Below are 72089 nucleotides of genomic sequence, written 5' to 3'. Positions count from 1 at the left end.
TCTGTTGTTTCTTCAATCTCTACCTTACTCCGTGTATGATCCATTAGGTTCCTTTTAGCGAGGCAGTGGGCGATTAGAACTCTTTAAATCGATTGTGAATTGAAACTTACTTTCAATTCTCCCTTTAGTGATTATGCACCTTTAGAGCTTCCACAAACCATGAGTGACACCTAGCAGTATATCATGGCTACCCAGGCTAATCAGAAGAGGTGGAGAACCTATTCAGCTTAGGATTACAATGCAATACGGTATTTCTCTAATACAATACTCTTGACCACATTGTTTGGTTTGATAGTTTATTCATGTCTACTATCCAATGTGATTATCTTACTTATATGATTACTTTGAACGTGATTTGGAACGACTTCCTAAATCTCATTCATACTCTGGCCAGAGATTCTTAATCATATCATAGAGTATTTTCCCTCAAACTGTTTAAAGGCTAGAGATCCCTTGTTGTGCATTCACTTGCCTTCGTGGTTAAGTGGCTTAACCCTAACTATGTTGTGGACACCCTCTGACGGAGTGACTTTGACATTGTCAAAGATCAAGGACCTAATGACAAGACAACTATGATGCCTTAGGTCAAAGGACTACTTTGCATTATCCCAACCATGAGTTCTCATGTGACATGAGTATGAGAACTCCTTGTTGATCGCATTCAGTGGACTCATTCTCTATTGAGCACCTACATGCTTGTCTTGGTATCAATCACACCAATGACTCGAGACCAGTCACTCTCCCTAAGAGAAGACATAGCACGTACTAATCTTAACGGACTGTCAATGCCCAATTGGCAATCTTATGATCAGGAACGTTTAGGATATGTATAAGAAAGAGAATGGTATTTTGAATCTAACTTCTTAAGATCACATTCTCCATATTACATATTCCTTGGACTATCGTTTAAGCATATAACATTTATATGAGATGGCTTAAAACAATAATATTTGCCCTTTATATTCAACTAGATTAGTTTAACATGTGAAATGTCCTTAAAGTATCATCATATGATTGGTTTTAAGGCACATTTCCAATAGAATTTCTAACCTAGAAGAATGAATTTTAAATTCAAATCACCCAACCAAAATAAGAACTTCCACAAGACTAAGGATCAAGGAAGAGAGAAGGGGGTTTGCTTCATTTACGAAAGAACCAATCATAAGGCTAAGGATTGCTTCTACAAGAAGACTGAAGAGAACAAGTCTAAATCAAATCATAATGGTCCAAAAGCTTAAGTGAATATGTTGATGGAGCAACAATCTTCTCAAACACTTTTTAAGTATGATTCTTTTGTCAATTTTACTTACGAAAATAAGGATTGGTCGGTAGATTATGGAGCTAATGTACATGTCTATTTTGATTTTTTAAAACCTACCAAAAATCAAGTGGAGGACGTGTAACTCTAGGAAATGACTCAATGTCACAAGTGCTTGCAATTGGAGACATAGAACTAAATATGACATCTGGAAAGGTCTTAATTTTGAAGGACGTGCGACATATACCTGATATTAGAAGAAATTTAATTAGTGGATCATGCTTAGTAAAGCAAGGCTATAAAATTGTAATGGAATCAAATAAGGTTGTAATAACTAAGAATAATGTATTTATTGGAAAAGGCTTTATCAGTGAAGGATTATTTAAGTTAAGTGTTTCTTCCGAGTGCAATAATCTTCCAAAAGTTCTCAATGTTGAATTTAGTAATGTTTGGCATGGATGTTTGGGACATGTAAACTTGTTCAACATTAAGAAAATGATGGATTTGGACCTAGTCCCAAAGTCAAATATGAATCTTAAGCATAAGTGTGAAATTTGTGTACAAGCAAAACAATCCAAGAAACCTTTTAAGTACGTGGAAAGGAATACCCAAATTTTAGAGCTTATACATAGTGATGTTTGTGACTCAAATAGATTACCTACTAGAGCTGGTAATAAGTATTTTGTCATATTTATAGATGATTGTTCGAAGTATTGTTATATTTATTTGATAAAGACCAAGGATGAAGTATTTAGTAAATTCAAGATTTACAAGACAGAAATGGAAATCAATTAGAGAAAATGATAAAGAGACTTAGGTCTGATAGAGATGGTGAGTACACTCTTATCGATCTTAGTGTTTTTTGTGAAGAGCATGGTATTATACATGAAGTAACAGGACCCTGTTCTCCACAATCAAATGGAGTTGCAGAAAGGAAGAATAGGACCTTATTGGACATGGTGAATGCAATGCTTTTGAGTTCTGGATTACTAGAAAATTTATGGGGGGGAAGCAATTTTGACTGCATGTTTTATATTAAATAGAGTAATCATTAAAGACAACACTACTACTCCATATGAAATTTGGAAAAAGAGAACACCAAATCTCCAAGTCTTGAAAGTGTGGGGGTGTTTGGCTAAAGTTGCAATCCCAGAACCTAAGAGAAAGAAGATGGGACTTAAAATTATGGATACCGTTTTCTTAGGTTATCCTCGTAATAGTAGTGCCAATAGATTTCTAGTCATCAACTCTGAAATAAATGAAATTTCGAATAATACTATTGGAGTCTGCAACATATTTTGAAGACATATTTCCTTTCAAGACTAGAATGCAAAAGCAAGTGGTAGATAGATCATGCACTTGTACTGACAAAGCCTCCACAAGTATTAACCATCAAGTTACAAATGAAGAAGAATCTCTAGCAAAACTTAGAATGAGTAAGATACCTAGAGTGGAGAAGAATTTTGGTGATGATTTTTATACTTTTTTAATTGCAGGTGATCCAACAACATATAAGGAAGCCATGATCTCCATTGATGCTCCATTTTGGAAAGAAGCTATAAATAGTGAAGTTTAGTCTATTTTACAAAACAACACTTGAGAGTTAACGGATTTACCACCTGATACTACACCAATTGGATGTAAGTGGGTATTTATGAAGAAACTGAAATCTGATGGAAGTATAGATAAGTACAAAGCTAGGCTAGTAGCCAAGGGATTCATTCAAAAGAAAGGAATTGATTATTTTGACACTTACTCTCCTGTGTCTAGGATTACCACAATTAGGATCCTCATAGCATTAGCTTCTATACACAATTTAGTACTTCATCAAATGGATGTTGAAACAACTTTTTTGAATGGAGACTTAGATGAAAAAATTTACATGGAGCAACCCGAAGGATTTAGAATGAAAGGCCAAGAACATAAAGTGTGTAAGTTGGTTAAATCATTAGTAAGCTCCTAAGTAATGGCATGAGAAGTTTGATAAAGTCATTTTAGAATATGATTTTGAAATTAATGAGCATGAAAAGTGTGTCTACTATAAGGAATGAAATGGACAGTGTGTAATTTGATGTCTTTACGTTGATGATATATTATAATTTGGAACAAGTATGGAAATTGTGAAAGATGTTAAGTCTTATCTATCAAGGAGATTTGATATGGAAGATCTAGGAGAAGCCAATATTATTTTGGGAATGAAAGTAGAAAGAACACAAGCAAGTTTTATTATAAACCAAGCTAGTTCAATTGAGAAAATGCTTAAGAAGTTCAATTTTTTCAATTGCAATCCTGTCTCGACACCATATGAACCAAGTGTGTGCTTACTTTAAAATAGTGGTGAACATGTGTGTCAACTCCAGTATTCTAAGATGATTGGGTCTTTGATGTATATAGCAAATAAAACTAGACCTGATATAGCTTATGCAGTTGGAAGGCTAAGTAGATACACTCATAATCCAAGTAAAGAACACTAGAATGCTTTAAGGCGAGTGTTTAAGTATCTTAGAGGAACTATGGATTATTCTATACACTATAAAGGATTTCCTTATGTAGTAGAAGGGTACAGTGATGCAAATTGGATCACTGATAGCTCCGAAGTGAAATCTACTTCAGGTTATGTATTTTTATTGGGATGAGCAACTATATCTTGGGGATCTAAGAAACAAACAATCATTTGTAGAAGTAAAATGGAATCTGAACTCATAACTCTTGATACTGCATGTATAGAGGCTAAATAGATTAAGAATTTTTTTGTTGATATCCCATTGGTGAGCAAGCCTATACCTGCCATCTCCATACATTGTGATAATAAGGCCGTGATAGATTTAGTGAGGCAGACACATACAAATAAGAAATTAAATAGACATATTAATGTTAGATACAAATATGTGAGAAGCTTATTAAATAAAGAAGTTGTTTCTTTGGACTATGTGAAGTCGGAAAAGAACATTGCTAATCAATTGACCAAAGGTCTATCTAGGAATGGAGTCCTAAGATTTGTCGAGGGGGATGAGCTTAAACCCATAAGGAAGTCACCTAGGGAAGAAACCTAACCTTTGTGATTGGAGATCTTATGAAGAAGGTTCAATGGATAGAAACAATCCATATTGCGTGACTTATATTCCAGCACTCTAAAATAGGAAATTTGAAATTGTTTGTACCATACTTGACCAATCCCGAAACTACTGAGCACCAGTCAACGTTATACCATCAAGGATCCACAAGAGTTTCCCTCAAACCAGGAGGCCAATCACAGCGCGACACATGTCGACATCAGAGGCCAATCATAGCGCGACACGTGTCAACATCAGAGGCCAATCACAGCACGACACGTGTCAAAGTTAGAACAAAGCTAAAGACTCTCTTCTATAAAAATAGATCATTCTTTCACAATATTTCCTAATGTCATTTTTACTAAATCATTAACTAGTACTTATTAAAGGAAAGCTTGAACCTATGTACTTGTGTAAACCCTTCACAATTAATGAGAACTCCTCTACTTCGTGGACGTAGCCAATCTGGGTGAACCACGTATATCTTGTGTTTGCTTCCCTATTTATGTCCATTTACATACCTATCCATACTAGTGACCGGAGCAATCTAGCGAAGATCACAAACTTGACACTTTCTGTTGTACTAAAGTCCTCACAGATTTGTGCATCAACATTTGGCGCCGTCTGTGGGAAACACACTTATTCCCACTCTCTTCAACTTTGTCAAGCTGGTTTCTACCATTCGTACACTTTCTTTTGACCAAGCATCCCTCTCCAACATAGGAGTGAAGGAAGCCACAGCACACAGAACAACACCCACATCGCGCCTAGTGTGAGGCTGCGAAAGAATGAACGAAAGAAGCTCGCTCTTCAAACTAAAATCGAGGAGCTGGAGGCTTAGAATGACAAGATAGCAATAAAGAATGAGATCATTTAGGAACAATACAAGAAGCTATTCGAGACGCTCCACGAAACCAGGCGTACTCAAACACGCGAGCTTGTTGCCCTTGTGGACATCAACCATCATCTGGGCACCCCCTCAACACGGAGGGTCACCTTCTTTCGACATAGGTATCCCTGATAAGGAACGAGCTAATCATCAAAACATTGATCAACATGAAACTTCTCTCAACCCAGTTGCTTCGACCCGAAGCAGGAGAAGTGGAAGACACCTCCTTGCAGAAGGGTTGGAATGATCGAAAGTCATTTATCGTGACTACCGAGACTTCCTAAAGCAACGTCGAGAGAATCCCCTCCACATAAGCTCGAAGATCAATGACCCAAGGGTTTCTGAAAGGCTCAGTCCCCTCCCACGACCCAGGCCAGCTGCTAATCTAGGAAAGGAACGACAGGTCCTAGAGGAACATGAAGGTACAAGGGACTCGGAGGTATTCCGACAGACTCGCCCTAGAAGTCAGTACGGCGAGTCCAAGGAAAAATCACATGTTCTTGCTCAAACTTTCCTACTTCCAAGAGGCGATGGAGACTTACGGAAGAAAATTCCAGTGGTACATGACTCCACTCAGGACCTCTTTGTCCTACAGCTTCTTGAGGAAGCAAACAAGTTGAAGGCCGAACGTCAGGCCGAGATACCTGACTGGAACCAACCCAGGCCTGGCCCTCTCACAAGGAGGATCCTCGACACCCCCTTCAAGCGAAGACAAAACAAAAACTTGGTTTACAACTTTATACAGGAAGGGAAGACCCGATTAAACACCTTAAGATCTTTGAGTCCACCATGGCATATCGGATGCACACCGACGAAGAGCGATGTCTTCTCTTCCCTTCAACACTCTCTGGCGGAGCTCTGAACTGGTATTGCCGTCTTCCACCTGAGACAGTAGACTCATTTAAGGAATTGAGGAAACTGTTTGTCTCTCAACACATCTTCCAGACTGATCGTTTGCATTCTGCAGATGACTTGTACACTATTCGCCAAAAGCCTGACAAGTCACTAGGAGAGTGTACCGGTCACTTCAGCCATGAGTATTCTCGCTGCGCTGAGGCAGATGACAAGACCGCCCTCAAGACCTTCACGGCAGGCCTACGTGACTGTTTCTTCAAGTACATGATCAATGCCAACACTTGGAAGACTTACTCTGAGGTAATGGCACAGGCTTACAACCACACCTCCGCCGAAGCAAGGACATATCAAGGGAAACCCCCTACAACCACCCCTTATCAGCAAGTAGGGAGTGGAAGCCAGTTCCAACCAAATGAGAAGACCTCAACCTTCCAAATGGCAGCAGTGCCTCCCCTTGCCTTACTAATACTTTGCCAAGTCAATAGACATATCAATCTCAGGGCAAAAGGAAAAATTTCCATCCTCACCAGTCTCATTTTAATAAAAGGAGTTAGGGACACTACCTCGATAACCAAAGGTATCGCCACGATAATCCCCGTCCCTAAGCAGTCAACACAGTGGGTTAATCACGTGTTAAGACAAGCCCTACCTTGAGGTATGACGCATACACATCTTTGAACGCCACATGCGTGGCCATTTACCCCAGCATAGCACACCTGATACTGAAGCCAAAGCCGAGGCAGCCGGATTACAAGCCCACGAAGAACATGAGCACGTTTTGTTTCTACCACGAGCATAACGACCATGACGGTGAGAAGTGTATCACCCTTTGTGATCATATTGAAGCTTTGGCACGTGAAGGAAAAATTGATCAATTCCTCATTCACCCTCCAAGGGATAACCATAACCAACGCCAAGTGAATGTGATATATTCCATAAGTGGCGGCACACCCATATCTAAATCTTCCAACAGGGCCATGAAAAATAGTGAACGAACTTTAAGGCCTGGCCACCAAGTGTTTCACGTGGAAGACATCAAGAGCGGCAAATATCAAAAGCCTAACTGGGATCCAATATGTTTCTACCTTAAGGAAGAAAGAGGTATCATCTACTCTCACAACGACCCACTGATCGTGGAAGCTCACATAACCAACTTTGAAGTACGATGAATCCTGGTTGACACGGGGGCTTCGATCAATATCATGTTTGCTGAAGCTTTCAGGGCACTTAATGTTGCTGAACATTTGCTCGATCACTCAGTTTCTCCTCTGATAAGCTTCTCCGGTGATATCATACAACCTTTAGGAAGCATACACTTACCTTTCACCATTGGTACAGGCCCTTACACAACTACCATTACCACTAACTTCCTGGTGGTTGATCGCCCAACGGCATACAATATCATCTTTGGACGCATAGGCATCAATGATCTCAAAGCCATGGTATCCACACATATGTTGTTGATGAAATTTCCAACCCCCTATGATAATAGTTACATCAGAGGAGATCAACTTAGTGCACGGTCATGTTAGAACACTTCGGTTAAGCAACAGTACCTGTCTGTGCCTAAGGAAACCCTTTTTATACATGACCAAGTCATAAAGATCAGCCTGAAAGAAGCCAACTTGGATCTTCACAGTGGCAACAATCAACCCGATAATCCTCGAGATGACACTTTCACCCAACAAGGACAATCCGCTGAAGAGTTGGAGAAGGTCTTTATCCCAAAAGATTATCCGGATCGCATGGTAAAGATTGGCACCACCTTGTCACCACCCATTTGGTTGGCATTGATCTCTCTTTTGCAAGAGAACACTAAGGTCTTCGCCTAGTCACATGAGGACATGTCAGGCGTCTCTCCAAATATCATCTGTCATCGCTTAAGTATTGACTTCAAGACCAAGCTAGTGAGACAGAAGTGAAGATCTTATGACGCTGAAAGCAGAAGTTGAAAAACTCAAAGGCATAGGCTTCATCCGCGAAGTCAATTATTCAATGTAGGTAGCAAATATTATCCTTGTTAAGAAGAATCCGACCAAGGAAAGTCTCCTGCTCCAAAAGGTCTTGTAGAGAATGTGTGTCGACTACATCGACCTAAACAAAGGATGCCCGAATGATAGTTTTCATCTTCCTCTCATTGACAGAATTATAAACTCTACGGTAGGGTGTGAACTCCTGAGCTTCATGGATGCTTACTCAGGATACAACCAAATCCTCATGAACCCTCCAGACCAAGAACGCACAGCCTTCACTACTAACAAGGGACTATATTGTTATAAAGTCATGCCCTTCGACCTAAAGAATGCAGGGGGACTTATCAGAGACTAGTCAATTCAATGTTCGCTGAACAGATTAGGAAGAGCATGGAATTTTACGTTGATGATATGCTAGTCAAGAGCAAACATGCTGACCAACACATCACCAAACTATCTGAAACTTTCACCATTCTGAAGAGGTATCGAATAAGGCTGAACCCCAACAAATGTGCCTTCGGCGTAGGCTCTAACAAATTCTTTGGCTTCATGATTAGCCAACGAGGCATTGAAGCTAATCCGAGAAGATCAAAACAATCCTCGACATGAAGGAACTGGTAACTTCAAAAGGCATCCAGAGCCTTACTGGCAAAGTGGCAGCCTTAACTAGGTTTATTTCTAAGGCCACAGACAGATATGCTCATTTCTTCAAAGCACTTAAGGGAAGTAAGAAGTACATTACATGGACTGATGAATGTGTCGAGGCATTCAAGAACCTCAAGAACTACATGAGTAAAGCCTCTCTGCTCTCCAAACCTAAGGTTGGTGACACTCTCATTATCTATGTATTGGTATCGGCTTCAGCAGTAAGTTCTGTTCTCAATTGAAAGGATGGTAATGTCGAACGGTCTGTCTACTATGCTAGCAAGACCTTACAAGATGCGGAGACACGATACTCCAACATTGAAAAATTGGCTCTAGCATTGGTCATGTCTACTAAAAAGCGTTACCGTTACTTCTAAGCACACTTTATCATCGTGCTTATCAATCATCCTCTTCGACAGATACTCTAAAGTTCTGACACTCCGGGGCAAATGATTAAATGGGCAATAGCATTGGGTGAGTTTGACATGTCCTACCAACCAAAGCCAGCTGAGAAGGGCCAAGTAATGGCAGACTTCATCGCTGACTTCACATATCCTGTTGACTTTGCTTCTACGCCTAAAGCAATGGCTTCATTACCTTTGAAAGCTCAGAAAATAGAAGCAACAGCCCCAGCATAGAGTTTATATATTGATGGCTCATCTAACCAACAAGGTTGTGGAGTAGGACTAGTTCTTACTACCCCTGACAAAGTGGCAATGGAGTATGCTCTTCGTTCCAAATTCAAGGTGTCAAACAACGAGGCCAAATATGAAGCCCTCCTAGCAGGCTTACATTTGGCCAAACACAGTGACTCCCAATTGGTGGTTAACCAAGTCACCAACAACTTTGACGCTAAGGATAGCTCCATGGCAGCATATCTTTCACAAACACAATTGTTGCGCAAGCACTTCCACTACCAGATCACCCAAGTTCCTTGAACGGCAAACAGTCATGCAAACGCTTTGGCTCGCCTCACCTCAGCAGTGGAAGACAAGATTATAAGAAAAATTCAGGTCGAATTGTTGGCAGCACCAAGCACCATGGTCGCGGAAGTGTGCAACTTACAACAGGGGGATAGTTGGATTACCTCGATTTATAAATTCCTAGCTCATGGCACCCACCCAAATGATAAAGTCCAGGCTAAGTAGATTCGATACAAGTCTACCCGTTACTTGATCATTAATGACCAACTCTACAAGTGAGGTTTTAACCTACTATACCTAAGATACCTTACGCCCGTAGAGGCTGAAATTGTCCTTCGGGAAATACATGAAGGAGTCTGCGGAGATCATGCTAGATCTTGATCCTTCCCACACAAGGCTTTTTGCTAAGGATATTACTGGCCAACACTCTACCAAGATGCCATCAAATTATCCCACTCATGTGATAAGTGTCAACGCTACACAACTATTCCTCACTCCCCTCCCAAGCCACTCACTCCTATAATCAGCCCTTGGCCCTTCGCCCAATGGGGACTTGATTTAATCGACCCAATGCCTACAGGGAAGGGCAAGGTCCGCTATGCAATCGTTGTAGTTGACTACTTCACAAAGTAGGCCGAAGTAGAACCCTTGACAACCATTACTGAGGTAAAAATAGAAGACTTTGTATGGAAGAACATCCTTTGCAGATTCGGTATTCCCAATGCGATAGTCACTGACAATAGGTGACAATTCGACAACTATAAGTTCATGATATTCTGCTCTAAGTTCAACATCAACTTATGTTTCGCATTCCCAACTCATCCCCAGTCTAATAGACAAGTTGAAGCAATCAACAAAATAATCAAGCGCACTTTAAGAACCAATTTGGACAAGGTTAAAGGTTGTTGGTCAGAATTTGTACCCCAAGTTCTTTGGTCATACCGCACTTCATATCGAACTTCAACAAGAGAAATTCCATTCTCACTTGCTTTTGGTACAGATACAGTTGTCCCAGTTGAGCTTAAGCAAGCAACATTCCGAGTCCAAAACTACGTGCAAAGCGAAAATGCGCACTTTAAGAACCAATTTGGACAAGGTTAAAGGTTGTTGGTCAGAATTTGTACCCCAAGTTCTTTGGTCATACCGCACTTCATATCGAACTTCAACAAGAGAAATTCCATTCTCACTTGCTTTTGGTACAGATACAGTTGTCCCAGTTGAGCTTAAGCAAGCAACATTCTGAGTCCAAAACTACGTGCAAAGCGAAAATGACAAACAACTTACCCTCAAATTAGATCTAGTCGAGGAACACAAAAACCAGGCTCACTTGAGGAATATCGCCTACAAGCAGCGCATCTCCAACTACTATGACTCAAGGGTCAAACCTCGTTATTTCAAAGTGGGGGACTGGGTATTAAAGAAAAGATTACTCTGCGACAGAGTCTTGAGTGAATGCACACTTAGTCCAAATTGGCATAGACCGTTTAAAGTTGTTGGCATCAGTCGCCCTGGTTCCTACAAACTCAGATGCTCCGATGGTAAGACCCTTGGCCATCCATGGAATGCTAATCACTTGAAGTATTATTACATGTAAACTCACATTGTACAAGTGTTAAGCTTTAGCCATTTGCATCTTATGTAATGAAGACCATTTGGCATGAATTAAATAAAGAGGTGACTTAGACAACTCGGTCCTAATTATCTTACATTCCTAGCAATGAAACACTCGAGTTCAAAGCTTTAACATGAATGCTCCCAACATGAAATAAAGTCTAAGTATATGTCAACAAGACTATACAAATAAATGAACAGCTCTATAGTATATTCGTTCAATCTTACCCAAGTTATGGCTTATATCCAAACAAAGGATTTGCTCAAACATAGCCAAGCATTCATCAATGATAGTGCAAATACTTGGCAATTAACATCAAACTATACGGCGCAAAGTCGTAAACATCCATAAATAAAAAGCTCTCAGGCTTACAACATTGCACACGCCAGACAAACAACAAACTAGTACATCCAGAATACATGGCACATGCCACACAAACAACAAACTAGTACATCCAGAATACATGGCACATGCCACACAAACAACAAACTCGTACATCCAGGGTACATGCAGAAAAATAGGGCATTATAAGTCATCCTCATCTGAGGCTAAACCCCTGACAATATCACTCTGCGTTTCAACCCCATCGCCATCACCACCATCCTCAGCATCTCCAGGACCATCCTCACTTTCCTGAGACTACTCACCGATACTAGCCTCATTAGCATAATCATCCTCACTACTAGGATCAACTGCAAGGACAAAAGTTTCACCTTTTTTTCAGTACTCATCCATCTCATCATGGTACTTTCGGATAATGCTTCCATTGTTGTAACGCCCAATGACAGTCATCCATTTCCTTTTCTCAAAATTAGCCGCCCGGATGCAGTGAGGTCTAAAGGCATCCTGAAAAGCCTGGGAACCTAAGAACTATTACACTGCAGCGTTCCTCTCAGTTGGGATACTTCTCTTAAGCCCAGAAACCTCAACCAAGGCACTATCCAACTCCCCTTTAACCTTGGAAACCTCGAGGATAGTTATCTCCAACTGTTTCTCAGTCGCTTCTGACTATTTCTTGAGCCTCACTTTCTCACCATTCCGCCTCAACAAACTCTCAAAGTTTTGATCCTTGAGGCGAATGGCCTCAGCCAAAGCTTTGCTCGTTTTTTCTGAAATCATTCACAAGCTGCTTAATCTTTTTAAACTTTGCCGTGTACCGCTTGACCTCTTGTAATATGTCGTCATACTCGATCATGACCTACATAACAAGATAATCTTCACTGCCAGGAAAAAGAAAGAAGAAAGTAAAAAAATGACAAAGTAACACTTACATGAGAAGATAGCCTCATCATCTGGTCACGATCTGATTCGTTTTTATCTAGCATCTCATGAAGCTCTTCAACAGTGGATTGACACCCTGCCAGGCAATTATTGACACACCTAAAACTACTTGGTTGCATGGCAACCTTCAAGTCCTTCCAATGGATGCTGCCAACATCTTCCTTGTACTTGCTCTTACGATTGGAGCTAGGGTCACTTTCTTGGTCAGTAAAATCCATGGTTAAAGGAAAAATGGGATTGATGGTAGGAAGATGAGGCAACAATCGTCTCTCCTCCCCTGCAACTATGACAGCAGCACACCCGATGGCCTCAACTTCAACCTTCTTTAAGGCAGTAATCTTGAGGACCTCCTTTTGCGACTTAGGTCTAAAGGCTAGCCTCACCCGATGCTTACGAGTTCCCTTGTGAAACAAAATGTCGTCTACGGGAACTAACATGGGTGTTTTCCCTTTCTTGGCGCTAGTCCCCCTTTTATTGCCCATTTTCTCCACTGAACAAGAAAAATCAAAGGAATGCAACTTTGTAAAACAAAGAGGGCGCAAAATGAAAGATACAACTTACTTGCTCGTCTCTGGCACTTCGACACTAGGGGCTGGAAACTATATTTTCGAAATAAGGGTCGTAGCTTGCCCAAGTGTTTATCCTCTTTGAGCACCCTCAACACCTTCTTTACTTCAGCTAGCTTCCGTCCAGACAGCTTGATGGTCCCTCACATCACTGTATGAAGAAAAATGTTAGAAGCAAGAGAAAGTCACAACAAATAGCAAATAATGCAAACAATTGACACATTACAACCTACAGTTTGGAAGTGAGTAGGAACACGTCGCTCAGGCGTGACACCCTTAGCATACTCTCAATCATTATAAAGAAAACACCAATGGTTTTTCCAAGTGCAGTACGCCTTTTTCTTACCAAAGACAATACACTCTTTCTCACTCCGACATGCACATTCGGCATACCCAATGCATGCTTTCACTGGGCGCATCTTATAGTAGTAACGTCACTGATGAAAGGAAGGTTCACCTAACCCACATTCCATCCAAATAATATAAAACTCGATCAAGGTATCCCAAAAACCAGGGTTGAGTTGCCCAAGTGCATATCCAATGAAAGATAGCATCCGTTGCAACCACAGGTGCAAAGGCAGCTTCACCCCTAAGGTCAATAATATCTAGGTATAGAACATAACATGACCCTTAGGCGGTTTAGAGGACAATTCTTCATGATGCACCAAGCGTATTCCTACACTACGGGGGATACTACATGACTGCCTTAGGGCCTCAAGCTGTTTTTCGCTATCTAACAAGTTTTTCTCTAAATGGTCCGCTATGAACTCAGAACGAAATATGGGTATGGCGTCACAAACAACCCCCTCACCCACTGACAAGAAAAAGGAAGAACCAGTATTGGCTAAGGTTTGACAATTGCGAAGATCATCCAACGTTTCTTTTGTACACAACTCCAATAAAGGCCCTAAAGACTCCAACATTGCAAGCTCAAACCTAGAGTTAGAGCTAGGGGAGCCCTCATCACTAGGACTTCCAGACTCTGACATCTACAACAAATAGAAACAAACTCTATCACTACATGAAAGATCAAAACATAAGGAAGTTCCTAGGGCATGAAGAAAAGCTGAACCAGTTCATTATGTTCTCAACCAAATACATGAACACTCAAACAATTCAACAAGAATGAAATGATGCGATCTAGTGGAGAAGACTACCAACCTTAAGATGGTGCAAAGTAATGTCGGAATCCCTCTCAACTATAAGAGCACTCAGTCTCCAAAAATCACTACAAAATGAGCAAATGAAGACAATGAAAAGAGTGGAAACTTATCATTCTTTTATGGTTCAACATGGCCAAAGAAATTCAAACTTCAAACCATGAGAAAACCTCACATGGAAAGTCTTCAAACTTCCACACAAGCTAGGGAGTTTTCAAATTTCAAACTTACAGCTCCTCATCTCCCCCTCAAAAAAAAAAAATCCGAAAAAAAAGGGTGGGGGGAGGTGAACACATTAGCTTCATCAAAGAAGTTCAACCACAATTCCCAAACGCGTCAAACTCTTGATCAAGATAGTGTGAAGCAAAACCAATTTATGATGCCAACAAAAGCTTCATTAATGGAGTTCAACCACAATTCCCAAAAGCTTCACACACTCTTAATCAAGATAGTGTGAAGCAAAATCAATTTATGGTGCCAAGATAATGTGAAGCAAAACCAATTTATGGTGCCAACAAAAGCTTCATCAATGGAGGGCAACTACAATTCTCAAAAGCTTCATACACTCTTGATCAAGACAGTGTGAAGCAAAACCAATTTATGGTGCCAATAAAAGCTTCAACATATAAGCTTCACCTACAAAGCTTCATCAATGGAGAGCAACTACAATTCACAAAAGCTTCACACACTCTTGATCAAGATAGTGTGAAGCAAAATCAATTTATGGTGCCAACAAAGCTTCACCTATAAAGCTTCAACACAAAAGCTTCACCTACAAAGCTTCAACACCAAAGCTTCACCTATAAAGCTTCACCTATTAAAAAATATATATATTCGAAAATTCAAAAAAAAAAAAAAGGCCTAGGCCTCCCGTTCTTTGGGCCTAACAACTTTCATACCAAATATATATGAAGGAGAAGTTTTGGGCTACCACTTAGAAAGGAAAATGGTGAAGTTTTGTTACTTTGGAAAATTGGCTACTAGTAAGACACCTTCTTCGTCAATTCCCTCGATTGGAGACTTAGGGGACTCCTACCATATGCTATTGCACCTCGGTACTCGGAAGTTTCATGGCTACTCAGTGACTTAGATCTTTCAAGTCCCCAACCGAGAAGTTTTCCTCACTCGAGAAATTAAGGGAGCACTATTTCAACCTACAGGATCCACCCACGAAGTTTCAACATGCAAACTTCAACAAAAAAAAAATCAAAAAACTCAGTGAAGTATGCCTTAGTGTATTTAACACAATACGTTGAAATGGAGCAAAGCTTATTTATTGATATCTTCGATAAGTTACAGATATGTACATATACATGAATCAAAATAAACAAACAGGAATGAGCCTTCACAAAGGTTGTGCATAAGAAGTCTCAGCAGTCAGCAGAGTCCCAGAGAGGCATCGAATGGTGATTTTTCAGAGCCTCAGTACTAGGTAGAACCCCAGAAAGAGGAGGCACCGGGGGTTGATCATTTGGAACTTCAGTAAATGGTACAACCTTAGAAGATGAAGGCAATAAATGCCTTTCAAACAAACCCACAAACCTCTAATAATCAAGTAAAATTTGACAATCAGATTCCTGCAGCCGGTCAAGCTTCCTCTTCATGCTTGTAGCATAGTCATGTGCGAGCCTGTGCAACTGTTTATTCTCGTGCTTGAGCCCTCTAATCTCCTGTTTGAGACTTATCACTTCAGCTGCCAACGATTCAACTTGGCGAGTTCGAGCAAAGAGGCGTTGGGCCATATTAGATACAGAACCTACATACTGAACACTGAGAGCTAGAGAATCCTTAACAGCCAACTCATCAAACCATTTGGAAAGTAGTCTGTTATCTCTATGAGTGAGAAGGTTCTTGGCCACCACCGCAGCGGTCATATCATTCTTCATCACAGAGTCCCCAATGGTAAGAGGACCAGTAAGGGATAAGAAAGATGTGCGACATATGTTGTCTTGAGAAGACATGGCTACCTCTTCCACCGCATTCAAGTCCAAACAATGATCGGATGGGCCAGACATTGTCAGAAATAATGAAGAAAAAAAAAGGTACAGTAAATCTCAGAAATACAAAATAAGGAAGGAATTCCTACAAGCAGTAACTTTCTGAATGTACTTTTTGAACACAATTGGTGCCCCTATAAAAGAAAGGGCAACAGGGACCTTTGTTCAAAAATCGAAAAGGCACCACTCTTCGAATTTCGAGAAGCAGATTTTCCTGAGTAAAATTTATCAGCAATCTTCACACGTGCATTAGTTCCTTGGATACCAAGGATAACTTTGCCAAAGAACTCTGACAAAGTTAAGGCACGAGAATTTCGAAGTTCCAGTTACCCTACTATTACCCATAGGGGTAAAGGAATAGCATCACTACTGGCTAACTGGAAAATCTCTATGCATGTCAACCTCTATGCTCTGTGGCAAAGCAGACTTGCAAAAATGCCTAAGTTTTCCTCATATCCAAGAAAGCACTACCAATAAGATTGCTTGCTCAAAAATCGAAGAGACACCACTCTCTGAATCTCTAAAGCTAGACCCCCAACAAGATTGCTTGTTAGAAAACCGAAGAAGCACCGCTCTCTGAACTTCGAAAGCTAGATTTCCTTGGATAAAATTTTTCTGCAATCTTCACACGCAACATCAGCTTTCCAGATACCACAGACCACTTTTTCAAAGTGCTCTGACAAAGTTAAAATATGTAAATCGTGCAGCTCCCACTACATTGCTATGACCGAAAAGGGTAAAGGAACAGCATTACTACTCGCTGTTAGGATAATTCCTATATATGTCGACCTCCATCCTCCATAGCCAGGCAGACCTGCAAATAAAAAAAATGCTTAACTCTTCTTCACATTCGAGAGAGCACTCCCAGCAGAGTCTCCCGAAATACTCAGCTTTCTTTCCCCCGATAATACCTCTGCAAACAAGTCACACCAAAGCAAGAGTATCTCATATCATAAGGGTTAAAAGCAAGAGTATCACATATCATGTTTCTTCCCTGTCTTTTCCTTTGTCCTTGCTGTTACCTGCAGGACAAGGAGAAAGAACTCAATCAGTCGGAACATGCAATCAAACTTCTGATCTGGAACTGATTGCCCGGAATCTTTGCATGGTTGCTTGCCTAACATTGCTCTCGAGTACTCATCCTCAACTGTTGTCAAGGTCGTGAATTCTTTCGGTAAATACCTCAGAACAGTTGATACAATATTGGCTCTTTACACTAAAGCTGCCAAGTATGGATGAGTCATTGAGAAGTAGTGCTCTGAAGGACCATTCAAATGCAAAGGTTACGCACCATTTCTGCGATGCAAAAGATTGGAGCAAAAGGTTCAACAATGAGCTGGAATAGATCACTATAGCACGACGCCTCCCTGCAGACACATAATCCAGACGGATGAGTCTAAGTCAAATCCAAGCTCGACATCGTTGCCCTATCCAAATAGCTCGAGAAGCTTCAACAACCTTTTGCTGACACCGTCACCAAAGAGCAAAGCCTCGCCATGCCATATCCACTACTTTGTCAACAGCAAAAATATCTCATATCATCAGGGTCAAACGTACTCTAGATTTGATGGACTTATTTTAACCCTTAAATTCTTGAGTTGGCCTTATACTCTGGAGGAAACTAGAAAACCCTCCAGCCCAATTCAAGAATAAGCCTGTGGAAAGTTACTTCTTCAACAGCAAAAGTATCTCGTATCATCTCTTCTCCATGTCCTTTTCTTTGTCCTTGTTGATGTCTACAGAATAAGAAGAAGGAGAACAATCAACCGGAACACGAGATCAAACTTTCGATCTGAGACTGACTGCTTGGAACTCTGATTGCTTACTTTGTTTATCATCTCTTTCGGCAGATCTCCTTGTTCAGAGACTTGGGGGACTTCTACTATATGGTTTGTATTGTGCTTGATCAAGCCTGAAACTACAAGTAAGCTTCAAGTGAAATTAATACATTACCTTGTGCATCTCTATCGGTTAAAGATACCACCCCTGGATGGAGAAAAAATACTTCCAGAGAAGATGCCACATCTACCTATGAGACAGATAAGGCAAGTGAAAACAATATCACACTTCGGTAATTAGAAGTTTCGTGATTACTCAGCGTCTTGGATCTTGCAAATCCCCAACCAAAGAGCTTCCCTCACTTGGGAACTTAGGGGAGCACTATTTGTACCATACTTGACCAATCCCGAAACTACTGAGCACCAGTCAATGTTATATCGTCAAGGATCCACAAGAGTTTCCCTCCAATCAGGAGGCCAATCACAGCGCGACACGTGTTGACATCAGAGGCCAATCATAGCGCGACACGTGTCAACATCAGAGGCCAATCACAGCACAACACGTGTCAAAGTCAGAACAAAGTTAAAGACTCTCTTCTATAAAAGGAGATCATTCTCTCACAATATTTCCTAATGTCATTTGTACTAAATCATTCACTAGTACTCACTAAAGGAAAGCTTGAACCTATGTACTTGTGTAAACCCTTCACAATTAATGAGAACTCCTCTACTCCGTGGACGTAGCCAATCTGGGTGAACCACATACATCTTGTGTTTGCTTCCCTGTTTATGTCCATTTACATACCTATCCATACTAGTGACTGGAGCAATCTAGCGAAGGTCACAAACTTGACACTTTCTGTTGTACAAAAGTCCTCACTGATTTTGTGCATCAACAGAAATAAAATCCCTTGCTTATCCCTATGACATTTGTGCTAATGAGATGTGATGTTAAGGAAGGACATTGTCCTAAATGAGTTCCAAGGTGGGTAAACTCCCGCAGAGTATAGGTCACATGTACTCTTGGATGACTCACCTAAGTGAGAGCACTCATGAGGCCACAATTGTGAGAATCAAGTTAAGCGCATGGACATTAATAGCACTAACCCGCCCCAAGTTTTTTATTAATACTATGTGTGTCAGATGCTGTAATCTGAATTTGAGGAATCTAGTTCAAGACTTAGTTCACTATGAATACTAAGTGTAAGTTCAAGTCCAAAAGACACATGTACCCATTGCATGGTATACAAATTGCCCAAACTTCCATTTCTTCAATTGTGCCTATTTTATTCCTCATAGAGTTTTGAATCATGTGGGGGATTCTTGGTTATTTTAATTATTTTAATTATATTTTATTTTAAAGATTCAAAACTTATTATTATTTTATTGTATTTATTTTTAATATTTAAGAGTTGTGTTTTATCTGAAGAGTCATAATCCTTTTCTAAAAGGGTATGAGAAGTTCTTTAAATAAGAAACCTCAGATAGAAAATAGAATACGCTAAATTCTTTTCTATGTCTCTCAGTTCTCATATCTCTGTCAGTCAATTTACATTCCTACTTTATAATTCTTGGGCAATTGATCACTACTTGGCAATCATTGTCGTTGGCGTGCATAACGGATCAAACATACTGTGAGGCTTTGGGTTGTATCTTGGAGTTGTAGGCACAACTATAACCTGCACGTAGGGAGGCGTCTACAGCTTTAAGATAGCAACATCATGCCTCTCTTTGGTTCACAAGCCAAATATTCTTATTCCCTTTTCCTAATTTAATTTTTCATAAGTCTGATAGTGATTATACTTTTGATTTGTTATATTTTATCATATAAATATTTGATATATTTCTACAATATATTTCACATAAAGAATTTCGGATGTGCCCAAATATCTTCAAGGACAACTATCTTTTGCTTTGATTTTGATTTAATTTAGTTGGTGACAAAGCCCTTCAAATCATATATTCAAGAATCTTAATCCCAACAAAAAGGACATAGAAAGAAAGTAATAGAAACCAGTTTAAAAGAGCATTGATTTGCTTACTTGACATATTCTTTAACATTTCATTCACAACAAATAATAGAGTGCACAACTGGAAACAATCAGTACATGACACAAACTAACAAATAAAAAACCAGAAAAGCAAAGAACAAAGGAAATAAACAAACAACATATTCTATGATAGAAAAAACTTTGTAATCGTTTCGCATTACTAAATGATAGGGAAAATTAAGTATGTGCCATGCAGACACATAGCAGGAAATGTAGAGCAATGTGTAATAATAATAATTGATATACTTTTATGGTCATGTTATTACATAATAACTATAGTGGAGTGCAATCCTATCATGTTCAGACTATTTTTTTTCACATACCATTCGAAATGAAACAGATTAAAGGTACCTGCAAAATGGCCTGGAGAATATAAATGGCCTGGAGATTATAGGTACCTGCAAGCATGAATGAATAAATCTAAACTTTTGCTCAAAGAATAGAAATCTAAACTTTTGCTCACTAGCAAAATGGCCTGGAGATTATAGGTACCTGCAAGCATGAATAAATCAGTATGGAATACATATGCTAGATGGATGTTCAGGCCAAAATTATAACGATATTGAAATTTAATCAAGCCACAACTCTCAACTAAAAACTTGTCATGAGAAAAAGCCAGAGCTTATATGCATGTTACTACACTTTTATTAATCTTGAATGGTGATATCATTTTTTTTTGGTGAATCCCTCTCCCACAAAATAGATTGTGAATACAACACATTGAAACTGAGTCATGCCCGAAAGGAATCCACTACAACCAATCTAAGCAACTCCTGCTCAAATTTTAAAATTTTTCATGAAACTCAAATGTGACATGAATTTTTCATACTGAAAACCCATAATCTATTGGGAGAGTGTACGCTTTGTTTTTCTACTTGTGAGATATACGAAAAGGACAGCGTTTTTCTTCAACAGGATGTTACAGGTACACTGCAGAATCTTGTTTAACTGTAGCAAACAATAATTTGCTCAACTTTTTCGGTAACACCACACAGTTTAACAACGCCAACAAAAAGCCAATGCAAGAGCTTACCAACAAATGCAATCATATAGTAAATCTCAGTACCAAACAAATCACAAAATGCCCTTCAAAACTGACCTAAATCCAGCACACCCAATAATTTTTTCGATCCTATAATCAATGTTGGAGACCAAATTTGATCACTCTTATCATTTTAACATAATTTATATTCGAACTTATAATATCGAACATATTATGTGTTTCAACCCAATCAAATATGTCGTGTGTTTCAACTATCCTACATAACATTGTTTAATGGGTTTGAAATACTAACACAGTAGCGTCCCAATTATAGCTAAGGTGCAAAAGGCTAAATCATTTTGCTTTACGACTACTAAGTAACAAATTGCACAAGTTTGGAACCCAATAAAAGTTGGTTCTCGTTCTCCAAAAAAAAAAAAAAAGTTGGTTCTCATTTCTCTAAAGATGGGTCCTCCACTAAGAACCCAAAACATAAACTACCAAACAAATAAAAAGATTTAATTTTTATTGACTATGAATTATTAAATTATGCAGAAGTTACTCAAGCGTAAAAATTAAAACTTTTTAGATCCCGGAATTATAAAACAATCCTAGATTACAATAACACAAGTTTAAAGTGCATGATAGACGTATTAAAGTAAAATTCATGTCTCCTTCTCCATGGTTGATTCTGCCGCTCGTCCATTTCAAAATCTCATTTTCTAGCTCTTGGAGGACAAACAATTCATTCTCTTGCTCTTGGATTTCTTAACAATCTTTATTTGAAATAACCAAATAAAGATTGTTAAGGAATTCAAGAGCATGAGAATGATTTGTTCGATCTCCAAGAGCGAGAAAATGAGTTATTTCGAAATGGAAGAGTAAGAGAATCAGCCACGTAGAAGGTGACATGATGTAGTAAGAAGTGAGATAATCTCCAGACCCAGTCGTTTCCTGAAGCTCAATAGAGAAGGATGAGTTTTATAAAGAATGATTCAAAGAGACTTTAAATCTGGTGAGTGAACTTTAAGTTGGATGTAGGGTATATATGGAGTAAAAAAAAAAAGATGAAGTTGCAGATAATGCCATAGGGCGCAGCATGATTGGTTGAAATTTTACTTAAAATCTATTTATAAGGCTTCTTACTAGATAATGACATGCGGTGCAACATGATTGGTTAAAAAATTTATGAAAAATCTATCCACAAAATTCTTACAAGATCATGACACGTTGCACTATGAGATTGAATAAAAATTTAATCGAAAATCTATACACAAAAAATTGTAATTTGCATAATAACACGTGGTGTGACGGAATTGCTTATAAATCCAATCCGAAATTAATCATAAAGTTTTTTTTTTTCTAGAAACAAATTTTTAATACTCATTGTCTGGACAATTTATTTATGGGTGGAAATGCATTGGGCAATTATTCTTTACTAACACAATAATAACTTATACCCAATTATCTAATCTAATTAATTATTGTCTTAGTAGGGAGAGTTGCAATATATAGACGAGCAGGAGAAAGAGGCTGCTCTATTTTTCCCCATCTTGATGTGATTAACGGTTTGAATTGAACTGCAGGGGTTTTTGCTGGGGATGACAATTTAACCCGTCAAACCTAATCCCCGCAAGTAACCAACTCGAACGGTTTAATTTCGGGTATCAAACTTTGAGATTTTTATGGTTATGGGTAACCATTGGGTAAATTGTCTAGTTTCGTGTTCAGTTAAGGTTATAGGAGTATCTGCTCTGAACCCGTACTCGAACCCACCCCATTTTCATTTTCTAACTAAAAAAATATATTTTTATTTATATTGTTTTATTAAAGAATGAAATCCCTTTTTTTTTTTCTCCAATAACTTTAAGAGTAAATTGTAGCAATGGTTCCTGAACTTTAATCAAATTGGAGCAATGATCCCTCAACTAAAAATCCATTACCATTGGTCCCTCAACTTATCAAAATGTGTAGTTATAGTCCTTTTCATCAATTTCTTCAAAATTTTGTCAAAATATGTTATGTTGGAATAACCATTTATATAATTAGGATCCCTCAACTCATCAAAATGTGTAATTATGGTCCTTTTCATCAACTACCTAAAAAATTTTGTCAAAACGAGTTATGTTGGAAGGACCATTGCTACAATTGGGTTAAAGTTAAGGGACCACTTCTCCAGTTGAATTAAAGTTGAGGGACCAAATGTAATGGATTTTTAGTTGAGGGACCATAGCTGCATGTTTTGATAAGTTGAAGGACCAATGGTAATGGATTTTTAGTTGAGGGACCATTGCTCCAATTTGATTAAAGTTCAGGGACCATAGCTACAATTTACTCTAACTTTAATACTCCATCAATTGAGGGATTCTGGGAGACTCTAAAGGTCTTGAGCGTGCAGACTTCAAAGGTCTCCAACTTTATTACAAAAATTTTAATGCTTTCAATCAATCATGGAATTTGGAAGAGCTCAAAGGTCAGAAAAGATGGTCCAATACATCAGTTTTTTTTTTTGGAAGAAAAACCTATTTATTTTCTCTTACAAATTGAAAGTAGCAGCATATATTGCTTCAAGCCTTCAACCTTTTGTATTGGCTAAAACAAATCTCCAAGTCTCTGAATCCATCAATAGCTATGTTTTCTTCAAATTATTCTTATATGGGGTTGAAATACCATTGTTTTCTTCCTTATCTTTTTGGGTTTGAAACTACCATACCATTGTTTTCATCAATAGGCATGCCTCTGCCCTTAATCATTTTTGTTTCTGGGTTTTTGAATTTGTTTAAACAGAAAGGTAATTTCTGGGCATTCTTGGTATTTTTCTTCTTGTTTTTGTGTTGTTTCCCTTTTGTTTATCCCTTACGCAAAATGATTTCAAACCTTTTCTATCATAATATCCGTTGTTTGTTTGTTTCCTTTGGTCCCTGCTTTTCTAGTTTCTTAATTGTTAGTTTGTATCGTGGAACTCATTGTTTTAGTTGTGTACTCTATTGTTTGCCATGGATGAAATATTAAAGAAAATGTCAAATAAGTAAATGAAAGCAGGCCATTGCTTCTTTTAAATTGGTTTCTTTTTTTCTTTTTTTGTACTTTTTGGAGTGATTAAAAAGTGATCTCCGAATTTGTCTTGAATCTATGATTTGAAGGCTCTGTAAGAGTCTTCAATCAAGGATCTAAACCAATTAAATACAAGTAACTACAATTAACATCACAATCAAATGCAGGATTGACTCTATAGAAACAATCTATAAAAACTTACTTGATGAATTCGTAGTAAATGGTTCTTGAATTAGCCTTCTCCTCTCTGACAATTGGTGTTCAGTTTCAATAGGGAAAACTTTGTAATAAACGTAATTGTGAGAGGAGAGACCAAATTCATATATATCCAACTGTTGACAGTTTCCTCTTATTAAGGAAAACTGTCATCCCATTATGTGAGTGGCTTAAACCACTCCCTCAGAGTTCTATTCCCAACCAATTTGATATAAATAATTATATTATTTATCTCCTAACACATGTATAATTCTATTTCTTATTTAATATAATACAGATAAAATGATGTGGCAAATTCACACACATGACATAATCTTACATTCTCCCACATGAGTGTAGCCTCATCATTTCTGAAATAGCATTATATCCAATAAGGCAATAGTGATCACAGAATCATACTCATGTATACAAGAATTTTCAATAACTCTCCACATCAATATAATTGCAGGACTATAGAAAACTTGACACAACCATTCTTGTACCAGCACTCTACAATCACTTAGCAATCATATCAAGTGTCATCATTGTAATTAAGGAATCAATGTGTGAAAACTTTGGTACCAATAAAGCTCCCACATTTTGGTCATTTTAATGTCAGACATTCCAAAATTTCTTCGTAGTTTTGCAAAACACAATCAATAATACTAGATCCACGTGAAAATTGCTTCATAAAAAATTACCAACATAATGTAATTTGCTTACAAGAAATAAAACTCATCTATAACACAGAAAAGTCCACTATCTAGTTAACAATATGAAAAGCTAAAACAAAAGAGAGAAAACAGTTTAACAATATGAAAAGTTGAAACAAAAGAGATAAAACATTACCTTTCTCCCACATTCAAACTAGATCAAGAGATGCATGTAGGCCCATCTTTGGCACCAATCTCTAAAAGTTTGTAACGTACACTGCCTTCGCCAAAGGGTCTGCAACCATATTATAAGTACTGATGTGCTCTGTATCAATGAGCTTATCTCTGACCTAGTCTTGAACCACCAAATACTTGATGTCAATAAGCCTTGAAGCTTCAGAACGCTTGTTGTTCTTAGCAAAGAAAACAATTGGGCTATTGTCACAATATAGCTTCAATGGTTGTTCTATGTTTTTGTCAATCTTCATATCCAAAATCATGTTCCTAAGCCAATTAGAATGTCTAACAACTTCAAAGCATCCAATATACTCAAATTCCATGGTTGATATTACTCGAGTGTTTTGTTTCTGACTCTTCCATGAAATAGCACCATTTTCCAAGAGAAAAATGTATCCACTTGTTGACATACAATCGTCAATATCTCCACCCAAATCAATATCACTATAACACACCAAATCAAGGGAATCTACATGATTATATTTCAACATGTAAGACTTGGTTTTCTGCAAATACCTCAAAACCTTTTTGGCTGAATTCCAATGAGAGACACCTGGATTTTGTTGAAATCTTCCCAACACACTTACTGCAAAGGCCAAATCTGGTCGAGTACATACCTGAGCATACATGACACTTCCAACCAATGAGGCATAAGGCTTATCCTTCATGGTTTCGATTTCATAATTTGTTTTAGGACACTGATCAACCGAAAATTTGTCTCCCTTGCCAATAGGAACATCACCACCAGAACATGCTTCCATATTGAATCTTTTCAGAACTTTGTTTATGTAGTGTTGTTGAGACAATCCCAATACTCTTTTAGTTCGTCCCTGACTATTTCGATGCCCAAAACATAATTAGCCTCTCCCAAATCTTTCATATCAAAATTGTTGGCTAACATGCTTTTTGTCTCTTGCAATAACTGAAAGTCTGAGCTAGTAAGCAATATGTCATCTACATAAAGAACAAGAAAAATAAAATTAGATTTCACCATCTTCATGTAGATACAATTATCAATTTTATTTTCAACAAAACAAAATGAAGAGACCATGTTATCAAATTTGAGATACCAGGTTGACAGCTTCTTCCTTGCCTTTCTTAAGCCTTTCTTCCTCTTGACAACAGATTGCAATCAGTTCATTCACACTCTAGGATTCTTTTTGTGTGTTGTAGTTGATTTTGACTTGTTCATATTCAGCTGATAGAGAACTAAGTGCCATGTGCACCAGAAATTGCTCAAAGATTGGCACATCCAAGTTGTTTAGCTTGTTGGCAATATTGACAAGCTTGAGTAGGTGTTCTCTGATGCTCCAAATCCCATCAAACTTGATAGAAGTGAAAGAGGATAAATAAGACCCTACCTCCACCTTATCTGACCTCTTGTATTTTTCCTCAATAGCTGTCAAATGATCCTTAGCCAAATCACATGAAGGTATGCCTCCTTTAATATGTTCCTCCATAGCATTTTGCATAATAAGCAGGGACATTTCATTTGCTCTTTCCCATTTTTCAAATGCATATTTATTTTCTTTTGTAATCTTGGTAGGCAAGGCATGTGGCTTAGGCTGCTTGAAAGCAATGGCAAACTCCAAAAGTCCTAGATTCATGTCAATTTGTTGCTTTCATGTTTTGAAGTTGTTCTCATTCAATTTCTCAATATTGATGAGATTCAAAATATTGAGACCTGTAAGTTGTTCAAAATTTCGTAAGTGTTTGAATTTCATAATATCTATGACAAGAAAGTTGAACAGGCTTTCTCCATATTCAACTATAGAAACTAGTTACACCTTTGGGCAAGAAACCATTCTATATATTAAGATGAACATTCAAACATTTGCATAGCCAAGAATAAAGCACCAGAAATTATGTCAATCCACACCTTTAGGCAAGAAGAACAATACATAATCCAAGTTTTCCATTGCTCACTATACATTAGCTTATGACTAATTCCAATAAAAAACAACCTCTTTAGAAGCTAATTTTACTTGTTACAGTTCATAAACTACAATTGACCGACAAAATTGATTCTTAAGAGCAAAATCTCAACTAAACTACTTTGGTAGTATATTGAATAATTCTTAATAAATCAAGCCAAATTTGATATTGTTAATATATAATTAACAATGAACTACGATAGGCCATTAGACAGATCAATTTAACCACATTTGATATCCAATGAATTCTAACAAGATCAGACAACTTTACCATCAACACTATAATCGAATCGAACTGAGTTTAAAAGATCACAATGGTAATTTTTAATATAAAAGGAAAAATTCAATCCAACCGAGTCAGATAAGGTTTGAATCCTTTATAAAACAGACTAATAATTGAAAAAAAAGAACAAATTAATAAATTCTAGGGTTCATACCTCGATTCGAATCAACTTTGGAGAAGTTTGATGAATCAAGATTTTTATTGCAACAATCGTAATAAAGAAAGCAAATCAACTTCTAGCAACTTTACATGAACAAAGAGTTAGAAATGAAACTTTGAGTAGTCACCATGTTCGAAGCAGAAATGAAGAAGAACGCAGCGGAAAAAGTTTCAATCTTTTATACCCAAAAGACAAACGGCACCGTTCAAGATTTAATTGGTGGCTCTGATACCACGTGTAAGAGTTTTCAATCAAGGATCTAAACAAATTAAATACAAGTGACTACAATTATTTCATTGGTTTAGATCCTTGATTTCATTGGTTTAGATCCTTGATTGAAAACTCTTACAGGCTTTTTGTTTTCAACAAAATGAAATCAAAATCAAGGCAAAAGGCAGTGATCCTTAGAGATATTTGGGCAGATCCGAAGTTCTCTATTCCAATTCCAAAGTCAGTTCAACATGTCCACTCCTAGGACAATCTTGCCAGTCACTTGCATTTAGTGCACAAAGAAGTGACTTTATTGTGGCTGATCTTCATCACCTTCCCATCCCACTCTAACATTGAAGAAACTGGTGGATTCAACTCAAGTTTCTATTCGTTGGTGCAACAATCGTGTCGTCCAAAAGATCCATCTATATATTAGGTTCGTATTCACTAATGGTTAAAATATCATCGTATTCAAAAGCATAAAGACCCAATGTTGTAGGTGTCCCAAGATTAAAGAACTCCGAGAGTCGAGACTATTGATAGAAGATTCTGATTTTTGTCATTAGTATTATTTTGGACACTTTGCGTTTCCTATATGTTATAATAGGGACACTACTATGTCAATATTCCAAACCCATCAAGCGATGTTATGTGGGATAGTTGAAACAGACAACAATGATTGATTGGGTTGGAATACGGCGAGACTAGCATCCTAGTTGTAGATATGATGCGTGAGGATTTGTCTTCAGTATATGAATTGAAATTCACGAGGTTTGATACTATAAGTTTGAACAGAAATTATGTTAAATTGATAAAAGTGAATGGAAATTGGTTTCAATACTGATTATTGGATCGAAACAATTATTGGGTGTGCTGGATTTAGGTAGGTTTGAAGAGCATTTTGTGATTTGCTTGGTATTGAGATTTACTCTGTGATTTCATTAGTTCGTAGGCCCTTGCATTGGCTTTCCGTTGGTATTGTTAAACCGTGTGGTGTTACTGAAAAAGTTGAGCAAATTAGATGATGGCAATGAAAGTGAATGTGTGTCAGAGGCAGGAGATATTCAGGATCGGCCTCTTCACAGAAACAGGCCCAGTGAGAGTGGCAGCATCCACTTGTTTCCTTCAGAGGGCATTCAGCTCCAATCCTATGGGTTCTGGGGTCGTGACCCTGTTGCATCCATAGCAATTTCCCCTGTTTCTCCCTTGCTAGAGGAAGTCATATCTCCTCTTTTCAGTGATGCGATCATACATGAGGACAAAAAGAAAGTGAGCTTTAGGTTGATACTTTCTTATTGTATATAATCTTTGTTAGAGATCCTTGACCATGTACAGGAGATTTGGTTTGCTTTTTTATTGATCATGAAAGTAACAAAGTCAAATATGTTTAAGTCTTCCCCCCTTCTGGTTGGATCGTGCTAGTAACATTAAGTTATTGTGTTTGTACATGCAGGACAATACGATAAGGTTGCCAAAATTCTTGGAGTACGGTTCATGCATGGTTCATTTAGTTGTGTTTGGCAGTCTCCAGGGTAACACACTTAACTTTGTTTCTCAGTGTATACCAAAGTGCATTTATTTGAATCACAACATATACGGAGTTTGTAGCTGTTATTGCCTTCGTTTGACAAGATTTGGACCTTCAGATGCTTGTGGAAGAATACACTAGCCATATTCTGGTCTTCACAATTGTGATAACTAGATCTTATCATGCATTACAAAATTTTCCTTGCTAAAAATATAATTTTTTTTGTAGAAATCTCTCTAGATGAAGATGCTTATAATGATCAACTTGCATCCGTTCTATCTTTATATTGTGAAACACTAGAGAACAACAAAAATACTTGCTCTCGAAAATCTTGTAGGTTGGGATTTCTGTTTGTCTTCTTGACAAAACTGAATGTCATTGTAACACATCGTGTTAGATATTTCTTTCATATCAAGAAACCTACTTGTCAAGTAGAGTATTTGACACACAGCATTGTGCAGGTCTTAACGAGATATCTGCTGCAAAAGTTGTTTGGTGCTGCAGTTGTTGATGAACAAGCAACCAAACCATTCTCTACCTTGATCTTCCTTTTAATATGGTCTCTCTCTCTCTCTCTCTCTCTCTCTCTCTCTCTCTCTCTCTCTCTCTCTCTCTCTCTCTCTCACACACACACACATGCACAAATGTGGTAGTCCCCTTTATTTGGCAGTGATCTATTGATAAACATGTTTCTCTAAAATTAATCATGAATGTTCGGAAGGAGTTGTACTACACATGGTATGATGATTATTGAATTTCAATCAAGTTCCATGGTACCTATGTTTTCATAGTTTTTTCTCTTCATCTTTTCATTTCTAAAGTCATATTTCTTTGGTAGTTATACAGAAAATGTTGGATGATGTTTCAGTGGAAACTTTGTTCCTAATGCATTTTGGTAGGTTGGTTCTTTCTTGATGGGGTCGTTGGGTGTTGTTTTCGAAGGAGATATATCCTATACGTCCGATTATTTGCCATTGGATTGTCAACCGGTTACTTAGGAAGCCTTACAACTTTCAGCGGTTGGAAGCAGAAAATGCTTGAACTCAGTGCTGAAGGCCATTGGGTGTTTGCTCTGCTCGGTTTTCTAATAGGTAATATGTCATATTCTAAAGAATTGCTGCCGTAGACATGTAGCTGGCTATGCCAGGCATGATGTTTCAATTTCATTGAATTTAGCTGGTTTCAGCTTTGATGCCTATTATCCACGGATTAATCACAAACCCAAAGTAGCTCAAACTGCTGGACTAATCTGTGCTTCTCTTTCATGTGACGGATTATATTAGGTTTGTTTCTTGCGGCCTACTCCATCATTTTCAGGGTAGAGACAGCAAAGGGTTTTAGGCAGCTTCTTGATGGGAACTCAGTATGTGGTGTCACTAGCTCTAGAAGGAGTTGGAGGGTTGACAGCCACAAGCATCACTTGGTATCTTTAGCTGTGTTGCTGCGGATGCTAGGATCTCTATGGAGTGTGAGTGGAGTAATGTTGAGAGAGGAATTTAAAAGTGACAGCGACGAGGTGCAACTGTTGTTGGGTTGCATAGTTGGACCTCTAGATGTGTGGATCTGGTGGTTTAGTCTGGCTTAATGGACGTGTATTAAGGAAGCGGGGTTGTTGAAATGGGTTCCATTTGGTACTCTAATTGCCAGTGTTTCTGCATTTTGTGTCATGGTTGCCCTGTCTACTGGGAAGAAAGTGGTAAGCTCTTATGGTATGATCTCTGTCCACATCCACTCGATGACTTGATCCTCACCATCACTTTTCGTATGTTATGTCTTGTGTTCGGAAAGCTTACAGTTCACGTATATTAGTTTGTCACGTTATGACCTGCCAAGTTTATTAGTTTGGGTGGTGGTTTTTTTTTTTTTTTTTTCTCGTCAGGGTTTTAAAAGTTTCTTTAAAGTGTACTCGTTTCTTTTACAATATTCTGTGTGTTGCCTTTGTCCTGCATTGTCTTGATCCATGCTCATGGTTTTTCAATAGAAAAATCAACGAAATCTAACGTGCAAAAATTTTTCTGTTTGCACAAATGAACACTAAGACTCGCGACATTGTTGCAATAGGCATACAATTTGGATTTCTAGGTTGCCTGAGTACTGCTTCTACCTTCATTGCTGAGTTCAATGCAATGCGAGAAAGCAAATACCTTGGAGAGCAACGCATACGCCATGGCTACGATATGCAACTCGTTTGGTTTGGAGATCCTGATATTTTGTGTATCTGTTTGGGCAAAGGGATACAAGTAGCTAATCTGTGGTTATACCTCGAGATCTTCACCCTCGCAGGCTTCAATCTGACCGAAGAACGTGCTTCTTGAGTGTCACATAACCTTGCAGGAGATTCTTACACGAAATCATTTTCATGTATCTGTCTCTTCCCTCAGGCGATAAGCATGGGGGTATTCACCCGGTTTCATGTTAGTTTCTGTCGATCTTGCAGAAGTATCTCCAGACCGGGTTGCGACCAATTCTAGAGCTTGAACACCGGCCAAGTTCTTATTGTACTATAGGTGAGTTGGCATAACATCTGGAAACTAGAGTAATTCATAAATCTACTCTACTATATTTTACATTTCACTCGGTAGCTTTGTAATTATTGTAAATCTTTCAACATAATAGAGATTAAGTATTTATGACACTTTTGCACTTACTACCATATCATTACATTCAAACTGTGATTTGTAAATAAAGAATAATGACTTTATTTTTACACTAAAGAGAATGAAGATATGGTTAAGCCTCACAATAAGTCAGTCATAATAATTTAATTCGAACTATTCATTCACGAGATTCAAACCCTCGATAATAAATGTTGAGAAATACAACTAAAAGTAAGTTGTTTGCTTGTCAATTCCAATTGGAAACTTATAATTACATCATTCCTTAAAAGTAGTTTGCTTGTCGAAATATTTAGTCTTTTCCCCCAAACCAACCACCACTTGATTTTACACAGCTAACATCAACTTGTTTCGGAGGCTACATTATTGTACTAACTACTTGGACGTTCTTGAACTCGTTTCGGAGGGTAAAAGGTTTTAACTTACAAACAATGAAACCCTCCCCCAAAATTGGTTTTGGGATGTGACTCTGACATTACAATTTATTTAGTACAATCAGACTTGTCTCCTCTTTTTCTTTCTTTTCTTCTATAAATATAGTGGAATATCAGAGCGTGCAATAACCAAGACTACAAACTAATAGAAATATTATTAAACAAATAAGAATGCCGGAATGGCTACAAAACCCTAAGAGGCTACATTGTGATTAACTTATTCTTGACTGAATAACAAGCATGCTATTTATAATAAACTAACCATAATCCTAAAATGTAAGAAATCAAAACCCTAATGCTAACGGACTAAGCCCAAAAAACAAAGCATTCAAAATAAACCTAAATATTAATATTTTTCAACACCTCCCGTCAAACTCATGGCATTATACGACATGGGTATGCAAACAAGCAGATGCGGACTGACTCCGTTAAACGAACTAGCATGCAACTTGACTTGACTTGATTTGCGAACTTGAATTAACTTGACTTGATTTGACTGGCGAACTTGACTTGACTTGACTTGACTTGACTGGTGAACTTGACTTAACTTGACTTAACTGGCGAACTTGACTTGACTTGACTGGCAAACTGATTCTGATTCAGACTAGTTAGTGTTGAGAGTATGGAAAGAACCCGTCACTAAACATACGAGATTTCCATATCTCAATTGTAGCAACAAACAAACAAACACAAACACTATCACTTAAGTGGTCACAATTCTAAACACACAAGCGATTGTTGTCGTAACAAGGAGATTTCCAAAGCACATCAATAACCATTCTTACATCAACTGTGTGGGCCCAAAAGGCCTCAAACACAAGAAACAGAATCTTTTTTTTTCTAGCCCGTGTGGGCCTTCAAACAAAAAAGCAACGTTTTTTTTTTCTTATTTATTTTCTACTTTTTTTTTTTCAAACTGCACGTCTTCTTTCTTTTTCTTTTTTTTTCGAATGCTTTCCTTCAACAAACATATTTTTTTCTTGCATTGAACCAATCTGCCCCTTGAACAACAGCAACAAACCGAACAGATTAGTGGATCGGTGGATGTAGCAGCGCAACAAGGATGGAGACGTTCAAGGCTGATTTGGAGGTGGTGGGTGGGCGCGGGAGATTCAAGCAAGCGGCGAGACTGGTTCAAGGTAAGCAAGATGCAGGTTTAATGGGTACCGGATTAACTGCGTACATTTGCAACGTCAGATGCGAACAATAATTGGATCGTACAGGTCCGAGTTCTAGGCAGCAAGGCGGTGGGGCTGGGCTGGTGGTGCGGCAGTGTTAATCAATGGCAGGCGGTGGTTCGAACTGGTGCAGATGCAGGAACAAGTGCAAGCTGAGCGGTTTCTGAGCAGGATCTGGTGCGAGCGGTGGCTTCGGTTATGTACTTTAGGTTTTGGCGATGATAGATTTTATATATTTTTTTTTCAAACTAAACCAACGACAATCTAACAACGAACAAGACGGACAAACAACAATCTAACAACGAACAAGACGGACAAACAAATTGATACGAAGGGCAGATTAAATCTCGAAGGATCAAACCTGCTCTGATACCAAGTTGAATATCAGAGTGTGTGATAACTAAAACTACAAACTAATAGGAATATTATTAAACAAACCAAAACTACAAACTAATAGGAATATTATTAAACAAACAAGAATGCCGAAACGGCTACAAAACCCTAAGAGGCTACATCATGACTAACTTATTCTCGACTGGATAACAAGCATGCTATATATAATAAACTAACCCTAATCCTAAAAGATAAGAAATCAAAACCCTAATGCTAATGGGTTAAGCCCAAAAAATCAAGCATTCAAATAAACTTAAATACTAATATTTTCCAACAAATATAAACTACAAAAGTTTCATAAATGACTTGTAGTTCAAGTGATTAGGAATATATACTTTTGTGTCCGAGGTCCTGAGTTTAATCTTCCGATGTTCTTTGTTTCTTAGGCATCGTGAGAGTGGCAGCATTTGCTTGTTTCCTTCAGAGGACATTCAACTTCAATCCTATGGGTTATGGGGTCGTAACCCTGTTACATCTACAAAGCAATTTCCCCCGTCTCTCCCTTGCCAGAGGAAATCATATCTCCTCTTTCCACAGATGCGATCATACACGACGACAAAAGGCAAGTGAGCTTTTGGTCGATACTTTTCTTATTGTATGTAATCTTTGTTAGAGATCCTTTACCATGTACAGGAGATTTGGTTTGCATTTTCATTGATTAGGAAAGGAACAAAGTAAAAAATGTTTGAGTTTTTCCCCCTTTTTGGTTGGATCATGCTAGTAACATAATGTTATTGCGTTTGTGTTAAGAATGAGTCCCACATTGACGAAATGATGGACCTTGCATGGGCTTATAAGAGGTTGGGCTACTCCCCATGTTGCCAATTGGTTTTATGATGAAACCTCAACTTTCTTCATGATATCAGAGTAGGTTGTCTCACATGTGAAGCCAAACGGCCACACGCATTTCACGTCACCCCGTTGTGTTGTTCACGTGTTAGGCTTGAAAATTCACCACACGTGAGACGGTGTGTTGAGAATAAGTCTCATACTAATGGGAGGAGGGACCTTGTGTGGGCTTATTAGTTTGACAAAATTTGGATCTTCAAATGCCTGTGGAAGAATACACTAGCCATATTCTTGTCTTTACAATTGAGAAAACTAGATCTTATCATGCATTACAAAAATTTTCCTTGCTAGAAATATTTTTTTGTGGAAATCTGTATAGATGAAGATGCTTATAGTGATCAAATTGTATGCGTTAACTTTATATTGTGGAACACTTGAGAACAACAAAAATATTTGCTCTCGAACATCTTTGATCATGCTCTTGTTAGATATTTCTTTCATATCAGGAAATGTACTTTTCAAGTAGATTATTTGACACGCATCATTGTGAAGGTCTTAACGAGATATCTGCTGCAAAAGTTGTTTAGCCCTGGAGTTGGTGGTGTAACAAGCAACCAAACCATTCTCTACCTTGATCTTCCTTCTAATATGCTCTCTCTCTCTCTCTCTCTCTCTCTCTCTCATTTACTCACTCACACACATGCACAAATGTATTAGTCCCCATTATTTGGCAGTGTTTTATTGATAAACATGTTTGTAAAGTTGTTCATCATGAGTGTTCATAGGAACTTTGAAGGATATTTTGTGAAAAAATGTTCATTTGAGCAACATCTATTGCGTGCAATTAACATTTAAAAAACGGAATCATGCTTGTAGGCACTCAAAAACAAAATATTACCCATGAAATTCAAAGCCTAGTAGAAAGGTGAACCAAGACTCGACTCAAGAACATAGTGAGTTGAGATATTTTATACCTTTGTTGATTCCTCTTTGCATAAGCAAAGGCTAATCACCCAAGGAGAGAGCCTTCATTCCTTGCTTCTTAGTTCCATCGATTTCTTGGAGGAGGATGGTAGAAAGGATTCTCCAAGTTCCCAAAATTGAGAACCTCTAATTTTTCCACACCAAGGAGGGACTTGAAGAAGAGATGAGTGACCTTGGAGGATGAGAGATTGCTAGCTAATCTCCTCCAAGGGGGCCGGCCTCTTAGAGAGAAAATGAGAGACATGTTCTCTCCAATTTTCTCCAAAAGAAACCCTAATGAAGAAAAGGCTATAAAGTCATATTTATACCTACCTTCATTGGAGTGGCAAACTTGTAATAAATTCAAAACCCACTCCTTTATCAATATGGTCGGCCATAGGGTGTCATTGGGCTGTTTGGGCCTTTGTGAATATTTAGTCATTAAGTTGTCATACAACTTAAGTCAATGAGCTTGACGTTTGAAGCCAATTAGGCCTTGAGGCCTAAAACTAACCCGAGGTCTTTAACGAACTTTATTCGTTTGATTAATTAATATATTAATTAATCATTGCCATAAATAATTAAACCATTTAATTATCCTTACTCATATCTATTGTTTCTTCAATCTCTACCTTACACGGTGGACGATCCATTAGGTTCCTTTTAGCGAGGCAGTGGGCGATTAGAACTCTTTCAAATCGATTGTGAATTGAAACTTACTTTCAATTCTCCCTTTAGTGATTATACACGTTTAGGTCTTCCACAAACCATGAGTGACACCCAGCAGTATGTCATGGTTACCCAAGCTAATCAGAAGAGGTGGAGAACCTATTCAGTTTAGGATTACAATGCAATACGGTCTTTCTCTAATACAATACTCTTGACCACATTGTTTGGTTTGATAGTTTATTCATGTCTACTATCCAATGTGATTCTTTTACTTATATGATTACCTTGAATGTGATTTGGCACGATTTCCTAAATCTCACTCATACTTTGGCCAGAGATTCTTAATCATATCATAGAGTATTCTCCCTCAAATGGTTTGAAGGTTAGAGATCCCTTGTTGCGCATTCACTTGCCTCCATGGCTAAGTGGCTTAACCCCAACTATGCCATGAACACCTTCTAACAGAGTGACTTTGACATAGTCAAAGACTAAGAACTTAACCACAAGACAACTATGATGCCTCAGGTCAAATGACTACTTTGCATTATCCCAACCATGAGTTCTCATGTGACATGAGTATGAGAACTCCTCATTGATCGTGTTCAGTGGACTCATTCTCTATTGAGCACCTACATGCTTGTCTTGGTGTCAGTCACACCAATGACTCGAGACCAGTTACTCTCCCTAAGAGAAGACATAGCACGTACTGATCTTAACGGACTGTCAATGCCCAATTGGCAATCCTATGATCAGGAACGTTTAGGATATGTATACGAAAGAGAATGGTCTCATGAATCTAAGTTGTTTAAATTACATTCTCCTAATTACATATTCCTTGGACTTATCGTTCAAGCATATAACATTTATATGAGACGGCTTAAAACAATAATCTTTGCCCTTGATATTAAACTAGATTAGTTTAACATGTGAAATGTCCGTAAAGTATCATCATATGATTGGTTTTAGGGCACATTTCCAACAATCTCCCACTTTCCAAAAGAATAAAGATTCAAACATTTTGCCTCTATACAATTTTAACAAGAAGGCATTGGATCCGGATCTAACGATCCAAAGCATCCATCTATGACCAACTCGTAATTTATGTTTTAGAGGTATCACAACTTAGTTGGGATTAGTCACTACCTTGCAACCTTTTGGGTTTTAAGCATCGTTATATTCTAAACAGTTAACACTACCATATCATCTCTATTATAGTGATAATCAATTAGATTATAATAATCTAATCATTCATTAATAAAGAACAATATTTTGTCAAACAAAACATTCATCCATCTCTCATAGTAACAGAATTAAGTTCCTTAAAATTGGAATATAAAGACAATCTTTGGTTTTTCCAATTTTTTTTTTTTTTGGTAGTTCATATGAGGAAGTAAGTACGATCTGCTTTCGCAGAGATCTACATTTGATTTACGTTCCGAATGTGAAGTACTTTCTCTTCTCTCATTAATCTTCTACTTCTTATTAGCCACATTTTTACAATGATTGTAAAACATAGTTACTAATACAGAATCAAGCATTCAAGCAGAAGAACCAATTGTTTTGAACTTTTCAAGAACACTTTACAACACCTTCGAAAGGTGTGTTCTTGACACTTGCAAGACATTTCTTGCAAATACCCCTTCCAATGTCCATCCTTTCATAAAGAAAGTTTGTTCCCTTGGAGTTATTTCGCCTTCTTCATTTGACTTCTCCTTTGACTACAATAGTCATGGTCCCTAAACTCTCACTATCTCTCTTGAAACTTATTTCAATTGTGTTATATACATCAAACAATTTGGAGAGCGTGTGGTTATTGTTCACTATATAGTTTACAATAAACTTAGTGAACCATTTGGATAGGGACACGAAAGTGAAGTCCTTCCCTAGTTTCCATCTCTAGAAGTGGTTTAACACTTCAACACTCAATGATTCAAAATCATCATAAGTCCATGTTAATGGACTATTTTTGTCAACCAACCATTATGTTCTAAACATAATTACAAACTTTCAAGAGTTGTTCAAGGCAACTCTCATTTCTTCATACAACAATTTGTAAGTGAAGAATCATGGCACATAATGTGTCCATGCCCTTGTGCTTACTTCTCAAGTTCTTTTTTCATGTAACAAAGAAACAAGCACTAATGTTTGCATTAGCTAAGGGTTGTTCAAAGCAACTCTTATTACTTCATACAACAATTTGTAATTGAAGAATTATGACATTAAAAGTGTTGTCCTCTTTATGATAGACTTATCTAACATGTTCTTCCAATGACACATTATCAATAGGAAGATTGTGAGGATGAGACTACTTAGGTACATATACAAGCCATTATAGACAATCTATGGGATTGTAGTACCAAGTCTGGAAACTAAAGCTTTCGGCTTTTTCTTTGCCAAGTTTTGGATAGCGTTTGCAAATATATTGGTAAATAAATACATAACGAATATAAATTGATTGATTTTAAGCCATTTGATCCAGGTCTTTAAATCAAATAGCACCACCCACTATTTTTGGCAAATTTCATATCCCTCATCGTTTAATTCGAGAGTTTTAGAGGAAACTTTTAGTAGGGTATGGGAGACTCATCATTACCAAGCCCACCTCACAATGATATAATGTTGGCTAGCATCAATAATAATGAGAGAGTACGCTTACTCATTTGCATCTCTTGCAAGTACCCATCTTATTTGGCCTCTAGAGAATGAAGCCTCACAATGATATGATGTTGGCTCCATTGCACTTAGTTAAGTCATTCCCACCATGCACGTTCGAGTAGGGGTTCAAGAACAACCTCACAATGATATGATGTTGATCATTCTCGTTGCCTACCTTCACAACATCATGTATGCATATAGAACTCCTCCTGAGTGTAAGCACGCACTTTGTACTCCCCCATGATAGGGTGAAGTCGGTGTACGAGTCACAAACGATCGGAGCCTACCACGATGGAAGGCCACGAAAGAGTGTTCAAAACACTCTCACGCTTATCAACTTAATAATGGTTTGGTTGAGGGTTTTAGGTCTCATCACATATAAGCATGCATTTTAATCTTATTAAAACAATTTGGTCCTCTTACAACTATTGGTCCATGTGATTGATTTAGTTGTACAGGATACTCCCACTATGCTTGTAAAACGATTTTTAAAGCAAGAGTATATGGTACTACTAACATAAGGTTTGCATTCATTGATGGACTATATAGTTGCCTTAGGGCCTTAGGATGACTATGAACCTTTGATTAGATCCAACATGAGCCTAGTGTTGGATCTCAGTCTAGGGATGGTGATTGATTTTAGTTACGCGTTTAATCATATTAAGACGTGTTTTTCCTATTGGGCGTTGGACCCAACTACTCTAATTTCATGCATATCAAATAAAACAAGAAAGGAGTACTTCAAAGTAAAGAAGAGCTTATGCTCTTTTACAACATTTGATCAAAACAAATTACTTTAAAGTAAAAAAGAGCTTATGCTCTTTTACAACATTTGATCATATCAAATTACAACTAAAATCTAATCTACACATTCCCATGGTTCAAACAAATTTGAGACGGCCTTTCACATAGCTCAATTATCGTAGGCTTAGGTTCATAATCACCCTTTCTTTAATTAATTAACGCTTTAACTAATTAAACTTGAATGCAACATTTTCATTTGGTTTTTGTTTCCATATAATTGATTTAAATAGAGCTAAATGAAATGAAAATCCAATTCTCATTTAAATATACAAAACTATTTTGTTGTCAACTAATTTGGGCCAAATGCAATAACCTCAACTTTTTGGGCTCTGTTGCAAAACACAAACTTTTGAGGTCACTTTGTAAGAACACAAAAGTCCACTACTTCATGTAATTACAACTAGAACCCAAAAATTTCATCAAATACAAAAACTTCATTAAAGGAGCAAAACAATTTGTCCTTTAGTAATTTTGGGCATTTACGTAAAAACGTAAACTTTCGGATCAAAGTACAAATACACAAAAGTATCAAAACTTTATGTAATTGCATAAAAGCCCCAAAAAGTACCTTATTTTAATAGGGAGGCCGGTTGGTGAGAGTGATGGTGTCATAAAAAAAACTTTTGAATTTTTCAACAAAAGTTAAAGGTGATGGGTTTCAAAGGTGATGGGTTGGTTTGAAAAATTAGGTTTCCCTAAAAGATGGTTCCTTGAAACAAGGAAAATGTGTAAGTGATTGGTATGGGTATTTATTGAAAATTCAAATCATCCACCACTAACAAAAATTTTATGTAAACAACCAAAAACTTTGAATCAAAATACCCAACCTTTTTGTTCTTGCCAAAAACATAACAAGAACAATGAAGAACATCCATGAAAACCCATAAGAGCTCCATGAACATTTTTCACCCAAAGACACCCCAAAAAACTCTCAAACTTAAGGGAAAAAAACATATTACCATACTAGGGTACTTAGGGGTTCCTAATGTCACTTAAAAACACTTTTAACAAGACAAACATGAACCCAAAAATCCACCCTTTGGATTTGGCCGAATTTCCCCAAAAACATGGCACCAAATTTTAGCTCCAAAATTCATGCTCATATGAACTACATCTACAACATTTGAGATGGCAAATTTTCTAACAAAATTTACATTCAAAGAAGCAAGAATAAAGCTTGTAATAATTACAACATTCATATCAAAGACTATGAACTACAAAACCCAAAAGGATTCACCAACTACTAAACCTAGGCTCTTGATACCACTTGAAGGATATTTTGAGAAAAACATGTTCATTTGAGCAACATCTATTGCATGCAATTAACATTTAAAAGGCGGAATCATGCTTGTAGGCACTCAAAAACAAAACATTACCCATGAAATTCAAAGTCTACTAGAAAGGTGAACCAAGACTCAACTCAAGAACATAGTGAGTTGAGATATTTTATACCTTTGTTGATTCCTCTTTGCATAAGCAAAGGCTAATCACCCAAGGAGAGGGCCTTCATTCCTTGCTTCTTAATTCCATCGATTTCTTGGAGGAGGATGGTAGAAAGGATTCTCCAAGTTCCCAAAATTGAGAACCTCTAATTTTTCCACACCAAGGAGAGACTTGAAGAAGAGATGAGTGACCTTGGAGGATGAGAGATTGCTAGCTAATCTCCTCCAAGGGGGCCGGCCTCTTGGAGAGAAAATGAGAGACATGTTCTCTCCAATTTTCTCCAAAAGAAACCCTAATGAAGAAAAGGCTATAAAGTCATATTTATACCTACCTTCATTGGAGTGGCAAACTTGTAATAAATCCAAAACCCACTCCTTTATCAATATGGCCGGCCATAGGGTGTCATTGGGCTGTTTGGGCCTTTGTGAATATTTAGTCATTAAGTTGTCATACAACTTAAGTCAATGGGCTTGACGTTCGAAGCCCATTGGGCCTTGAGGCCCAAAACTAACCCGAGGTCTTTAACGAACTTTATTCGTTTGATTAATTAACATATTAATTAATCCTTGCCATAAATAATTAAACCATTTAATTATCCTTACTCATCTCCGTTGTTTCTTCAATCTCTACCTTACACGGTGTACAATCCATTAGGTTCCTTTTAGCGAGGCAGTGGGCAATTAGAACTCTTTCAAATCGATTGTGAATTGAAACTTACTTTCAATTCTCCCTTTAGTGATTATACACGTTTAGGTCTTCCACAAACCATGAGTGACACCTAGCAGTATGTCATGGTTACCCAAGCTAATCAGAAGAGGTGCAGAACCTATTCAGTTTAGGATTACAATGCAATACGGTCTTTCTCTAATACAATACTCTTGACCACATTGTTTGGTTTGATAGTTTATTCATGTCTACTATCCAATGTGATTCTTTTACTTATATGATTACCTTGAATGTGATTTGGAACGATTTCCTAAATCTCATTCATACTCTGGCCAGAGATTCTTAATCATATCATAGAGTATTCTCCCTCAAATGGTTTGAAGGTTAGAGATCCCTTGTTGCGCATTCACTTGCCTCCATGGCTAAGTGGCTTAACCCCAACTATGTCGTGGACACCCTCTGACAGAGTGACTTTGACATAGTCAAAGATCAAGGACCTAACCACAAGACAACTATGATGCCTCAGGTTAAAGGACTACTTTGCATTATCCCAACCATGAGTTCTCATGTGACATGAGTATGAGAACTCCTTGTTGATCGTGTTCAGTGGACTCATTCTCTATTGAGCACCTACATGCTTATCGACAAGTGTCAGTCATACCAATGACTCGAGACCAGTCACTTTCCCTAAGAGAAGACATAGCACGTACTGATCTTAACGGACTGTCAATGCCCAATTGGCAATCCTATGATCAGGAGCGTTTAGGATATGTATACAAAAGAGAATGGTCTCATGAATCTAACTTGTTTAAATTACATTCTCCTAATTACATATTCCTTGGACTTATCATTTAAGCATATAACATTTATATGAGATGGCTTAAAACAATAATCTTTGCCCTTGATATTAAACTAGATTAGTTTAACATGTGAAATGTCCGTAAAGTATCATCATATAATTGGTTTTAGGGCACATTTCCAGCAAACTTGTACTACACATGGTATCATGATTACTGAAGTTTAATCAAGTTCCTTAGTACCTCTGTTTTCATAGTTTTTTCATTACATATTTTCATTTCTAAAGTCATACTTCTTGTAGTAATATGGAAAATGGTGGATGATCTTCCAATACAGACTTTATTCCTAATGCATTTTTGTAGGTTAGTTCTTTCTTGATGGGGTGGTTGGGTGTTGCTTTCAAAAGAGATATCTCCAAATACGTCCAATTATTTGGCCATTGGATTGTCTACCAGTTACTTAGGAAGCCTGACAACTTTCAGTGGTTAGAACCAGAACTCAGTGTTGAAAGCCATTAGGTGTTTGCATTGCTCGATTTTCTAATAGGTAAGATGTCATATTCTTTAGACATGCGGCTGCCTGTGGCAAGCATGGTGTTTGAATTTCATTTGAATCTATAGATGGTTTCAGCTTTGATGCTTATTATCCGTGGATTAATCACAAACCCAATGTAGCTCAAATTGCTAGACTAATCTGAGCTTCTCCTTTATGCGATTGATTATATCAGGTTGGTTTCTTGCAGCCTACTCCATCATTTTCGGGGTAGAGACAGCAAAGGGTTTTAGGCAGCTTCTTAAGAAGAACTCGATATGTGGTATCACTAGCTCTAGAAAAAACTGGAGGGTTGACAGCTACAAGCGTCACTTGGTAGCTTTCGCAGTGTTGTTGATGATGCTAGGTTCTCTATTAGGTGCGAGTGGAATATTGTTGAGAGAGAAATTTAATAGTGATAGCAGCAAGGCGCATTTGTGGTTGGGTTGCATAGTTGGACCTTTAGGTGTGTGGATCCGGTGGTTCTTAGCTCGGCTTAATGGATATGGATTAGGGACGACGAGATGCTTAAAAAGTTTACATTGCAATATTTTGTGTGTTACCTTTGTCCTGCATTGTCTTGATCCATGCTCATGGTTGTTTAATAGAAAATCTAACGAAATTTAACGTGCAGAACTTTTACTGTTTGCGCAGGTGAAAACTAACACTTGCGAAAAATTGTTGCAACAGGCATACAATTTGGATTTCTGGGTTGCCTGAGTACTGTTTCTACCTTCATTGCTAAGTTCAATATGATGAGAGAAAGCAAATACCCTTGGAGAGCATACACTTACGCCATGGCTATGATATGCACCTCGTTTGGTTTAGGGATCTTGATATATTGTGTACCTGTTTGGACAAAGGGATACGAGTAGTACCATGCTGGCTTCAATCTGACCGAAGCATAGGACACCCCTGTGCTTCTTGAGTGTACAGAATCTTGCAGGAGATACTTACACGAAATATTTTTCATGTATCTGTCTCTTTCCTTAGGCGATGAGACAAATACATGGAGCATGCACCCAGTTTCATGGAAGTTTCTGTCGTCTCGTAGAAGTATCTCTAGACCGATCTGCGACTAATGCTAGGTTGAACACTGGCCGAGTTCCTATTATACTCTACTATATTTTACATTTCACTCGATAGCTTCATAATTTTTTGTAATCTTTCAACATAATTGAGATAAGAATTCATCCATTAAAAGCGAAGATAAATTATGACACTAATTGCATTTGCTGCCATATTATATTCAAATTGTGATCTGTAAATAAAGAAACATGACTTTTTTCACAGAAAAAATTACAATGTGTTGTAGGCATAATTTACTGAAGAATTATGAAGGCCATAGGGAGAGAGAAAGGTGCGGCATAGATAGAGAGATGTGTAATTGTGGGTGTGTGTTATTCTACCCCATTGTGCCTTTATTTATAGTAGTAGGATGGGTAAAAACCTTTCCCTTTAGGATTACAACATTTAATAGATAATCTACTCCTAATAGGAATATAAGATACATTCCTATATCTACTAGGATTTACACAATCACATTCCTATTCCAATAGGACTGCAACAATCCCCTTTGAGTGTGTAAATACTCAAGTAAATGGCACATCAAGTCTTCAGTGATAAAGCAAGTATAGTTGATGAAGTCATCGGCACAATGAGCGAATGCGAGTCTCAAATCAACGGAAGAATGTATAAAAAGTAAAACTCACAAAACCTCGCTATGGTAAAACCCATGGTTGGAAAAACCCATAGTCTAAGGAGAAACGTGGGAAGTTGCATTAAGTCAAAACTATACGTCTTTTGGACGTAAGTAGAATAGCTTACAAGGGTATGATCAGCCTAGGATGGGTGCCTCGTTAAAACCTAGTTAGGTAGCAAAAACCCAGTGGGAAAAATGCTCTTAATCGTAAGGAAAAATAGTACATTAAGATCAAGTGAGTATACTTCTGGATACTCCCCCTGTGTTTGACATAACTTCCAAATGAGAACTACAAGCATTGCATATGATAGTTAGGTATACCAATTCCTCGGATAAGCTTCTGGAAGGTTGACTTCGGCAGTGACGTCACGTAAAGGTCGGCAAGGTTGTCAAGATCGGCTTGCATGACTTCAATCTTCTAATGCTTTGCTAATGTAGATGTAGACATAATATATCTTGGCGTTGACTTTGTTGATGTATCATGGCTAGGTCGGGTTGATACATGCGGCATAATCTTCATGGATCGTCGTTGGGACTCAACGATGGATGAAAACATAGCAAGTACTTCGAATATGCTCAACAAGAACTCATAACCATGTCTTACTTGTGGCGTAGTGAAGTAAGGTGAGTTTTGGAACGATTAGAAGATTTCGCAACTAAGGTCATATCATGAGCCTCCAAGATATTGCGATATCCCTAACGGTAAAGACATAACCATTTAGGGATTTTGCCTTGTGCAGGTTTGATAAGTAACCAATGTTAGCATAACAAACAAGGCAAGCATCATTTAGAGGATTAGGGGGGTTGGATCCTCTCGAGATGCATTGGGATTTGCCCATATAGTACCTTCAGGGTACGTCTTTAATACCAATTTAGTTGTTGCGTGTAGGCTCGGTGCTGCATCTTTACCAAGATCAACAGTGTAGGATGTGTCCTATCTAAATACAATGAGCTAAGTACAACGAAGCGCAAAGTTGAACTTAGATATGGAATTTCGGATTCCATAACCTCTTCAAATGTCTCATTTGCTTATAACATATGGACGATCATAGGTATACTCAAAGGTAACACATTCAGGGTGTAGTTCGACTGGTAGACCAAAATATCGTCAGAACAATGCTTCAACTTTGGGTCAAGGCATAAATGAGTTTTCCCAAGATCCTTCATCTCAAATTCCATCTTCAGGTGCGAGGCAATTTTCTTAAGCTCTTCCAGAGTCTTAGTGAGATTCGTATTAACGACATAAACTGTAACTATAGCAATTTGGAATAAGACTTCATAGTTTAACACGCAATGGCATAATTCATATCCCTAACTGATCAAATAATCACTTAGCCGGTTACCACATCCGTTGGATTTTTCAATCCATAAGTGAACACCTCAAACAAGTTAAACGGGTGTTCCGTGGTTTTGGAACTATTTGAAACAGTCCATGTAATTCTTCGAGAACTTACATGTACATCTCTGTATCTATATCCCCATGGAGAAAACACTAACCACATTTCATAATGTTGTTATCAATCACAGGACGTTTGAGAGAAACCTTACGCCACAAGGCATGCATTATATTACACTATTTCATTCATCTCTTAACGCTTCATTTCCCACTTGGAACATAACGGGGTTACCTTGGGTAGTGTAGGAATAACAGGTCCAATACACACTTTTGGTAAGGAATTTGACCTGGATTGTAACTTTAGTTGTCCAATCAGTTCTACGTTGTCATTTAATCAATGGACCACGGTTCGATATCGTCGCTTTTCATTTATGTCGGTAGCTACCATATAAGTGAAAACATCATCGATGATAATCTCATTTCAATTCCATTTAGCTCACCCAAACTAGTATACTGGACCAAGAACTTTAAGTCTCAGGAGTAATCCGAATTAATCTCATAAGATGGAAATGATTTGAGACAGCGATCGAGTTTAGATTCATTGTTGTGCCGTATCTTCCTTTTCTAGAGAAGTGAATCCTATGAACCGAATGATATGTCATGCTCCAGGCCAAGACAGATTGATTGGCTATCCGCCAGTGTACTAGACAGTCCAACAAGGGCATCCAAACCGTCCAACAAGGGCAGCACACCCTCCAGGGATGTTAACTCGACGTTCGCTAAGTACATATATCCTTGCAGGCATGTTTGCAGCTGGTATATGATCTCATCACTTTAGCTAGATCAAAGGAATGCATCTGGAGCAACATTCTGAAAACTAGAATTCATCGCACTTGCTTATCACACTTGTGCGGTATGGGGATCAAGATGAGACATAGTGGGCAATGTCCACGCAAATTCGCGCTGTTCTACATGAACGTTGATGTTCTTATCTCCCCCCTAACGACAAGAAGACTGTCTTATTAAAGTGACAACCCGCAAATCAGCACTAAAGAAATCACATGCAAGGGCTCTAAGAAAGCTAGTGTGAAGAAGAATCATTATCGACAAAAGATACACATCCTTCGTTGAGGACCCATGGTGGTACGTTGTGGCAGCGCAACTTGGCACTTGGAATGCACATCCAAATGCGTAAATACGAAAATCGTCAGGTTCGTACCCAGTAACCAACTGTAACGTCATATAGGTTGGGTGGCAATAGGCCTCAAGGCAGACCAACATAACTGCGTACAAGGATTGCATAGCCCTAGGCAGAAACCGAAAACTTGGTACGTTTACCAAAATTCGGGCGATCGTTTAAATTGCACTTTATGATCATTAGGCGAGGCTATTTGGGGTGAATCATGGGAATTCGATGTTCAATTATAAACCCAAAATACATGCAATACTTTATCAAAAACCGATGATGTAAACTCTCCGGCATTATCCAATCTCCCGGATCTTATGGGATAAGTAGAGTGGTGAACCCTTAATCGGCCATAAGGTTTAGCAGTAATGTGTGTGGACAAACATGTGACCATTTTGTCAATTCATCAACCAAAACCATAAGTATTTATATGGTCCGCATTTTGGTTGGATTAGTCCACATATATTCCCACTTATGAAAAAGGGTGATTTCGTATCTTTGCAAGGAATGAGATAGAAAATCAATTTTCCTAATTAGCAGGCTTCGCAAAAAATCAATTTTCCTAATTAGCAGGCTTCACAAAGTATGCTTGTAGGCACAAGATCCTTACTTCAGGTAAGGAGATGCATTGTAGCATCATTGTTCAACCTAATGTCCCAAAAGGTCATGCCAAAGCAAGTAAACTGCTCAATCACCTGGCTACAGGTCGGCCATATGTGTCGTGTGCCCCAGTTGGGAGACAACCCATTAGCCCTAAATCAAAGCTTCAGGCTCATTTTTGGAGGTGGTGCAAAGATATTCCACTCTATTTTCTTCAGTGGTTCATTTCTGATCATTGTCATCTCGAATATCCTTAAAAACTCAACGTCAGGGAGAATTTAAGGTCCCTTAAATGGTGATTTAGTACCCTTCATACAACGAGGAGCGTGCCAATGCTCTTAATCAGGGTGGATAGACCTGAAGTCGTTGTTAGAGATGTGATTTAGGTGTAAAGTTAGTGTGCGTAGTATGCATTCATCCAGACAACTAACTTTCCCACATTTCTACCTAATCACGTGTTTAATTGAATAGGTCACATGTATTAAGAAACATGATTCAATTAACTTATATTCAAGGACAATATCAATAAGATTATCCATAAGTAAAACATACACCAAATGTGAATCCAAGAACATGGAAAAATGTTCACAAAGTAAACCAAAGTTACTAGGGTGGATTCGGCCAACAAAGCCATTCATGTCAAAATTCTGCTCTTCCAACAGTGTTTGGTGGAGCAAAATTAGTCTCACATATTGACTACTAGAATGGTAATCCTTAACGACATTGGTAGGGGCACGAACAGTAGATTCTGCAGGGTTAAGGTTCTAGAATACTTTCCCTTATTCTTGAAGTTTTAGGTCTTAGGTACCAAGGATCATGCTTCGGGCATGATGCCACACATTGGCAAGCCTTGATTCTACCATATGTTGTAAAAACAAACTCGAAATTGGATGTGAGAGAATATGTATTTAGTGTATCCCTGCCAAAGCAGTGCATCATCATTCGGTAAGCTTTGACTGAATTGGGTCGAGCTATTCGGTAGACTCCAATCAAACTGAGTCCATACCGTTCTCTCACGTTTGTGGTAGTAATAAGAGCCGAGAATTTGGTAAACTTCCACTTTCTACACTGCTGCTTCAGGGGCAAGTTAGAAACATGGAAGAACGAGAAAAGTATTCTCTAGTCAAAATTCGATCGGATTTATAAACTTCGAAATTGTACTCATTCATGGACGTAATCATGGTATGCTTCAAGCAATGTCTTTCATGATTAAACGATCCGTAGAAGAGAACCAAAGAGCCATGGAATCCTCGATTGGGAGGTATTTCCATTTGTAATGCTTTAAGCATAAGTCTCCGAATGAAGATCATGACGGAGGCTTAGTTAGCTCTTCCATGCCATTGTTGGCTTCAATGGTTTTTCAGCTTCATGATAGTCAAGTGGAGATTCACGTCTTATACCTCACATAAAGTGGTTTCTATTAGAAACATCCAAATCAGGAAAATCAAACTTGTGACGGTTCGACAATCCACTGAATTGGAGGGAACAAGATTGTGATTGTTGCTATGGGAAGGAATCATCCATAAGCATCAAAGTTAGAACATTCGAGTTCTAAGACATGGTTTTCATGAAAAACGTCGGGTTTTCATGGGTGTATTGTTTTATGAAATGTTCGGGTTTCAAAGGCACTAAATTTGAAACTACAGGTTCAATTTAGTGTATGAACGTTTAGTTCATAAAAGAGGGGCTCCTGCAAGAACAAAGAATGCAATATACAACTAAGTGTAGTGGATTTGGGTTGCTTCAGGAACTCAAGTGTGAGTGCTTCGGGACTACGAAAGTGAGTCAACGGTTCAAAGAACATAAATAAATTATTGAATCGTTAATGTACAAAAGTGATATTCAGGTCAATAATTTTGGATTCATTATCAGATTAATGGACTGCATGTCACTTTTAATTAATTCAATAGATCGGGACCATTCGGGGTCGATCGTAGAAGCAAAATAAAATTTGTCAAGGCCCAGTAATTATTAATGTTGGCTGCAGGCCACACAAAAAAATTAGGCCTAAATTGGGTTCGGGTAGGCTGCAATTGGTTGACAAATAATGTGCAAAGCAAGTTGCATACCCACTGCACACTCACGGGCCGAGAAAAAGATCAGCCCAGCAGCAAGCTGGCTAGCAGCCCAGCTGCAGGTAAGCAGGCCGAGGAAAAAATAAGCCCAGCTGGGCTTTGGGTCGAGTGAACAGAAAGCCCGGACAACGGGCTGGGTTGTCCTGAGGGAAGGGCCGAGGGCTTGAAGCCCATGCATAGGGACCCAAGCAGCAAGCTTGGTCCAATTTGGGCAGTAGGCCTAAAAGATTGTCCCAAGCTTCAAGCTTGGTGCGATTTCAGCCGCAAAAAAAAAAAGGTGATTTTTCTTCCTTTTTTATTTTTCTTTCTTTTTTTTTTCAAAAAAAAATATAGGTTTAAGAATTGCTTCTAATTTCTTTCGATTCTTTGACTCACAAATTCCACATAGCATAATTACGTAATGCATGAAACAAATATATATATTGACAAATATATGAACATATAATATATATATATATATAGGAAGGAAAATATAAACATAGGGGGTTCATGCATCATGAGAAATGTTTTCATGCTTCATGGTCGTTTCAAATATCTTATTTTATTTTAAGCGTACTTGATTGACAGAAAACAATAAAAGTCTTTGAATTTGTAGAAGTTCCTTCTCAGAAAGCCGAAATTGCATCTCCTATGCGTTGTATCACGTTCAACACAGGAAAATTCAATTGAATCAATAGCATGTAGATTAATTCAAAAATAATAAATTAATCATAAAAAGAATGATTAAAACGTAATACTCCCCTGATTGAAGAATAAATTATCTTTAGCACAGAGTCAAGAGCATGCTGATAACATGTTGTAGGCAGTAAATAAAGAGAGAGAAAGGTGCGGCATAGATAGAGAGAAAGAGAAGAGAGAAATGTGTAATTGTGGGTGTGTGTTATTCTACTCCATTGTGCCTTTATTTATAGTAGTAGGATAGGTAAAAACCCTTCCCTTTAGGATTACAACATGTAATAAATAATCTACTCATAATATGAATATAAGATACATTCTCATATCTACTGGGATTTACACAATCACATTCCTATTCCAATAGGACTGCAACACAATGATATATTTTCAATAAAGATGATGAAGATAAAGTTAAGTCATATAATAAGTCAATGGTAATAATTAGTTTAAAATATTCATTCACCAGATTTAAACATATGACTTCTTTTACAAGTGAAAAAAATATAATAGTAATTATTCAGTTTGAACTATTCATTTACCAGATTAGAACTATCAATAATAAATATATAAAAATATAACTAAACTGTAATATTAAATAGTAAAAAAAAAAGTTAGATTCTTTTAATCAACTCAAACGTCTCAATCAAAAAAGAAAAGAAAAAAAGCCCCGCACGTCAACTCCAAATGGAAATTTATAATTACACCATTTCCTTAAAAGTAGTTTGGTTGTTGAAATATTTAATCTTTTCCCCCAACAAACCACCACGTGATTACCTCTGCAAAAGTAGTTATGGGATATTATAACACTTCCACTACAATACTTGTTGAAAAATATTAGTATATTATAAGGAAACTTTAACGAAAAACTCTCAGTACTGTTCATTTTAACGAAAAACTACATTTTTACACTAAAATGTCAATCATGGTACTATTCATTTTACCCTTTATTTTGTCCTTATCATTAAAACTCAAAGTTTTTAAGTTTTTTTCATTAGTTTTCCTATATTATAATTATTTGAGTTTGCTTGTTAGTTAGTATATGGGCCTAGCCCATCCGAATTAGAATTTCTAGGTATTGCTCTGTATAAATATAGCTTATAGTTTATTATGAATAACAAGTCATTCACAATATAGTCTCTTAGGGTTTTATAGTCGTTTCGGCATTCTCGTTTATTTAATAATATTCTTATTTTGTTAGTCTTGTTCGTTGCGCACTTTGATATTCAATTTGGTATCAGAGCAGGTTTGATCCTTCAGGATTTAATCTGTTCTTGATTCGTATCAGTATGTCTGTTTGTGTTGTCTGTTGTTTATCTCTGGTTTAGATTGTCATTGGTGTAGTTTGAAAAACAAAAAATCTGGAAAAGAAAAACTGCCATCTCGTAAAGTCTGTAATCGAAGCCACCAAGCTCAGTATCCATGACCACCCCACCATCGCCTGCATGACTCACTGCCGTCGCACTCAGATCCGTCCCGCATCAGATTAGCACTGCGCTACACACCACTTGTTGCTAGACCCGTTGATCAACCCGCACCCAATCCATTCATGGTTCGCCACTGCGGTAACCGCTGCCTGAGAGCCACTCACTTGCTGCTCACGTTTGCACTTATTGTTTGTTGACCGTCGTTACCGCTACCAAATCGAATCCAGGTTGTCGATCCGAGGAACTGCTGTTATTCGAGGCTGCTCTGTTGGCCCCTGTCTTCCATTCTGATCAATCCAAGTATTGTATGATCCCCTATCTTCAATTCTGATGAATCCAAGTATTGTATGATGATGACAATATATTTTGATCAGATGGACTTTTACTTTGATCAAAGTGTTGAAAAAAGACAAAAAAAAACTGTTTGATTTTTGTAAGGCCCACACGGGCAATGAGAAAGAATTGGCTGGGAAAAGATGGGCATTTTTGGTTTGAAGTTTTTTAAGGCCCACACGTATAAGTGTTGCAAGTTTGTTTGTCTGTCACTCGAGTGTTTAGACTTGTGACCACTTGAGTGATAGAACCTTGTTTTTGTTCGTTTGTTGCTCCAATTGAGATATGGAAATCTCATTCGTTTAGTGACAGGTTCTTTTCATACTCTCAACACTAGCCAGTTTGAACAAGAATCAAGAATCAAGTCAAGTTAAGTCAAGTTCGCAAGTTCGTCAATCAAGTCAAGTCAAGTCAAGTCAAATTCGCAAGTTCTCCAATCAACTCAAGTCAAGTCCAGTCAAGTTTGCATGTCTGTCAGTCCGTATCTGTTTGTTTGCAAACTCATGTCATATACCGCCATGAGTTTGACCGAGGGTGTTGAAAAATATTAGTATATTATAATTATTTGAGTTTGCTTGTTAGTTAGTATATGGGCCTAGCCCATCCGAATTAGGATTGCTAGGTATTGCTCTCTATAAATATAGCTTATAGTTTAGCATGAATAACAAATCATTCACAATATAGTCTCTTAGGGTTTTGTAGCCGTTTTGGCATTCTCGTTTATTTAATAATATTCTTATTTTGTTAGTCTTGTTCGTTATGCACTTTGATATTCAATTATACTATCTAGTACAATCAAACTCGTCTCCTCATTTTCTTTCTTTTCTTGTGTAAGTATAACTTTTTTAATAAATTACGCATTCTAAACTATAAATGTTTTACAAACAACTTGTAAATTGTTTCCAAAAAAAAAACAAAAAAAACAACAACTTGTAATTCAATTAATTAAAATATATATTTTTGTATTTGAAGTTCTGAGTTTAAATTTTTTTTATATTCTTTGTTTCTTAGGTATTGTTTGACAAAGTTGGTGAACACTTATGTAACCTTAAACTCGTTACTCTATTCAACTGAACTTGTTGAGTCCGCGTCCATCGAGAGTCGGTAACCTTCGTTGTGTCTACAACTGTAATAAATTGGACAATTCATAAAATCCTATGAATACTAAAGGTAGAGGTAAATGATTTTTCATTTAGAGTACGTTAAAACAAGATTAGATATGAACGAAACTTATCCTTCTAATCTAACCATTTGAGAGGAAATTGGAATGGATAAGTTTCCTAAATGAATTAATCCATCTTCTAGTTTTACATTTCACTCGATAGCTTCATAATTTTTTGTAATCTTTCAACAGAATTGATATAAGAATTCATCCATTATAAGCAAAGATAAATTATGACACTAATTGCACTTGCTGCCATATTATATTCAAATTGTGATTTTAAAATAAAGAAACATGACTTTTTTCAAAGAAAAAATTACAATAATATATTTTCAATAAAGAGGATGAAGATAAAGTTAAGTCATATAATAAGTCAATGGTAATAATTAGTTTAAAATATTCATTCACAAGATTTAAACATATGATGACACACCCTGACCCATAATGTCCACTAGGACTCCGAATCGAGCTGCGCTGGCCGACACCTGGAAGGTGACGAAGCCATAAAGTGTGATGATGTGGAAAAATGTGAATAAATTTAAACTTAAGAGTGCCTAATTACCAGAGTGCGCTGGTAAGCGGGAAGGAACCCACTTCACACGTGACGTTAGAGCATAAGTAAGTATAGTAGAGTGGATTAAGAATCGTACCCTCGATAGAATCTCCAATACTAAGAATCACCACGAATCTTCGACGATAAGAAAGCTCAACCAATAAAACCTAGAGGGTGAAAACAAAACAAGGGTGAGTGGCCCTAGAAATGAAATTTTAATAGAAACCATCTAAAGCATTATAACCCCTCGCTGCAACACCTGTATAGTTTCCAGAAAATCATACCATGTGTAAATGTGAAATCAAAAGTATATCAACAATAAACCATAATTATACCACAACACAGCATCTCATTAGCAATATCAATAATCAAGTGATTAATAACCCATACTAGCATGCAAGTCAGAGTCACCTATGGTGACCTGTCTGACTGCACACATATCTCATCAATCAATGTTAACTCGTAAGTCGGAGTCACTTATAGTGACCTGTATGACTTATCCCTATCTCATCACATGTGCTAGCTCATAAGTCGGGAGGCACCTACAGTGACCTGTACGACTTATCCATATCTCATCACATATGCTAACTTATAAGTCGGGAGTCACCTATAGTGACATGTACGACTTATCCATACGACTTATCCATATCTCATCACATGTGCTAGCTCATAAGTCGGGAGTCACCTATAGTGACATGTACGACTTATCCATATCTCATCACATGTGCTAGCTCATAAGTCGGGAGTCACCTTTAGTGACATGTACGACTTATCCATTTCTCATCACATATGCTAGCTCATAAGTCGGGAGTCACCTATAGTGATATGTACGACTTATCCATAGCTCAATAAGTATACCTGCACACGAGTCGGAACCACCTAAGGTGGTCTGTACGATAGGACTGGATGTAAATAAATACGCTCAAGTGCTACGATCACATGAAAACTGTGCGAATAATCGCAGGTCACCTATGAGTTGGAACCACCTATAATGGTCTGTACGACAGGCCTATGCACCTACCTTGGAGTCCATGTGAACGTAAAGTGCGGAAGGTGAACATCACATGAAGGACTGTGCACTGGCCACGGGCGAGAGCACTAACATCGGGGTGCAGGTTTATGAGCTCTAAATGCATCTCATGTGACATATACAACTCATAGGCAACTTGTACAACAATGTCGGAGTTGCCTAAAACATAATGTGATCATGCCATAACTCAATCATTTCAACTAATATCATTAACTCACCTGAACTTACCTGTGTATTTCGAGTTCATCTCCGCACTTCAAAGCTTTCATAATAATTTTGTGCAGGTAGTATACACATGGATATGCCATAATGCAAATCTAAAACTGAACCATATCATAGTATTTTTCCAATATATATAACGCCCTACTCCCGAATTATTTATTTTGGGAAATAATTATCGAGGATAAGTCCAACTAAACACTAGTTTAATTAACTATCATTACTTACGTTTCCTTATTTCAGTTTCTTGATTCCTTCCACATTGATTTTGACCAACATCCAATCACTAAAAATATAAGGTTAAATCTCATATTTTCACCAATTTCCTTCACATTGTTCAATTCCCAAACAAGGTTTTGTTTCAAATATTGAATGGCTACATCTAACATCTCGTTAGACTGCCTACGTACCCTAAACAAGGATCAAGCAATTCGTAGTTCACAATAGTACTTCAAAGCATTCACATTAATCATAATCAATAATTGATTTATAAACATTTATGGAATTGTCAATCATACATATATATATATATATATATATATATAATACACGATAGAATAGAAAAGACCACTCACCTGAGGTCTGTGCCACGACTCCCTAGCACGCATGTCAAGACATCACGAACCATCGTCGCTTGTAGCCAAGTCCAATTTGACTTGGAAGAGCCCCAAATTTGCTAAAACTCGTTAGAAACCCTAGTTTTGGGTGTCCTCAATTCGGCTCCATAACAACTCTGACGCCCCCAAACTTGTTGGTGGTGGTGATTTGATGAAATCATTTAAGAATTTGTTGAATCTCGATCAAGAACCATCGCACCCACAGGTGCGATTTTTTTCCTAAAATTACCACCAACTTCCTTCTAATTTTGGATGGAAAAGGAAGAGGGAAGGTTATGGAGTAGGTTGCAGGTAGTGGGAAGGTTTGAATCACCGGAAAAATGGCCGAATTTGGCCGTGGTGCTTGTCGGGTCGAGCAGGTCAAGGGGGAAACCCGGTGTCCCCTTTCATTTTCTTCTCCCTCCTTTCCCTCCTTTCCCCTTTCTCTGGTTGGTCACCTCCTCCTTTCTCCTCTACCCATTCGTCTACCCTCTCTTCCTCATCTCTCTCATTAAGCAGTAGCCCTTTCCTTTTTTTTTTCTTCCTTATCTCATTCCCCCCACTTCTTCTCCTCTTCTTCCTCTTAAAAAAATAACTAAATGATAAAAAATTATAGACATTATAAAAATTAACAAAAATGTAAATTTTGGGACGGGATGTCATATATGACTTCTTTTACAGGTGAAAAAATATAACCGTAATTATTTAGTTTGAACTATTCATTTGCGAGATTATAAGCCTCAATAATCAATATATAAAAATATAACTAGACTGTAATATTAAATAGTAAAAAAAAGTTAGACTCTTTTAATCGAGTATTTAACAAATATAACCAAAAATTAACCCTTAATTTTAAAAATATCATTTTTTTTATAAAACCTTTCAAATATATCCAAAATTCCACCTAAATAGACACAAATACCGTCAAATTTAACAATCAAATAAATTAAAGGCTTTTTAGCCAAAAAGATTCGTGATATTAACATAACTCCTTAATCTGGTCCTTAACAATTAATGATAATCAATAGTATGTTCTTGAATTTGTCTATCGTGAATCATTTTTGTCTTTCTTTGAATTTGTCCATCTTTATCATTTTAGTTTTTTCATGAAAAATATGTCAATTGCTCTGTTAGTGTGATGATGTGGTGCCACGTGAGTCTCACAAATACAATCATATAAGGACATGTGGATTAACTTTAAAAACTATTTTTATATTTAAAACTAAAAATGATATTAGTATAAAAAATAAAAAATAAAGCGTTGAAGGCATGATTGAAATTATGCGGCTCCCACTTGTGGTAACTGCGATGATGCTCAATGTCAGTGATGAGGGGGTTGAAGGGGATAGGGTTGTGGTGGTGGAGTGTAGAAGCAAAGGTGAAGTTGGACCGGAGCTTGAGGCGACAGTAGCTAAAAAATCCTTTAATTTATTTAATTGCTAAATTTGAGGGTATTTGTGTCTATTTAAGTGAAATTTTGGATATATTTGAAAGTTTTTATAAAAAGTGATATTTTTGAAATTAAAAGTTAATTTTTTGCTATATTTGATAAATACTCTTTTTGATAATCCTTAAACTTCTGTATCAAAAAAGAAAAGAAAAAAAAGCCCCACACGTCAACTCCAAATAGAAATTTATAATTACACCATTTTCTTAAAAGTAGTTTGGTTGTTGAAATATTTAGGACTCGTTTGGATATTCTTTTAAAATGATTGAAAGCGTTTTTGATGAAATTGATTTTGAGTTCTAAAAACACTTTAAGTGCTTTTTGGAAGAAGCACTAGATATGTGCTTCTTGCAGGAAGCACTTAAAATGTTTTTTCAAGATTCACTTGAATTTTTTCAAGATTCACTTGAATTTTTATTAAAGATTGGTTTCAAAAACATTTTCATCAAAAACGCTTTCAATTATTTTAAAAGTAAATCCAAACAAGCCTACTCTTTTCCCCCAACTAACCACCACGTGATTACCTACTGCAAAAGTGGTTCTGGGATATGACACCTCCACTACAATATTGTCTAGTACAATCAAACTCGTCTCCTCACTTTCTTTCTTTTCTTGTGTAAGCATAACTTTTTTTAATAGATTACACATTCTAAACTACTAGCTTCTTGCGTGTCAATTGACCTTTTTATATTAGAACATGTTTCGTTTTTTAAATTTTTTTATTTAAATATCTAATTTATATTTTTATTAAAAATCATTAAAAAAATGAAGCAAAAACATGAAACCTAACCACTTTGGAATAATTCTAAATCGGTCCAAACATTTTAAAATATATCAATAGTTACATACTGTTCGAAAATTGAACATGTATTAGACCATCAACGTTAAGTGATGACCTGAATAATTATCAAAGTAAATTTTCATTCCTTCTAAAGCTAAAACAAATTTAGTTTAACTTGGCTCAAAAGTTGTGAATTTAAAACTGTACTAGTTTTTTGCCACACGCATATGCGTGTGGCAATTGGCCTTTTTATATTAGATCATGTTTCGTTTTTTAATTTTTTTATTTAAATAGCTAATTTATATGTTTCTAAAGTTTTAAATTTATATTCATTGAAAATTAAAAAGTGGTGAATCAATTAAACTTTTTTTGGTTCATTTGTAATTCTTGAAATTCTTAAAGGGCAATCTATGGTATTTTGAATGTTTCATCGTTATAGGGTGCTCACTTTATATATATAGATACATGTTTTACAAACAACTTGTAAATTGTTTCCAAAAAAAAAAACTTGTAATTCAATTAATTAAAATATATTTTTTTGTATTTGAAGTTCTGAGTTAAATTTTTTTTTTATATTCTTTATTTCTTAGGTATCGTTTGACAAAGTTGGTGAATGCTTTTGTAACCTTAAACTCATTACGCTATTCGACTGAACTTGTTGCCTCCGTGTCCACCGAAAGTTGTTAACCTTCGTTGTGTCTACAACTGTAATAGATTGGACAATTCATAAAATCCTATGAATACTAGAGGTAGAGGTAAATGATTTTTCATTTAGAGTACATTAAAACAGGATTAGATATGAAGGAAACTTATCCTTCTAATCTAACCATTTGAGAGGAAATTGGAATGGATAAGTTTCCTAAATGCATTAATCCATCTTCTAGTTTTAAGTTGGATACAAATATTTGATTGTTCGTTCAACATTTATTCAATATAGTGGCTATTCAGTCTAATATAATCCTAGACACCAAACGAGGTCGTAATCATAAACATATTGTGAATTAGAGGAATAAGAATGTTGAAACTGAATCTCATCTTCCACAATCAAATATAACTGAGTACGATTTCTCTCATCACCTTTTGATTCGAATAATTTTTTTTTTAGCACAAAAGAAATCTTATATTGATTAACACTAAAAGGTCAAGAAATAGTTTGAACCTGGAACACAAATTCAAACACTTATTTCATATTAATAAGGTACACACCCCTCACAACTTCAACAAAAAAAAAAGGAAAAGAAAAATAGACAAAGCCACCCAATTCCACACCACTCACAACTTTACCAACAAAAAAAGAAGGAAAAGAAAAATAAACAAAACCACCCACTTCATAATATTTATTTATTCTGGGGCTTATTGTTTATTTATTGGGGAAGCTTGTTAATCTTACAGTAAACATAGTCGCCGTACTTCTTGGTCTTGTACTTTGGTTGATTAACGGCGTTCACAAGCTGTGGATGAGGACCCACGACGTGGTCTGCTGGCGGCTCCAAGAACACAGGCCATGAGATTCTTGTCTTATCCTTGTTCACAGTGGTTCTGTGCAGGACACTCGTGTACTTTCCATTGCTCATTATCTACGTCACCACAATTAATTAAATTAGTGATTAGAAAAGGAGGTTTGATGAAGAGTTTTCATTGTGCCGAAAATAAAACTAGGTATACAAAATATGATGATACAAGTGGTTTGATACTTAATTTTTTTTTTTAACCATTTATATTATAATACTTAATATACCGAACCGTCTTCTAACCACACTGAAAAATTTCAAAAGTTTGGTGAGTCACTCATAAATGCATGCATGGATATAACAAAAATTTGGGACCATTAACTACAATAATGCAGGAGCACCGTAATACATGATGGTCTTCTAACTGTATTTATAAAAGGTGTTGCGGAACTCTAAATATTTTATCTTGCAGTTTTCTGCATATGAATTTTATTTGGGATTTAAAATTAGAAGCCTAAAACTTCTTTAGATTATGGATTGAAGGTGAATTTTTTATACAATGATATATTTATACATTAAAAGTGGAGGAATAAATCGGTATTAAACTCGTCATTTACAACATTTAAATTTAAAACCTCCTACTTATAAATGAATGAATAATCCTAAAGTGTTAATTAAAGGTTTGTTTGTTTGTTTTTCTTTTTCTGTTGTTGTATTAAGGAGCAACATGCATATTATGATTAGGTGGGTTACCGTAAGTAGTTTATCAATATGTACCTCCATCTGATCACCAATGTGGATGACAAGGGCATTAGGGATGTACTTAACGTCGTACCACCGGCCATCTTTGCAAGCCTGGAGGCCCTGAACATCGTTGGGGACGAGGATGGTGACGGTGGACATGTCGGTGTGAGCCACCACTCCAAGGGCAAGATCAGGGCGAGGACATGGTGGGTAGTAGTTAATTTTGAGAAGGTACTCTAAGTTATCACCACCGGCAGCCTTCTTTAACTCTTGTCCTTCAAGCCCTAACCCTAAAGATAGCAGCCTAAATAGCTTTTCCACCACGTTGTGCAAATGCTTAGCATACTCTTCATTAGCTTCCCTGCACCCCATCAAATTTTAAATAGTTAATTATTAATTATTTCCATTTGCTCTATTACTGTTGAAAGAAGGTTTAAGTGCAATTGTAATCTCATACATCTTTAAAACTTTTCAATATCATACATATACTATTATTTCATTTTAATTTCATAAACTGTTAAAAATCTGTTAAATTAACTATTAAATGATAATATAACAAAAATAAATTTCACATTTGTGTTGCCGTGGCTCCCAAACTTCTACCAGATGGCCAAACAGCTATAAAAATATTTAATTAACAAAATATTTATGATTAAAACTTAAAAAGTAGAAAAGGATAAAAAAAAAAGAGCCCTAAATCTTTCACTTCACCGCCATTCCCACCCAAACTTCTGCAAATGCAGAACCCCGCCCCCAATCTCAGCGTTTTCCTCAATTGGTAATTTTGAATTTTTTTAGTTTTTGGTTTCTTGGTTTTGCTGGGTTTGTGAGTATTTGAAGTGGAATGGGTGGATTAGGCTCTAGATATTGTTTGGGAAAGATAACATGATGTGTTTGGTTAGAGGAAAAATGAGAGAATGTGCAGGAAAATTTTGGGATTTCTCTGTTTTTGTTTTGAGTGTGGGATTTTGGGAACTTTTTCAGTTTTTGGCTTCTGGGATGGAGATCGACGGATCTGGAGCGGGATGTGGGCAGGCAGGAGTTCGAAGAAAAAAATATTGAAGACGCCACTGATGGATCTACTGCTAATCATGACGTGCAGGTAGCCTTTGATGGTCGACTCGTTCAGAGTTGGCTTGCTCGCATCTTCACTTTGCTCACTGAGTTGACTCGCTCGTCGGTTTAGAAATCGCCATCTTCGCTTCGCCGTAAACTCATCAATTAGAAATTCAGAAATAAGAATCACCATATACCTTTCTTAATTTCATAATTTACACTGGAAATTTGGAATTTTTGGGGTGGGTTTCAAGGTTTTGGAGGAGCTCTGGATTTGCAGGCTGTGTGATGTGGTTTTCGTGGTGAAGGTGAAGGGAGCGGGACAGACGGAGGGTAAGGATGAACGGCGGAAACTTGCTCGAGAAGACGAAATTTTGCTTTTTTTTGTTTTTTTAAGTTAAAAAAAAAATATTTTTACCATATTATTTGCTTCTTTGTTTTTTTCTCAACTTTTATCCAATGTGACAAATTTTATGGGGCCCATGATGTCCTAATCGGCAGATAACTGAGAACTTAACAAAAATTTTGCTTTTGTTCGTTTTTTTAAGTTAAAAAAATATTTTTACCATATTATTTCCTTCTTTGTTTTTTTCTCAATTTTTATCCAATGTGACAAATTTTATGGGGCCCATGATGTCCTAATAGGCAGATAATTGAGATCTTAACAAAAATTACGACTGAGGTATGAAATTGAAATGAAATAATTCGTGAAATATAAATGTTGTAAAATATAAATGTTTTAAATATTTTGTATGAGATTGTAATCTCAAACTTAACAGGATAAAATATAAGGGCAAAAAACTGTTTTCTACCCTCATGTTTCGTGGTTTTCAACATTTAGTACATCAATTTTTTTTCGTATCAGAGTCATACCTAAAGTGTAAATTTTGGGACAGTCTCATACATCCGTTAGTCAAACTGTTATGTTTGCCGTTAACTATGACGTGGCGCCCATGTGAGCAATGACTGGGCGCCACGTGTCATTCACGTGGAAATTTAAAAAAAAAATATATATATTATAAAATTAAAAAAATTAAAAAAAACCGAATCTGGGCAGATTCGGAAGAAGAAGAAGAAGAAGAAGAAGGAGAAGGAAGTAGAAGGAAGAAGGAGAAGGAAGGAGGAAGAAGGAGGAAGAAAAAAAAAAACTGGGCAGATTCGAAGAAGAAGAGGAAGAAGAAGGAAGAAGAAGAAGAAGGAGAAGGAAGGAGAAAGAAGAAAAAAAAAACTGGGCAGATTTGAAGAAGAAGAAGGAAGAAGAAGAAAGAAGAAGAAAGAAGAAGAAGAAGAGGAAGAAGGAGGAAGAAGAAAAAAAAAACTGGGCAGATTCGAAAAAGAAGAAGAAGAAGAAGAAGGAGAAGGAAGAATGAGGAATAAGAAGGAAGGAGGAAGAAGAAAAAAAAAACTAGGCAGATTCGAAGAAGAGGAAGAAGAATGAGAAGGAAAGGGGAAGAAGAAAAAAAAATAAATAAATAAACTGGGCAGATTCGAAGAAGTAGAGAAGAAGAAGAAGAAGGAAGAATAAAAAAAAAAGGGCAAATTCGGAAGAAGGAGAAGGAAGAAGGAAGAAGAAAGAGAAGGAAGGAGGAAGAAGAAAGAAAGAAAGAAAAAAAAAAACGAATATGCTACCCAGATTCAGAAGAAGAAGAAGGAAGAAGAAGAAGAAGAAGGAAAAGGAAGGAGGAAGAAGAAAAAAAAATTTTTTTTTTTTTAAATTTATTTATTTATTATTTTATAATATATATATATTTATTATTATTTTTAAATTTCCACATGGATGACACATGGCGCCCAGTCATTGCCTACTTCGGCGCCACGTTACAGTTAACGGCAAACATAACAGTTTGACTAACGAATGTAAGAGACTGTTCCAAAATTTACACTTTAGGTATGACTCTGAGACGAAAAAAAATTGATGCACTAAATGTTGAAAACCACGAAACATGAGGCTAGTAAACAGTCTTTTGCCCAAAATATAATTTACCTTACCAATTAATAATGTAAGTACATACATCATTTCGACAACGACCACGGTGTATTTCAGTGAACAATGACTCTTGCTTAATTGAAATTTTCTTGTTGTTTAATATATAATCACAATTCAAAGTGCTCGTATCAAAATGCTTTTGAAATGATTAAAATATTTTTTGTGAAAATATTTTTTTGAAATCAATCCTTTATAAAAATGCAAGAGAATCTCTAAAAAATAATTTTATGAACTTCCTGAAAGAAGCACATATTTGATGATTCTATCAAAAAGCACTTATAACCCAAAATCAATTTCATAAAAAACGCTTTAAGTTATTTTAAAAGTACTTCCAAACGAGTTCTAAAATATATTATATATATATATATATTTAGAATTGTTATTAGTATTTCAATCTCATTCTAATTTGACAAAAAAAAATGTCTCATTATACACTTCTTCACAAGTATATTTTTCTTTCTAATTATAAAATATTTGGAATGCCAAATGAAAATTTAAAATACTAATTGTAAGACCTTTCATTTACAAGTGAAGAGAAATACCACTAAACTGAAGTTCTAAGTGGTACTAATATTACATATTTGACAGCAATATTTGACAGCAATGTTAGATTAAGAAATTAATGTGATTTGAACAAGCACCGTAATGTAAGAACAAACTCTTTTTGTCATTGTAATAGTGGGCACTTGCAATATTATTCTTAATTATATGTTTCATATAATAATAAGAAAAACTAATGAAAATAACTTGAAAACTTTGAATTTTAACGAAAATGATAAAAATGTGTTGTAAGTAAATAATACCAAAATTAACTTTTTAAAGTAAAAATGTAGTCCTTTCATTAAAGTTCTCTGTAATAATAACCTTGGAAAATTGGTCATAAAAAACATAATTAATAACGTTGGAAAAAAGTACATCGAAAAACGACCACGAAATGAAAAAATTATCACAGAAAAAATATACAAAACCCAAACTAAAAGAATAAAATAAATGTAAACCACATTTAAAGAGTGTGGTTCTATGTAATTTTGATAAAATTGGAACGACAACAAGAGTGGATCACTGAATGTGCAGTTTTGTATGTCTAAATAAAAGTAATTGGCACTGAAAACAAAGTGTGACTAACCTGTAAGAAGGTGGGTTCTTAGGCCAGAACTGGTAATTAACAACAGATGGAGGCCAAATCTTATTGAACAGATTGTCCACCCACCCTTTCTTCGTAGTATCGCCTTCAGAAATTTCCTTGAAGAGCTTTGTCCCATAGCCTTCAATTGAGCCGGAGTCCGGAGGCTTAGCATAAGCCTCCTTTTCCTCCTGTGGAAGCTCAAAAAACTCCTTCCCAACAGCCTGCAATTTGCTTATGACCTCGCTGGGAATGTCGTGGTTCACTATCTGGTACATGCCCCAGTTGGAGCTGGCCTCAGTAATTTGGACGATCAGCTTTTCCTCATCAGGGTCACTGAAATCAATTATTGGTACTTCCAAGACTTTCCCATGAACAGTTGTGATTCCCGGTTGCTCGTTCTCTGACCTAATGAACTCAGCTGGGATTGTACCCTCATTGCTTTCGCGTTCTCTCTCCACAGACTCCACTCCCATTTTCTGAAACTCCAAAAATAAACAGAAAAAGAACGGTGGTGAACAATCTATTTGAAGGGCTTTGGACGTTCGTGTATCTGATATTATGGTCACACACCCTTTACGTGAAGTGTTGTATACATATACATACTTACATGTGGCAGAAAAAGTTAAGATGCATTCATGAAGAGGACGTGGCTCATTCCTTTTCGCTGGATAGTTCAACTACCCTCTCTCACAATTCGCATAAAAAGGAAGTGACGTTGTCTCCATTTCCACCGCTATCATCTCTCTACACAATAAGTTGAGTTTCTGTACAACTCGTCCTTCCTTACGCTCAGTGAAGTGACGTTGTCTTCATTTCCACCGCTACAATAAGTTGAGTTTCTGTACAACTCGTCTTTACGCTCAGTGAAGTGACGTTGTCTTCATTTCCGCCGCTATTATCCCTCTACACAATTGAAGAACGTTCTCTCCCCTTCTAATTTTTTTTTCCTTTTCTCCTCTCATACTTGAATAGTTACGATTAAGTCACGTTAACATTTTATATTAATTTTTTACAATGTGTGCTCATCGGCTAGTAATTGAATAAAAAATAGTGTTAACTGTATTTCGTAGAAAGATCATGTTGTTTAGGTGCAGTCCCTTGATAAATGATATATACTTATAGATGAAAAGTTACATATCTTTAAAAAGCAGCAATTTTGTTCTATATAAACTCATGAAATCATTGGTATTGGATGATAGAAAATTAGGGTTAATTCTTACTCCTAAAAAATAGGGTTTTCCCACTTTATTTCTCTCGTTCTTTATGTCAAACACAAAACAAATAACATTAGGAAATTATAGTCAAGCAGACCCTATCCACCGCTTCATGTCTATCCAGAAATGAGCGAGAGGTAAATATTATTACCCTAGTTTTATGAGAATCACTCTATAGGGTTAATGTTACGTCTCTACCCTATTAAATTGCATACATTCATATTTCTGATTGTTCCAAATAATAATTTTATGTCTATGTTGGAGCAATATTAAAAAATATGACACACGAAGAACTTCGGATTATAAATTGTTGAATCCTGGGAGACAGATGCCTACCGAACTACAAGCACAAAAGGAGGGACGAAATTCTGTTTTTAGGACATTGCATTTATGCAAGCCTCAATCTCTAAGTTTGCCAGTCTTTCTTACTTTTTCTCTAGTTATTTATATTAATCTTGCATACTATTGATGTTGTGATTTTCTTTATGATTATTATCATTGAAATTCTTTTATTCTTTTTATATTTTTTAATATTGCTCCAACAATCTAAAGATAGAAGCTACTTATGCCATAATTAGAAAATATGAAAATTCTCATAAAGCAGTGGCTAGATATTGGGAATAGAATATGTTGTGTCTGACGTAAACCCTAGCCCTCTTTGAGAAGGAAGATCACTACATCTAATGATGAAACTAAGACATGAATCTTCCCAATTTCAATACAAATATTTAATTTGATCATTGGGCTAGATTATGGGTTGTAGATTGTATATATAGTATACAAAACAATAAAAGATCGTTCCAGGAATTATTGATGATAAATATCATACTGCTACTTGAATTAGAATGTCTTGTGAATTTAGTAGTTAGAATTGCATGATATGAAATTGGGTTGACAATAGTATGTGATTATTCTTTGATGTCGTAAGGTACAATGATACATTACAAAAATAATAAGGACGTTGAACTGCATTTGGTTTATGTATATATTCATTCTGTGTATGCCCCACTCACGGCTCGCCTCGATGATTTGGTTGAGGATCTTTAGGCCATCTCCAACCGAAAGGTCTAGAGGGTCAGAGGGTCGAAAATAGCCCTAAAACCGTCTCCAACCGAGGGCTAGGCCAGAGGGCTCGAGAATCTGGGAGGGCCCCACAGAATTTCAAAGGGCTAAAGGGCCAAAGGGCTGGCTGCTTCTGGCCAGCCAGCCAGCCCCGGGCTGGCTATTTTTTTATAGTTTTGTTATTCTTGTCGGTTATAACCGACAGGAATACATGCTATTATTTAATATACTAAATAATGGTGTATTCCTGTCGGTTATAACTGACAAGATTTAAAAAAAAAAAATTCAAATGAAACAGCTACTAGCCGTTGCATTTGATTTGATATTTTTTTTTACATTATTATTATTATTTTTTATTTACAAAATTTTTCATATAACTTCTATTTTTTCCTATAACTTCTATTTCACAAAATTTGGTTCATATTTTTTTTAAATTCCATTTTTTTCCTATAACTTCTATTTCACAAAATTTGTTTCATATTTTTTTTTTCCTATAACTTCTATTTCACAAAATTTATTTCATATTTTTTTTAAATTCCATTTTTTTTCCTATAACTTCTATTTCACAAAATTTATTTCATATTGTTTTTTAAATTCCATTTTTTTCCTATAACTTCTATTTCACAAAATTTGTTTCATATTTTTTTTTAAATTCCATTTTTTTTCCTATAACTTCTATTTGACAAAATTTGTTTCATATTTTTTTTAAATTCTATTTTTTTCCTATAACTTCCTAAGCCATTATACAACATTAAATTAAATTAAGTAACATGAAACAACATTAAACAATATGAAACAACATTAAATAACATTAACCAACATAAAAATTATACAATATGAAACTTAAACAACATTTTAGTTGTAGTTTTTAAATAATAAATTATGTTTGGCTCTCGGTTGGAGACGGTTTTTTGTGACAGGGCTAAAACGAGCCCTCTGGCCCTTTGGCCCTCGGTTGGAGACGGAGGCAAATATGGCCATGTACTGTTCATTAAAATATTAATATCTTGGAGAATCTTGGAGGGCAAGAGGGCTAAAACGAGCCCTCTGGCCAGCCCTCGGTTAGAGATGGCCTTACGTCGTCCTGGATGCTATAAAATCAATGGTAGGGAGCTCCAAGGTTTCCCTGTGAACAATCGTGATTCCTGGTTGCTCATCCTCTGACCTAATGAACTCCTCCAAGATTTCGTCCTTGGATATTGAAGCAATGTCTTACTCTCTCAACCTGCGGATGCATTTTTGTATATATTTCGATGGATTGCCCGAACAAATTACAAATTTGAAAGCCGTTGTGAGTTTTTTTTTTCTCAGGATCACAAAGTCATAAGCTTGCCATGAAGCACGTATTTTGGCAACAAACCTTTCAAGCAGAATTTCAGAAAGGTGGTAAATGCATGATTCAGGCGGGATTTGATTGTTGTTAGAACGGAAAATTGTCCCCATCTTCTAGACAACTTCTCAAGGAGTTTTGCTTTCTTCTTATAGCAATGCTTTACTTGGTGCCAAATCTCCAACGGAACCTAATTGAAATCTTGATTTATCATGTGAACTTCGTAGTTTTAGCACTGGGTCCCACTGGGCGTGCCAAAATGTTGACCCTAAAAACTACCAAACCTACGTGGCGGGCAGACCGAGTAATTAATAAGCTAACTACGTCATTCGGTTGTGTGCGGGGAGTGCCAACTTGACGGCCGAGTTCGGCCAGTGAGTAAAATGGGTTGATGTTGCATTGGGTGCCCTGCTGACTTCTGAATCTCGCTACTACGGCCGAGGAAGGAACACGTCTTGGCCTTTGGGTTCTATAGCCTAAAGACAAGGCTGCTAATTCTGTGAAGTTCAATATCAAATTCGGCTTTCAGTGTGCCGAATGTAGTAACCTGTAACACCTCACTTCACTGAGAAGGCTAATGAGATGACATCTGCCAATAAGGATTCGAAAATCCTTTTCGACCGAGACTTGGATAGATAACCAGTCGGCCTCAACGCAGTGCTGTTTATCTAAACTGAAGATGATTCGCGGTCGGCTGATTCTACGGTAACAGTGCTGTTTATCCAAACTTAAGATGTTTGCCGGTTGCCTTCACAATGTTGTTTATCCAAATTGAAGATGTGTCGGTGAAAAAGAAAATAAAAATCTCAAGGTTGTTGAGAGGTTTCGCGTAGAGCAAGAGTTTGCGCATGATAGTTTATGTGTTGAATTAGAGGTCCTTTTTCGTTGCCATTGCATCTGTATTTATAAGACTGGTGTACGTGCTTGGCACGACTAGATAATTGTGTAGAGTCTGACTGCAACTCTAATTCGCGGAACTGAACTTGATCCGCATCAGAAACCAAGGCATATCCTTTAAATTGATCTATGGGATTTTTCCTTGACTTTTCAAACCTAATAAAAGTTAGGCTTATCACATCTCATAAAAAGCCTATAGCCCACCTAGGCTTCTTATCTTCAAAACTCCATCAATAGCTTTTAAACCCATATGACAACATCCATCACCATGCAAAAAGGCCTAGTCTACCTAGGTTCCTTATCCCATCATTATCCAAGACCATGATTTTAAAATCATCAAATCTCATATGATGATCTCCATTCCAAGCTTTTTCAATCTGCAAGTCCATTGCCATATATCCAAATCAATTTTAACTGTACCACTTGCTTGGGGATATAATCTACATCATATCCATCCTGTTTAAGAATATGTCAAGATAATTCATATTAAAAGATAATTATTATGATAAAAACCATAATATTATCCTTTAACAATAACAAAAAATTATCCCCACTTTTCCATCCAACAGTTGAGAACTATGCTTACTTAACGGCCTTGATTACACGGGCCGATGGTGTAAATTTGGGTTAAAACAATAGGGTGTGGCCGGCCCTCTTTGGAGAAATAGGGACCGACCATTATTGGTAGAATTATGAGTTTAATTGCAAGATATTATGTGAAATAATATCTTGCAATTAACTTGGCAATTAATCCTAATTTAAATAGGATAATTGGGAGTTACCTTTTGAGTGGGGATTTGATGAGGAGTGATGAGAGGGATTTGAATAAATACCATTTTGATCACCTTTGACTCTTTCTTGATTGAGTCGTTATTGTCCGTTGCATGCGCGTGGGAATTCTGGTGTGCCTTGAGGGTAATTTTGTTATTTTCACCCAAAAGTCCACGTGCCACCTCCATAATTTTCTTGATTATTTTTTGCTACACAAATGCCCCCACACATGTTGGGCTGCTGGCAGGAAAGAGCAGCAGGTGTAGAGATTTTCCCTTGCTTTAAGAAACATAATATTGTTTCCTATTTTGATGTAGATTCCCTCATTAATTGAAAATTAGATCATTCTAGGAAAGGGAAATAAATTACTTCTAAAGTCTATTTAAGTCTACCTTAAGTAGATGATTAAATCAACTTCAGAGAGCAATTTAGTCTACCCTACAAGAGAGAGAAACCTAGAGGATATTTGTTACCCTTCCTTTGGCAATCTTCTACACTTACCAGTGCAAATGACCGTCTTTCGTTGCTTTCTTCGTCTTCACGCCACACCAAGGTAAGAAAAATTAAAATTTTCTTGTCTTCTTAATTTTTGGGAGCCTCAGGGCTTGAAATTAAGCTCGACGGGGGTTGAGAATGTGTTAAAAAATGGTTGAGGAGCCATGACATGGCTGTTGTAGTGTATCTGCTTGGTGCGGCGACCTCTCCACACATGCCGAGGTTTGGGTGTAACAGCGTGGGCCATGAAGGTGAGCTTAGGCTCGGCTTAGGTCAAAAACCTCTCGACTTGGGTCAAGATTGAGAGGCGCTGGATTTTGAACTGCTGGGCTTGGGCCCGTGCTGGTGAGATGAGAGAGATGGAGGTGTGGGGGCGCTAGGTTGCGAAGCTTTTGAGCCAAGGAAAAAGAACTAGGCCGTGGGGCCTGGTGCAGCTGCTTGGCTCCTGCGGTTTGGGTCGTGACTTGGTTTTTTGTCCATAGGGCTTGATGCGCTGATTACTTTTTTTTTTGTTAGCCGTCTAACGAATTTTCCTTGCGTCATTATAGAATTTTCTCGAGCATGTATTCTTTAAGCCACAAGGGTGATGATGGCATACCGCCGTTGTATCATTAAGACGGGTTTTTGAGTAAGGTAGGCTACTTCAAGGCTACTCACTTCAAAATTAGCTCTGATGTCTTGTTTAGAGATTTTCTTGAAGCATATAGGCATGCAATTCCGTCTAGGGTACGTGTGAAGCGTGTTAAGGAGGGTATCAGCTGTGAGCCATGTAGTGGGGCTCGAAGAGCCATCAAGTTTCACCCCTACTACTTCGTGTTGGGATTTACTTTTTCCATGCCGGGTTTATTCCAAGAAGTGCTTTGCTTCATGAAGTGTGCCCCCGCTTAATGTTCTCCAAATACGGTCCGTGTAGTGGTGAGATTCCTCAATCTAAGCCAATTCTTCGACTTGGATTTGACCGTTAATGAATTTTGTTACTTCTTTGACAAAGGCCACATTGAATGAGTTGTGCAACTACGATCCCGCCATAGGCTCTTCGATCATTCGAGCAAGGGGGATCATGACTAGGCCAATGAGATTTTGAAGATAAGTGGAAAGTGGGAGTCTGATTCTTCCCCTAAGCTGCGTGTTCCGACGATTTTCATCACCAGTACATAGACTGCTTTGTACTTTTCTGAGCTGCTATCTGATTTATTGGTTGTCCTCCTCTGCTTATGTAGATTCGGAATTCGGCTGAACTCCCAAGACTTATCCATATATGAAGAAGGTGCATGTTTCTCTAGGTATCCTTTTTGGGTACCTTGAATGGCATTGGCTGCTTAGTCCTCTTCGTGGGGAGAAAGATGGACTGCCCCCGAGAGAGGAAATAATGCGGATCAAGGCGGAGGCATTGGCTTGTCCGATCGTTGTCATGGAGCTTGCTGTGAATGAAGGTGGAAAGAAGAGATCTTCCCCACCTAGTCAAGAGATGCCAGCTGAGAAAAAGCTGAAGACTTCCTCAGTTGCTTGTGAGGGTCTACCTGCTACCGATAAGCTTGTGATTAATTTGACTTTTTCTAAGGGGAAGAAAGATGGGGTTGCTAGATTTGAGCCGGTGACACCTGCCACACCAAAGGTGGCTA

The 72089-nt window shown here is 37.1% G+C and overlaps 1 protein-coding gene, 3 long non-coding RNA genes and 1 pseudogene across 6 annotated transcripts; 2 read left to right on the top strand and 3 right to left on the bottom strand.

Annotated features, from left to right (window-relative positions):
• Positions 1-20196: 20196 nt before the first annotated feature.
• Positions 20197-27848, bottom strand: LOC126631283 (uncharacterized). 2 transcript variants are annotated; one of them, XR_007626359.1, is made up of 5 exons: positions 27534-27848; positions 26233-26846; positions 25122-26116; positions 20468-20533; positions 20197-20392 (listed from the first exon to the last, which is right to left on the bottom strand). It is a non-coding gene; the product is annotated as an uncharacterized LOC126631283 (long non-coding RNA). The 2 variants fall into 2 exon arrangements; XR_007626358.1 differs by lacking the exons at positions 20197-20392; positions 20468-20533 and having other exon boundaries at positions 24862-26116; positions 26211-26846.
• Positions 27849-28473: 625 nt separating this feature from the next.
• On the top strand, positions 28474-31521 carry LOC126631420 (uncharacterized; annotated as a pseudogene).
• Positions 31522-51790: 20269 nt separating this feature from the next.
• Positions 51791-53293, top strand: LOC126631535 (uncharacterized). Its single transcript, XR_007626372.1, has 2 exons — positions 51791-51861; positions 53169-53293. It is a non-coding gene; the product is annotated as an uncharacterized LOC126631535 (long non-coding RNA).
• Positions 53294-53939: 646 nt separating this feature from the next.
• On the bottom strand, positions 53940-56659 carry LOC126632960 (uncharacterized). 2 transcript variants are annotated; one of them, XR_007626913.1, is made up of 3 exons: positions 56086-56659; positions 54359-54428; positions 53940-54193 (listed from the first exon to the last, which is right to left on the bottom strand). It is a non-coding gene; the product is annotated as an uncharacterized LOC126632960 (long non-coding RNA). The 2 variants fall into 2 exon arrangements; XR_007626912.1 differs by lacking the exon at positions 56086-56659 and adding an exon at positions 54957-55190 and having other exon boundaries at positions 54359-54748.
• A 2816-nt stretch (positions 56660-59475) lies between these two features.
• Positions 59476-65276, bottom strand: LOC126632407 (flavonol synthase/flavanone 3-hydroxylase). Its single transcript, XM_050302815.1, has 3 exons — positions 64699-65276; positions 60563-60890; positions 59476-59911 (listed from the first exon to the last, which is right to left on the bottom strand). Exons 1-3 carry the CDS (start codon positions 65169-65171, stop codon positions 59699-59701), a joined length of 1014 nt encoding a protein of 337 aa, XP_050158772.1. The 5' UTR covers positions 65172-65276; the 3' UTR covers positions 59476-59698.
• Positions 65277-72089: the final 6813 nt, after the last annotated feature.

This window comes from Malus sylvestris, chromosome 8, assembly GCF_916048215.2.
Source record: "Malus sylvestris chromosome 8, drMalSylv7.2, whole genome shotgun sequence".
NCBI lineage: Eukaryota > Viridiplantae > Streptophyta > Magnoliopsida > Rosales > Rosaceae > Malus > Malus sylvestris.
The sequence above is the reverse complement of the archived record's forward strand: the minus strand, read 5'-3'. Positions and strand labels throughout refer to the sequence as shown.

What these genes read in the sequence shown, in the direction of transcription:
- LOC126632407 (XM_050302815.1), bottom strand. Translation starts at nt 65,171, where the DNA reads ATGGGAGTGGAGTCTGTGGAGAGAGAACGCGAAAGCAATGAGGGTACA. An exon ending in AAGAACCCACCTTCTTACAG is followed by an intron (nt 60,891 to 64,698) that starts GTTAGTCACACT and finishes GATGGGGTGCAG; the next exon opens with GGAAGCTAATGAAGAGTATG. An exon ending in ACATTGGTGATCAGATGGAG is followed by an intron (nt 59,912 to 60,562) that starts GTACATATTGAT and finishes GTGGTGACGTAG; the next exon opens with ATAATGAGCAATGGAAAGTA.